Below are 72,089 nucleotides of genomic sequence, written 5' to 3'. Positions count from 1 at the left end.
TAGCCATCCTCACTCTGTGGGGCTGTGACTGGTTTCAGCTTCTTATTCTTTCCATGGCTTAATCTCATATGCATTTGTTGAGCTCCTGATTCTGTGTTTTATCAATCAAAATCAATGTATCCCCAGTGACAGATTAATATATATATATATGTATAAATGTATGAGAATATACATATATTCTCATATACATATATGAATCTGAATAATCAGATTCTGAATAATCTGAATAATCAAGCCTTTCATGGGAATTCCAATCTCTCTCCTATTTAAATTAAAGAAAATTCACAGACAGCATCACTGTTTTCTTTCGTCTGTTCCACATTAAAAAAAAAAGTCAAATTTTTAATTTTTTCCACTTTGGGCTTTGCATTTAAAGAAAAAAGAAGAACTTTGTTCTCTCAGAGGCAAGGGCTTCTAGAAAAAAAATAAACCAAATAAACCCAATGAGCCCCCTACCAGCAGTCCCTGACTCTTCCAGCTTTTACCCACTGGGGAAAAAAAATAAACTTTCCATTTGACTCTCCCTTGCTGACAGTCTTCCAACTGCATCACAAATTGAACTTTAAAATAAATAAATGAATAAAACCAGCTGCTATGGGATGGGAAATGCAGAGGCAGATGAGTAGGACCTTTATGAGACAGGAAACCTCAGTATTCACTGTTCTGAAAACATCCATGTTAGTGTTTTTGACGTGGCCCTAATATAAATGGGGAATTAAGGAGGTTTTCAGCAGTAGAGACTGACGATCACATGAAAATAAACACTTAAGGCTTTGTGTAGATGATACACCCAAACTAGAGAGTAAGAAGGCATTTAGGGTAAACTTGACCAACTCCTTCCCAACCCCATCTCCTACTAAGAATCCACAAACATCAACAATTAGGGGAGCAAAGGACAGCACCAACCTAGTTGTCAGAGTTATTGAAATGACTGCAAAGGATCACCTGTGTACTGATGAGTGGCAGCTCCTCACCTATAGCTGCTTCTCATCCAACAGACATGATGCCTCCAGCCTGATGAAGTTTACAAAGAATGCTGAGGGCCTCTCCCCCGTGCCTCTCTGTTCACTCGGGGTACGCACATGTATCTCTTCTCTCCAAATGAACTACAAACTCTTTGGCAACCAGGAGCATCTCTTAGATTACTTTATAGCCCTCACAATGTTTGGAACACTGCTTTAGACTTCACAGACATGCAGTGGGGAAAGGCACAGATCACGAGTCACGAGTCATGACTTGCAGGGTTTTGTTTTATTATGTATTATGCAACCTAAAGCAAGTCACAACTTCTCTGAGCCTCAGTTTCTTCATCAGCACCGTTGATATAATAAAAAAAATAGTGCTTCCATCACAAAGAAAGAGTTGGCAGTGGATGACAGTCATATGGGACTTGAGACATTCCTCATTTCAACTTCAGCAACTCCGCTTTCATCTATTTATATATTGGAATTCCATGTAAAAAATGGAATTTTGTTTAAAGGATGACTTATAATGCTTAGGAATATTTGAAAAACAGTGTTGTGTTAGAATGTGCTTGATAAAGCAACGCAACTTGTTTTTACAGCACAGCATTGAGGTGTAGTTTGCATAAAGGAAATGTGTACATCTCAAGTGTATATTCAGGGAGGTTTTGTACGTATGTATACACATGCATAGCATTGAGATAAAGGTAGTAAATGTTTCCTTCACCCAGAGAGTTCCCTCATTCCATTCTCCATTCAGTAGCTCCCTTCCACACACACAGTCCTGACACCGACAACCACCCATCTGATTTCTGTCACCTGTGTTAGAGCTTCATGTAAATGGCACCACACAGTGTGTACCTTTCTGCATCTGGTTTCTTTCCCTTCGACATAACACCTATGAGACTCATCCGTGTTGTTACATAATCGAAGTTAATTTTTCCCATTGCTGCATAGGCTTCCATTGTATGAATTTTTTGCAATTTGTGTATCTGTTCTATGGAGCTGCTTCCTGTTTGGAGCTATTATGAATAAAGCTGCTTTCAATATTTGTGTCCAAGCCTCTCTGTGGTCATCTGTTCTTATTTTTCTTGGATAAGGACTTAGGAATGGGACCACTAGGTTACAGTGTACCCGCATGTTTACCTTTACAGTAAACTATCAATCAATTTCCCCAGTTGGCTCTTCCATTTTATATTCCTACCAGCTAAGTATGAATTTCAGTTGTTCACTAGCATTTGGTGGCATCAGTATATTAAATTTCAACCATTGCAGTGGGTTCAAAATATCTCATCATGGCTTTAACTTGTGCTTTCTTGATGTTAAATACCTGTTTAAATGCATATTTGCCATTCTAGTATCTTTTTTTGTATGAGTGCTTGTGCAAGTTTTTGCTCAGTTTTTTAAAAAATTGGGTGATTTGTCTTTTTATCATTGGTTTATAAGGGTTCTTTATATTCCAAGAACAGTCCTTTGTTAGATAGATGCATTATGGGTGTTTTCTCCTTATTTGCGACTTTTCACTTTTTTAATAGTGTCTTTGAAGTGCAGAAAGGTTTTTTAATTTTTATGGAGTCTCACTTAAAAAAATCTTTGCCTATACAGGATCTTAAAGATTTTTTTTTTCTTTCTTCTAGAAGCTTTACAGATTTAGCTTCCACATTTCTGGCTATCGTGAAAAGTGTATATTTTTATTCATGAGTTTCTTACTCTATCTTAAATAAGATGTTAGAGGTTGCAAAATACCACAGACAACTTGATTTAAGACTTAGAATCTTGACTGAGATATCAATAAAGAGTGCCTTGAGTCTAATCTCTACCCAAACAAGTTGTAAAAGAATTGGAAGGAGGACCCTTTTGATAGTGGAAAAGGGCACCATCCATAACAGAGCCAAGACAAGAGGGGTAAACCAGGACTGTTTCTGGCAAACTCAGACATGTCATCACTCTAAATTCAAATCTTCTGACTCCACATTAAGGATCATCCTTGGATATTTCCTATTAATAGTGACTTCAGTTAACAAAGGCCTCTTTCCATAGCATACCTATATTTATTGCAACTACCAAAACAATATTGAGGTGTCAAAAATAGTTGACTGAACTTGTCAGGGTTGTCTCTCAGGAGAGGGCCAAGGGGCATCAGATGTTTCAAAATCAAGACTTGTAACTTTTGCATCCTTCAAGACTGACCACTGAGACGGAACAAAGAATCTTCAACCCTGGTGTTCTGTAACTCCTTTGGGGAGCTCTCCTAAAAAGATATATTGTTCCTGTTCCAGTTTGCATCACCATTTGGTTTAATTATTATTCGTAATTGGGAAATAATTAGATAAAATGATGATGTAAACCCCAGTGGAAAATAGACATCTCTTAAGAACTCTAATGTTTTCTGTCACTTAAAAGGAAGGGGATATGACTTACTGGAGGAAAAAACTAATTAGAAAAGCAGACACATCTTCTCCCTCTCCTCATATTTCAGGCATGCTGGCAAGTGCTCAAAAATGATCAGAGAGTGGCCTATTTCTCAAGGACCCCAGGAGAGCATGATAATTTAAATCATCATCTCAGGAAAGCGCCTTGAGCACTTGTCTTTGCCGTTTTATGATCTTCAGTCAGGAGAGAGAGTTTGGCTCTCCGGACTGGCATGGCCATGCAAAATAAGGCTGAAGGAAAACCGAGGTCACACCCACACCAAAGTGAATACAGGCGAGTTAGAATCCCTGCCAAGAGAAACACATTTGAGCAAAGTGAGAAGACAGAAATGTTTAAAACAATGCTGTCCCCCAGCAAAATGAAAACAAGACTTTTATCCCGGGACACCAATCGGCTTTCAGAAAAGTTTGACAACACAAGGAGATGAGAGCAAAGGAATTAGATGTTCAGATGTGGGTCTAGCAACTTCAAACCCCTCAGCAAATCTAAAAGTCTCTGTTTGGAATTAGATCCCTTATTTAAAAGTTGGATTAACAATAACAAAAACAAAAACCAGTTAACTTCATCAGAAAAAAAAATATTTTCACCAAAAAAGCCAATTTCGTAAAAATGACATCTCAGTGAAAGTCCTATTTAAATAGCCCCACTTTGAAAATGCAAATGTTTATTAATAAGTCATAATGTGGTCATTAGAAGATGAAAAACAGGGTGATTTGAAAATAAAGAAGTAGGATGGCAAATATACCGAAAGGCTCTTAGCGCTTTCTCTCAGCTGGTCCAGCTCAACTTCCAACTCTTGACAATGAGGTAAAAAGTAAATCTGGCTCTCTGAGATTCAGTTCCTGGCTATAAATCAGAAAATCTGTACATGGTCTTAGACCAGGCTCTTTCTAACAAAAAGCAATAACATCAACATATCCAAGAACAAATATTAATCCCAAATTAATGAGTTCTAAGAACTTCAAGTACAACCTGACTTTGAATAGATGAAATTTTTTCTTCACTTTCCCTTCATTCCTTCACTTATGAAAAGAATGACTCCCCAGACTCATTCCAAGGTTCATCAGAACCCTTGACTATAGAGGATGTAGGCACACTTGAAGCTGCACTTTCCAAATTGTTCAAAAATACGTAGTGAATGGCCATTAACTAAAGGGGCCCCTCTGCTTGGTAGTGTGACACATAAATCAGTGAAGAGTGTGGACAAGATAAGCTACTACGAGGAGAGGCTTTTTTTGAGAAGGTATGATTCTAGCTGAGTGTTGGAGGAGTACAGAAGGGGGTGCAGAAAAAGAAGGGCACCCTTGGCAAAGGCACCTAGATAATGCACAAAACCAACATGCACAGGAGAGGAGTCTGATCAAAGCAAGGTACTAGCGTGGTAGAAAATTTGAGATGGGAATGCAAGGAGAGCCTAGGGGACCAGATGGTGAGGTGACTTCTATATATCACAGTGCATGAGCTTTCACTAACTGGTGATGACTTTTTGGAAAATCAAAGGACTATCATGTCGCAATAAGCACAAGTCCTGCCCTACAGGAATGCCCTTGTAGAATATCCATGTCTGGTAGGTTTCTGAAGAAAATATCAACGGGAGTGTGATGGGGAGGAGGGAATAAAGCTATATGATTATTGGGAGCTTTATGTGAATGGTGTAGAGCCAAATCAAAATCAGTGGACCAGATTCTCCCAATTTATTCAGATTTATAGATCATATCAGAGGTCATTTTTCACAAGATGAATAAACACAAATCCTTGCCTCTTCTTCACATTACCTAGTTGACCCCTATGGTGGTCTCTCTTTGGCTTGATGTGACTTTGAAATCCATGATCCATTTCTCTTCCCACAGTTGTATGCTGGAAAAGTGACTGAAAAAAAGTGCCCCAGTTGTTAGTCATTGTGAATGTGCATGGTGTAAATTCTCCTACTGTGGCCAATTTCAAGCTTCCAATATGCGAGTCTTGTTCCAAGGTTCGTGGAAAAATAGAGTTGGAACAAAATGCTCAAAATCCACCCTTCGGTACTGGGAGGAATCAGCCGTAGCACAGCATTGCACCAACTCCTAACTTTGCTGTCTTTGAAATGGACCCTCTATCGTATCTTCTTGGGTTCCAGCTCCTTGAGCATCCCAGTTAACTTGCTTGTGTTCCTATGAGATTTCCTGAGTTGCTCCCTCTCCTCCCCAGAAATATCAATGAGTCTAGAAACAAGAAAGTCATATTGACCCATTCACTCTCTCCTTTCACATCTTTGCTGGTCACAAGAAGGATAGGAAATTAGAAAGTAAACCAATTTAAGGCCCTCTCCTCCTTCTAAGTCACAGTAAAAACCCTTGCCCAGCTAACAGTGGGTTAATATCATTAGGTTCAAAACAGAAATTAGTGTGTTGTCTTTTATACAACACACCGGATGTGATAAATTGACTAAAGAAGTGTCATTTTGAAAATCTCCTTATTCATAAAAACTCTGTTTATTGTTTTGTATGTTTATGCTATTCAGCATAAAATGTTTGGAAAGAAATTAGTACAATATTTGGGGTCCTTTTTCCTCTTTAGTATTCCTTTTGTAATTAATGTCATGGATTCTTTCAAAATCAGGAGAAAAATATTTTAAGAGTGTTTTTGTTCTTTCTTTGTTGAAACATGGTTTAATGTTTATTATCATAATTTTGATTGCTATTGCACCACCTCCAAGTGCTGTATTTTGTACTTTGTGAGCTATCATTTGGCTCACATTCATGATTTGTGCATTAATACCATTCAAGGTTATGCAATAACAATCAGAAATTATGATAATAAACATTGAACCACATTTCAACAAAATATGATAAACTCATGTGAAGGTTTTTTTTCAATCTTTTCATTAACAAAGCATCTTATGCTTCAGTGACACTTTAATTACCAAGAAATTACCCAAGAAAATATGTAATTATTTCTAGTAATTGACAGTGACTCTATATGTAACACTTCTTTATGTTAAAATAATTGCTAAAATGTGACCTTTTCTTCCCCAGACATGTGGCTTAATTGATTGCATTCTGTTTTTCAGATAAAAAGGTAATAAAAATACCATCACTAAAGTACATAAGCAACTCCAGCTCAATTGAAGACTGTTTTAGTAACCTTAAAAATGGTCTTTGATAATAACCAGCATTAATGAAATTATCTTGATAAATTTCAGGGTAATTATTTCAATTTCTCAATTTATCCCAATATACTATAACATTCTCTTTCCCAGAAAGGCTTTGCCAGTCATTCTAAAAATCTCATGTATGTTGCAAAGAAGAACATTCCCTAAGTGGCTATTCAAAAAGATCAAAATCCTTTGCTTATGTATGAACATTCATTAAAAGGAAAAGAAAAAGCTCTTCTCTCAAAAACTAAAGCCACTCTTGGGAGAAAATCATTTTGATCCCTTCTAGCTTTAAAATTTCAATACTTTATGATTCTATAAAATCTATTCATAACTTGGACACATTCTGTAAATGAAAAAACCAATAGTTCAAATGTGTCCATCTCTCTGCTTCCTGTTTTTTCACCTGACAGTTTGGTCTAGCGAGAGCTTTAACTCAAGAACCAGATACACAGCCCCTTCCACAAACCTCTGCTTTTATTATTTTCCCACTGCTTCTTTCCTTCTCTTAGGACAAAACGTCTACCACATAAGCCTTTGACATCATACACTGTCCCTTTTGAAACTGACCAACCTGATGAACTTTTGGAACCAACAATAGCGCACGCAACCATGAACCACGCGGTAACATAACATCAGTGTGGTTTAATTTGAGCAAAAATCAACACAGATTTCCACACAAAAGACACAGCCTGGAATTTTTTATAGCCTGGACATTGTAGAACACAGACATCCTCTTGTATGTTTCTAAGCTCCTTATAAAAATCACCTTCAGGGTGTTTCTCCTACTGAAATTTTAGGAGAATGCGTGAAAGTCTAAAAACCTCAGTAATAAAATTCTGACATTTCTGCTATGTAATCTCTGGGAGGAGTAGCATGGGAAGCTATTCTGGAAACTATGGATGCCTAAAGATTTGGTGAAGCCACTTGTTGAAGGGATGGTGGGAAGATGTAAATGTTGGGGTAAATGATGGGTCTTTGTTCCCTCAGGTGTTGTTCACCCAAACTTCTCTGAATTTATCTATATCTATATCTATATCTATATCTATATCTATATCTATATCATCTATATCTATATCTATATATGTATAAATTGGGTTTTCCAACTGGTTATAATTTGAAGAAAGCCTACATTTTCTCTGTCTGTAGATTAGAAAATGGTGTTTTTGTGAGTACAAAAGATTTGCTCTGAGTCGAACATCTGCTCAGTGGCAATGCTAGGTCTAGAGTAGAGCCTAAATGACTCTCAGTCCAGTGCTCCTCTTTCTGGAAGGAATCTCTTCCTTGATAAGGAAAAGTGCTCCAGTGTTTTGATTAATAGTCTATAGGCTGATCTTCAGAGTTATCACCATGTTTCCTCAGGGAGATAAACTCCACCAGGTAGAGATCTAAGGCAACAAGCATCACTGAACAAAAATATTGGCCCTGAATCAGGGCTCAGCTTAATGTAATATGCCGAAGCATGTAATATAATCCTCTCTCTCTTCATCCAAGCTCCAGACAATTAGCCAGCCATGCCCTTGGGAGGCTGTTACTCGGCATATGGATGCCTGGATACAGAGCCGGGCTTACTGCTCATTATGTAGACACTCACTATTTATTGGCTGAAATCTTCAGCACGACCTCTTCAACACAGTGGATCTAACAAGGACGACAGCAACGCCTTCAGTTTACATTCTGGTCCAATCTCCTCTATGTTCTGGGTGGCTCCTTCCCTCCTACCCCCTTGGCTGTCGATTTCATCTTCAATGGAATGGGAGGCCTGAAAGCATAATGCTTTTGGAATAATTTTTCCTGTGTTTGTTTTCCACTTGTCTTGATAAATTTTAAGTTTGACAGCAAGAAACGGCTTTCTATTTTTCTATGAGCTGGAAAGGGTCTCATCACTCAACAAATCCCGTGAGCTTTTACTTTCTCAGCGCTGTGTCCTTCTTCTGACCTTAAACTTTCTCACTGCCTGGAAAGAAAGCTTTTCATGAGAACTCACAAAGCCCTGCAAGCTGAGTTTGACAATGAGACAAGCAATGAACAGGGAAGATTATCATCAGAGGAAACTACAAACTTCCTCATCAAAAATCATTTGTTTAACATAAAACCCAGGGGTCTGCTGCAAGCTAACTGACTTGCTCTCCTACCTCCAGCGGCTTATAATTTCTTAGGAACACAGATTAAGAGTGGCACTCACAGAACCAAATTATTTTCTTTCTCTTTGTGTTAGAGCCATCCTCCCCTCATTTCTACATGGAAGGATCCTCAGCTGCTTTCAGCCTGGCCTCAAGGAAAGCCCATGAGCTGGAGCAAAATCACTGTACCCCCTCTGCTCCTGGTTGGAATTCCATTTAGAACCCTAAGAGAAGCAAAAAAGGAGAGGGGTGAAAACCAACACCAAAGGAGGAGAAAACCAACCTGCCCTGACCACCCAGTAGTTGGCTTCTCCTGAGTCATTGATTGAGCGTAGGTTCCTATCTGCTGTTAACTCACTAAGTGACAACAGGAAAGGTGCTTAACCTGGTAAGTGCAATTCCCTCATTTTAAAACAGGACCAATAACTGCAAGACCCCCCCTGCCCTCACATGGAATACTTACGACACTTAAGCAAGATAAGGAATGCCACATGATTGACCCAGTGATGGCCCAAGCTTCATATTCAAGAAAGACCATTGATTAGTTTTAAGGGTCCTTTAATTGTCTTATCAATCTTGTGAAACAAATATTATTCCCATTTCACAGATGAGCAAAATGAAGCATAGACTGTAACAGAGCTTGAACAAGACCACATAAGCTTAGCTCCCTTGTAGGCAGCAGCCTCTACTGTGAATTCAGACTCCCATGATTTTTTTATATTTGAGCAGAAAAGTGACACTGTTAGTGCCTACACCTTCACCTTTGGGTTGTGGAGTCTAACTCTCTCAAAGAGAAACTCACTCCTGGTAAGAAGATCACATTTTTCCCTAAACCACTGACAGTGGGTTTTCCCACCCAAGCTTGTGGAACTCTCCCACTCCCACCCCACCAATGCTTGTGTGATTCCAAAACCCACTGGGTAGGGAGTCATCAGCCTGTAATTCTTCTGCATTTAATTTTACACCTCATGTGAACAGAGTCAAGATTCGGGCCAGTGTGCTTCAAATAACACCCAGGTTATTGTTCCAGATATTGTGGGTCAGTTATTTCAGTCAGGCAAGTAGATAGGCTGCAATACTTAAGTCCCAGGTTCATTGTAAACAAAGAAAATCCATCAAAACCAGAATATCTCAAGAGAAATCCTTTCCAGGCTTTCATTACTGACTGCGAAGGATAAAAATCTTTCAGCTTGCTGATGGTTTCATGTCCCCGTACACGTTTACAGTGTGGAGATTGTTTTGTTCGGGTGAAGGCTTATACCTCCTTGAAGCAAGCCCATCCAAACAGTGATTGTTAAATATGTGTGTGGTTCTTCGAAGCCCTTCAGTGTCACCTGGCTTAGCATCCAGACCCAATACCATGCCAGAGAGAGTAAATGTCCTTAAAATGTCACTTCCAGCTGGTTGAGCTCTTGGCTACCAGGTGGACGTTATGATGAGCAATGGCTTCCATTTCAAAAGCTGGAGTTAGAAAGGTCAGTGACTTTGCTTCTTTCCAGTCTCAGAAACTCGGCACATGGCCTGAGGTCAATGGCCTCACCTTACTGTGCCTCTCTTTAGCCATTGGCAAAGTAGGGAGAGTAACTCTCCTTCTTGTCTCCCAAGGCGTGTATTTGTCAGGGTCCTCCAGAAAAATAGAACAAGCACACACACACATACACACACACAGATTTAAGGAACTGGCTCACACAATTGTGGGGATTGGCAAGTCTGAAATCTGAATTCCATGCTGGCAGTCTGGAAATTCAGGGAAGAGTTGATGTTGCAGCCTTGAGTCCAAATTCTACAGGGCAACAGGCTGGAAACTCAGGCAGGATTTCTATGCTGCAGTCGTGAGGCAGAACTTCATTGGGAAGCCTCAGCTATTGCTCTTAAGGTCTTCAATTAATTGAATGAAGCACCCCCGCCCTGATTATAGAAAATAATCTGCTTTCCTTCAAGTCAACGGATCGCAAATTAATCATATCCACCTTCACAGCAGTCTCTAGACTGGTGTTTGACCAAACAACAGGGGCCCATGATGTAGTCAAGTTGACCCATAAAATTAACCATCACAGGGCTATTTCCAAGGTCACATTAAATGAGGTCATACATAGGAAAGGAATTTCAAAGATGTGAAGAGTTCCACAAATACTCATTTTTAAATAAACATTTAACTCTCATGTCACATGAGGTTTTGAGGAATGTGGGGATGAATAAATCAAGAGACCTGTCCTCAAAAAGCTTACCATCTATCTGAGATACCAGGATTAAATGTGTGGGGTGTGAAATGCTACATGGCTCCCCCCTATGCTGGGGGAATCGCGTGAAGACACAGGAGCCTATGGGTCAGAGAGGTTGCAAAGAGCCAAGGGATCCCATGGAGTCTCTTTGAAAGGATCCCTTCCCATAGAAAGGCCTTCTCAGTCATTCACCCCACCCTCATTCAAATTACTCCCCTATCACTCTCCTGACTTTTGTCTTTGCAGCATATTGCAAAACATGAGTATTCAATTATTTGCATATCTCCCTGTTTAATAGTATTCTTGCCCAAACTGAAATCCTATGAGAGCAAGAAGGTCTGATTTGTTGTCGTCACCATTATTTCCTCAACATTTAACACAGTACTTGACATGTGATAGGTGTGCAAAGTATAGCCTGTGAAGATTTGAATAAATGACTATAGATACCAATGAGTTTTCTCCACAGCAAAATTTTGCCAGCTTTTCAGGAAGAAAAATGGAAAATTTTGTACCATAAATAGCCATAAATGCACTCCCTACATTCAATAATTGTTCATACTTTTGCCATTTTTTTTTAAAGATCTCTCTCATTTCTTTATCCCTCAACTTTTATTGCTAAATCATTGAAAGTAAGTGACTGATGTCAGGGCATGTTTTCCCTTGAATATTTTAGTACACATCTCTTAAAAGTAAGGTGAATGTCCTATATAACCTCAATACATTAGCTACCCTAAATAAACTAGCAATAATTCCCCACACTCTCCTCCCATTCCCAGACCATACTCAAATTTCCTCAAATGACTTGTAAAGCTCTTTTATTTTTATTAAGCCGTATATAATCAAAATTCTGGAAACACTTCCCAACACATATGCCCATCCCCCACTCCCTACACATACACACACTTTTTTTTATTAATTTTTGTTTGTTTTAATGTCTTAAAGCCCAATTCAATTGTCTTGTAGAATGTTCTGTATTCTGAATTTGTCTGCTTGTTCCCTTATGATGCCATTTAACTTCTTCTAGTCTCTGTATATCCTAGAAACTAGGAGTTAGGCCTAAAGACTTGATTAGATTCAGCTTAAACGTGTTTTCTGAGAATACTTGATAGGCAATGCTTCTTACTTCGTATTCAGTCTTATTGGGAGGCATATATGTTGGCATGCCCACCATTTGGGGGGTGCCAAGATTAATCGCATGACTAAGATGGTGACTGCCTGGCCTGTCTTCCATATTGGTGCATTGTCCTCTTTATATGAGCAATAACTCATTCAAGCACATTTTAGAAAATTGCTTATAATTCCAATTCTAGTTAAATTCCTTTTTCTGGCCCTCACCACGATTCAAAAGCTAATTTACTTGTAAAACTCCTTTATCCCTTTTCTTCTGGGGTGGGGACAGGGAGGTAAGTGCATGGGGAAGGTTTCCTCAATTACCTTTGCAGAAAATGTTGCTGAGCTCAAACTCAAGTCTTCATGAATTTTAAAATAAAAGCACCCCCTCCATATATTTTAAAAGATAGCATTTTGTACAAACCTTTGACTATAGCATTTTTCACTCAGCATTAATTACATATATCAACTTTTCATCCTTCCTGTAAACTGATATTATTTATTAAACTCACAAGAAAAGACACAATTAATCTTTATGATTCATTGTTTCTCCTGCAAAGAACTAAAGCATACACAGAGTTGATTTTTTTTTTCCCCTACTGGGGCTGTATAATTGAGTTAAATCAGTGCTGTTCAAATCAGAGTACCACTGGGGGGTGAGGGGTGTATGGCAGTGTGCTGGGGGTACTCAATAAACATGGGGCCTCTTTCTGAAGCATAATTTTTTCCTTAATGGTAAGTAATGTAAAACATCTTTATATCCCAAAATAAGCTTATATACATTACAGAATAAAATGAAAAAATTCACTTGAATTTAAAGATAGAACATGAGGCCACTTTAAGTGAGCCACCAGTCAGTACAATCTTTACGCCCTACCACTTGCCACAGCCTCCTCACACCTCCCCTACCTTGCCCTCCCCCCTGCCCTACCTGCCCCCAGCCTTCAGATGATCATTCTCCTCTGTGCCTTCAAGTCTTGGGAGAGGTAAAGCACCTGATGAAATTGCCAGCAAAAAGTATCACTCAACAAAAACAAACTTCTGAAAAAGTTGCCTAGGATTTCCAACAGCCAATCTCTCCAACCCCACCATCTGTCAGATATATGTAAGTACGGGAACTGGAGATTGGGTTTATGGAACACAAACATTTTTTTAAATTTATTCCAGTATAGTTGATGCACAATGTTACATTAGTTTCAGGTGTGCAACACAGACATTCCACTAGTCCTCACCACAAGTGTGGCTACCATGCATCTGTCACCTTACAACAGTATTACAATATCATTGATTGTATTCCTGTGGGTTATTCATTCCACAGCTGGAGGCCCATATCTCCAACTTGCCTTCACCCATTTTTAATGATACAAGCCAGTAAATCATGTACCTTCCATGCTCAGGTCTCAAGCTTAGACTTCATCGCCCTCTTTCCCACACTGAATAGGTTCTACATATCGGTATTTACCATATTAGAAGTCAAACCGAGAAAGTTTTAAATTATTTAAGTATCAATTAATTGAATGATAACAATAAGTTCATTATATGTTAATGTAAATCATATATATTCCTAAATAAAAACTATATTTTCCAAAATAAAAAGTATATGTATTGAGTGAAAAGATAGCATTGTTTTACATGGTAAATCTAATAATTGGTTTAATAAAGGGCAAAAGGAATCTTGTGTCTGCTTCTGCATCCAAACTCTAGTGATACTGCATATCATGTGGCCTCCAAAAGCTCTACTCTGTGTGGATGCTCATGGAACAATAAGACTGGAAAAGACAAAGAACATCTTAGTATTGTTGTGAAAGGGTTTTTGATCGCATGCACCTCCTGAAAGGTTTCTGAGGACTCCCAGATGGGGTCCCTGGACCACACTTTGAGAACCACTGCTTGTGACATCTCTTTAGAATTCTCTTCCTCCTTAATTTTGAGGAAATTTGTCTCTTGACTCACACTTAGAATACTCAACCACATGGGCAGTATGTACTGAGTACCCACTGTGTTCTAGATGCAGACAGTTTCTATCCTATCTCTACTGTCTTTTCCCACCTATTCTTCCTACATTAAGATTTACCTTCAATCTTGCCCTCCTCAAATTGACAACCAAATAAAGTGATTAGTGGTAAGGTTTTAGGCACACTGGCATACTGGTAAAATTTTTTTTTTAATACTCCAAACACATTTCCATAGTTTTCAAATTACACCACATAAACCATCTGATTCTGCCATTATTTAAGATCTTTACTATTCTTAAACCACATTAAAATAGGTCCAATTCTTTTTAGTAAGCAGAAAATTAAGAGCAATTCATCTGATAAATGTTTATAAGCATAAATTGAACCACTCTAGCCCTTGTCCAATACACCATGAATATTCAATTTGACAAATATGTATTACAGCAGTTGTTGGAGAGTTTGAATCCCAGATGAGTGGAATGACCCCCTAGTCCCATGTTTCTATAATAGTAAGCCCCACATGAGCACTAAGTACTTGAGTAAGGAGACCCACATCTGGTGCCTGTGATAGCAATGATGTGTCTAACTTTTGACACAACACTGCACATTTCTGCAACTCAGCTTCTTTCACTAGAGTTGCATCTTCTTGAAACCAGAAACCATGTCTTTTTAACCTCTGTACACCGCAATGTCTGGCACGTTGCAAAGGCTCCATAAATTTTTGTTGAACAATGGCTCCGTGGTAAGAATTATGTCAGAAAGTCCTTCCCGTTAGAAAGACACCAAGCACAGGGTCCCTGTGTCATAACCACTCATTAAATATTTGAGCACACATGAATAAACAATCGAAAAGTCTGTAACCTGTGATTCTACTGTGAGCAAGACATTGCCTTAGGCACTGCAGTGTCATAATAATGACAAAGATATGGCCCCTGCCTTCACAGAACTCAAAACTTAACCTAGCACTACCTGGTTAGGATAAACAAACTGAGTACCCTAAATTCATGATTCTGTATCTGACTTGGAACACCAGGATATTTGAAATTCCAGCTCTGACTGGCAAAATCACTTTTTATTTCTGCTTCTAATAGACACATAACTAAAGGCGAGGGCTAATGGGATGTCACAGCAGTGTCACCACAGCCCCTTAATTGATTTGAAGGTGCTGGCGTAACTATTCAAGAAAAAACGATGTTCTCACTGATGGGAGATATAGAATGTACAATTTGCATCTCATCAGAAAAAAAAAATTTCTTGGTTTCCTCTACAAAGCACTAATGTCCTCAATACTGCTGACTGTGCTATTTTGAGAAATAGCCAGCATGCCCTCCGCACAGTTAGAGAGTAAGAGGAAATATTGCCTCCCCAGGTGTCAAATTTCCTTTCTCTAATGGAAGGATGTGTGGGACAGCATTTCAAACATAGTCACAGAGGAAAAAGGAGGCTGACAAGTAAGATGGATGAATGAGAGGGAAAACATGTGTTGAGAAGGAAGCTGTCAGGATTAGCTACCATTTGTGCATCAGTAGTGTCCTAATTAAAAATGCCCATCATGAGAGCCTTTGGGGAGAAAAGAAAAAAAGGAAACCCACATCTCCGCAATACGAGAGATCTCAGAGAAAAGGCAAGACTCTAGGGCTCCACAGAACTGCAGTATTCACACTGGTGGCTGTGTTCTGGCATCTAGAAAATTAACTGCTTTTATAACTCAACCCAGGAAATCTGCATCTTCATCAAGATTGCCTTTGCTTTTAAAAAAAACATCACAAAATGAGCTTCCATAAAGAGGTTGGAGACATTGGGGTGTTACTATGCGATGTGGGGCTCAGTTCTTCCAACTTCTCATCAATAATAATTTCCTTCTTTCCCATAATTGGAGTCCTGAGCCTTCTGTGTTTACAGTGACATTAGTCAATTCCCTAGATGCACTAGGCCAAATTAAATAAAAGACTGCAGGGAAATTTATCTATAGAACATGAATCTTTAATGAGCCTTCATCCTATAACTCTTATAGTAGAAAGATACTTGTGGAAACAGATTCTAGTCACCCATGAAGGCTGGGTGGAATTGAACAGATGAATGAGCATCCCTGATCCTTTTTTGCTTCATGTATAACATAAGGGACCTAGATTGGATAATCATTGAGGTCATTTCCACTTTGATCTTCAGACTCTATTATTCTTCTTACATTTCCATCTTCCCTCCTAGGAAATGGTTAGGGGCCATCATTCATATGTGGTGGGTTTGTGGTGGGAGAGGAATGATGATGATTAGGAGTATGGGCTCACCTATTAGTCTGACAAGGTTCAATCTCTCCTCTAAACTAACCAGCTCTCCCTCTGCCTGTGTCTCTGCCTCTCTCTCTCTCTCTGTGACTATCATAAATAATAAAATAAAAAATAAAAATTAAAAAAAAATAAAAATAAAAAATAAACTAACCAGCTGTGTAACTTTGGTCAAATTACCCAAGCTGTCTGCATCTCAGTTTCTTCATCTGTAAAATGGGATAATAACAGTACCTGTATCTCACGCAGTTAAGAAGATACAAAACACTTATTCTAGTACTTGCTACATAGTGAACATGCAACATATGTTTTCTGATATAATGTGTATTATGCATCTAATTGTATAAAGGACACTTTCCCTGAAGCACCCACCACACAGGTGGCCAAAGGCAGACCTCCTACAGTCAAGTGATTTCCAGAGGTATGAAGGAAAACATACTTTTTTCTTATAAAACAAATAAATGTTATTTGCCAATGTCCAAATTTCTTTTGCAGTGTAAGAGGAGACCAACAATACACCAGTTTGAATTCATAGCCTGTTGTAAATAACTTCGACTCATTTATCAAGTCATTGAAAATAGATTTACTTCAAAGAGAAGATAAAAAGAGAACAAAAGGATAAATAAAGGACAGAGCAAAAGAAAGATGAAAAAAAGACAAGCTTCTATTATCATATGTTATTGCTTGGTTTCAGTCCCACTCCTGTCTATATATGGTTCATATTTTACTGGTATTTATATAAACACCTTCTTCAAAATGGTTTAGAAAGAAGGCAAACAGAGACTCAATTTGGGGAGGTTATATGCAGCCTATATACATTGGCCACGTCCAAAAATATGGTTCTATTAAGCCAGGCCCCACTCTTCTCCCATTGGCAGCAGCCACTCTTGGAGCTTTGTTTTGTTTTGTTTTTTTACATATTCCAGGACATTTCTGGTGCTAAATACAACTGAGCCATTCATAGCATATCCCTGAAGGTTTAACTGCATCAGGATTCCTGTTCTAACCCTGGGAATATTGAGCCAAAGCCTAGTCTCAAGAAAGACCTAAAAACTGACTAGAATGCATACTGGACACAGATGTCTCCAGATTTTGGCACTATCAACCCCACACACACAGATTTCAACCAAACTCAAGCCAGAATATATTCAGCAGTCCAGTGAGTTATATGGCCACCTGACTGCTGGCTCCCCATTGGAAATAACTTGATGAAATGTACCTGACAAGCATGAAGTTCAGCATAGAAAGGACCAGATAAAGATTATAACCTCACTGAATAAAAAGCACACCTACGCTAGTATTTTTAAATTAGCAGAATTAACTAATCGGTGTTATTGAACTGTAGCATTTATTTATGTATTTTATGGATGCAAAAACATCACAACACAATCCAGAATTATATAGCAAACCAGATAAAAGCAAAGGAGGAATAAAGGAAGGGGAACATGGAACAAGTAAGGACAGATGCCTAGTTCTAAAATTAATCCAAACCAAAAGTAAGCAATCCAAGGCAAAGCAAAACCTAGCTACAGTCTGGGGAGATTTTGTGTCAGATTCACTCAGATGTCATTGCTTGACTTTTCTGCTGTCTTATTGACTAAATCAGGTCAACCAGACAACCAATCAATTGTTTAAAAATAAGCTGATGACCCCTTTCAGGGCTAAAGATGATATGTTCTGGAAAACAACAGGTTTAGTTATGCTGCATGATACAATATATTCTACAAAGTGGTCATTCAGTAAGAATTTACTGATTTGTTTCATTACTATAATAATAAAAAATAGGCCAATATATAGTCCAATTACCCATCTTTAAATCAAAGGTTACACATGAAATCTGCCCCATAAATGAGCTTAAGAATTATTTGAGGATGTTCATTTTTAAGAATAAAAAATTAAACAGCCAATCATCTCGAAGAAAATTTTAGATTTTATTTCAGTGGACAGTATTCACAAGAAGAAGAAATACTAAATATAACTGTTTTCAAAATGATTGAGCCCTTATAAATTCTATTAAATAATGTATAAGAGCAATGGCATGATGAGACGTACCTCCTCTCGTGTTACCTATGAAGAGTAAATGAGAGCCTTCACTGTTAAATTGGTCATTTTTAATCAATGCTTAATCATTTAGGATAGAGAGAATGTACTGCTCCTTTCATTATTAAATCAGCAGAAGTATTCTCTATTCTGTGGTACAGAGAAAGGAATCATTGACATAACTTGACCAGTTTTCATAAAATTAATATTTAAAATTCTGCTAAAATTTAACAGATGTCAACTATATGCAGAAAGCAGTTTATTCTTTTATATAGAATAGATGAAATAACAGAGCATTTCAGGTGGGGTTTTTTCTTTCATAGTTTATATGGTACTCAAAAATAGACACCAAAATGCAGTGACTACTAAAAACACAAAATAGAGCACAAGGAGCTTTTCAAGCAAATTCTTTCAAACTTGAAAGAAATCTTGCTTAAAAGAATAAGGGCAGTGAGGACAATGAAAAACATGAACACGAAAAAAATGAAGCAAAATGAAATGGAAAAGAAAATTATTAAAATAGAATGAGATAGAAAATCACAAACCGGCTATATAGGCAAAGATCCAACATACACATAATTGGTGTTAGAAGACCATTAGAAAATCAGAAGTGGAAATAACTTTTTTCAAAGATCTAAGAGAAGAAAATATTTCTGAGATAAAATAGAACAGAACCAAAATCTGTAGATCAAAAGGCCACACAATGTTCCAAAAAGGGAAGATACTGAATGATCAATGCAGACTTGTCCTGATCATGTTACCAGACTCTTGTAGGCACCAGATCAAGTACATCAAGTCAACTGTGAACATCAAAATGATTAGGATGACCTCAGGTTTTCTGCAGCCACACTCAGTCCTAGAAGACAGTGGTAAACTGTATACAAAGTTCTTAGAGAAAGGAAATGTGGTCCAATAATTTTATTTATGGCCAATGTAACATGAGACTAGAAAGGTCAAAGATATAAACCCTCATATGTTCCAAAAGTTGAGTAATGCAGTACCCATGGATGCTGCATGTGGAAAATAATTACTTAACAGTAAACCTCAACCAGTCATACTATCAATGGTAAAACTATAGTGAAAAGACTGATCCTACACACTGAATAAAGTTTAAATATAGAACGAAGGCTGAGTAACTGTGGGCGGAGACTATTAACAGTATAAATCACATCAAAGTACAAATATTATACCTAAAAAATGTAAGCAATAAAGAAAGGATGAGACAGGAAAATAATATAAACATGCTAACCTCCTCTTCAGAATTGGGGTCAAAAGATACAGTTTAAAGTACACAAAGCACAGGGTTAAGTATAATATGTTAAAGTACAAAACAACTCCTAGAGAGAAACTAAGGATAATAACATAAACAACACCAGTTAGGATGTGGAAGAGCAGGAAGGAAGATGGCAATAATTATAAATATTAGTTCTCTCATCTAATATAGATAGATAGTAAATGGGGCAGCCCAGTGGCTCAGCGGTTTAGCACCACCTTCAACCCAGGGTGTGATCCTGGGGACCCGGGATCAAGTCCCATGTCGGGCTCCCTGCATGGAGCCTGCTTCTCCCTCTGCCTGTGTCTCTGCCTCTGTGTGTGTGTGTGTGTCTCATGAATAAATAAATAAAATCTTTAAATAATAATAATAATATAGATAGTAAATGATACTTAAAGATAATAAGTTAAGAAGCAGAAACTAAAATATTTCTATATCATAGAAGAAAAATCAACAGAAAAATGAAATAAAAATAGTACAGGCTAAATAGTATGAAATGTAAGGAAACAAAAAAACAAAGCATTAAAAATAAAAATACCAGAAATAGAATTTGTGATATCACAAGGCAGGGAAAAAATGGCCATCAAAAAAGAATTGATTTAATAACTGGAAACACTTACACAATGAAATACATTTAAGAATGGGATAAAGCTTTTGCAGAAAGAACCCCCCAGGTGTGTGGTAAAGGAAGGAAAGTAAGGTGTCAGTGTATACAGGACTTTCCCATTTGTGCAAATATAAAAAAAATTCTCTGTAAACACACATACTCGCATACACACACACAAATACTTGTTTAGACAGGAAAGTCTTGCAGAAGAAAGTGTCATTGGTGATATTTCTTTCTTGGTTGGAAGACTAGTAATATAGAGTTGAAGAAGACTTACTTTTCTTTGTACTTCCTTTTGTACATTTATTAGTACTTTGACAGAAATAAAATAAAACCAGTTCAAGAAAATACATATATATATGTACATTCACATACATATATCCATAGAAATTCGTAGTTTTTGACAAATAGATGCATGGATGTGTATGTAATTAAGTACCACAAACCAAAATAAGAAACAATAAATGAGCTAATAAATTTTGCCAAGAAAATAAGAAAAAATTAAATTGGATATCTTACCTTGTATCAAAATAAATTCTAGATGCATAAAAGAGATACATGTAAAGTCATAGAGTAAGGGAGGAAAAACTGAATGGGAAGTCATCAGAGAGGGATAAAAACCATGAGAGACTCCCAACTCTGGGAAACAAACTTAGGGTTATTGGAGGGGAGGGGATGGGAGGATGGGGTAATTGGGTGACAGGGATTAGAGAGGACACACGATGTGATGAGTGTTGGGTGTTATACGCAACTGAAGAATTATTGAACACTACATCGGAAACTCTGTACTATATGCTGGCTAATTGAATTTAAAGAATATTTTTAAAAATGAAACAAAAGTAGAAAAGACTGTAAAGTAACATTTAATTAATATTCATTTGGGGAAGGATTTTCTAAACATTATAAAAGGCAAGAAAAACATGAGGGAGCATCTACAACAATATGACAGTCAAAGAGGTTAAAATGCTGAATAGTTAAAAAGCCCTTATAAACCTGTAGGGAAAACTAATCCCCACCTCAAAAAATTAAAAAAAAAATCAAGCGAATAAAAATAAATACATCTGCATATTTTTATTGAGTACCAACTCATTGTGCTCACCATGTTAGACTTTGGGAGGTTAGAGGTGAGCCAAGAGCTCTTGTGAAACTTACAGTCTAGTGGAGGAAGAACACTCTAGAAATCGGAGAAGGACAAACATTATATGGTCTCATTCATTTGGGGAATATAAGTAATAGTGAAAGGGAATAGAAGGGAGGGGAGAAGAAATGGATAGGAAATATCAGAAAGGGAGACAGAACATGAAGACTCCTAACTCTGGGAAAGGAACTAGGGGTGGTGGAAAGGGAGGAGGGCGGGGGGGGGTGAATGGGTGACGGGCACTGAGGGGGGCACTTGACGGGATGAGCACTGGGTGTTATTCTGTATGTTGGCAAATTGAACACCAATAAAAAATAAATTTATTATTTAAAAAAATAAAAAATAAAAGAACATTGGTCTCTAAAAAATAATTATATTTATATAATATATACATATATATATTTTATTGAAGTTCGATTTGCCAACAAATAGTATAACACTCATTGCTCATCCCATCAGTGCCCTCCTTAGTGCCCATCACCCAGTCACCCCATCCCCTGCCCGCCTCCCCTTCCACTACCCCTTGTTCATTTCCCAGAGTTAGGAGTCTCTCATGCTCCATCACCATCTAATTTTTCCCACTCATTTTCCCTCCTTTCCCCTATTATCCCTTTCACTCTAGAGTTAGATGGGTTCTCATGTAATAATTTGTCAAAATTGATTGACAATTGATTTTCAAACCAGCTGTTACATTTGCATTGTCAGGATGCATTCTATCACTCTGTCGATAGCCATAACCATAACCATATCAATGTTACGTGCTATGCTACATGTAGGCTCGTCTACACTACATGCTAAGCCATAGAAGCGTGTTATCTCCTTCGGTCCTCACAACGCCAGGAGATTGCTGCGATTATTTCTCCCATTTCACAAAAGGGAAAACTAAGGGGCTTCAAGAGATTAGGCAACTCATCCAAATTCACAATTTGGTAAAAGGCCGAGGCACGATTTAAATCCTCCCCAGGGTCAAAAATCCATGCAGTGAGGAGACAATATTTGCAAAAGGGGCAAAAGTGGTCACAAACATACACATACGCTGGGTGTGTGCTGTATGTGTATACGCTGGGTGCAGCACAGACGTGTGATGTGCTGCATAGACATGAGTTATCTCTATGTAAAATGGATGCTTTTGCGGCACAGACAAAACTAATTCCAATTTTTTTGGAACTTTCTGGGTTGCTTTTTCACAATATCTGCTTTTTTCGCAATATCTATGTGCGCATGTGTGTTTTCCTCTTTGTTGGTTTCCTTTCGGCTCTGATAAGTCATTACCTCTGCAGTTTGGTTAAATGAAATGACTGCCCTTGAACTCTCTCTATATTCCAAGGCAGCAGAGCAAGAAGAAACATATGGCACCAGTGCCACAGCAGCACAATCGTAGACCTCCTCAAGAATTACATGGCCGTGGTGCTGATTTGCTATCAACAATGTTGTGACTCCTACGTCCAAGTAGTGGATTTGGGGCCTTAAAATACAAACTTATGGGTCAGCCAGCCATTCCCTCTTGTACGCAGATCAGTCCAGCTTTCCAGCATCTGTGTTTCCCGTCACACGACCACTGCACTCAGGAGAATTTGGACCAGCTCAGCAGGCAAGGACAATAGGACAGGCGTTTGCTCTGTAAATAGCACACAGCAGGATTATTAGAACAACTGACTCTGTATGAAGAGAAAGGAAGATGAGAGCACGTGTGTGTGTGTGTGTGTGTGTGTGTGTGCACGCACACGTTCTCTCCGGGCACAAAACAGGAAACGGTTTATTTTATGATCAGTAACAAGACCTTGTATCCAGCGCTTGCGACTAAATGATGATTTTTTTTCTTTTTTTGTCATTGCACATGTGTGAGTTTGCAAAATAGAATTTCCTCAACATCACTGGAATTTCTACTCGGTTAGAAAATCGAAGTGCCCACAATTCTCATGACTACGGGTCCGACATCTCTTCTCGGTTTGTTGAATTTATTTTTCTGGACAGCTTTGCTGTAGTAATTGATTTTTATTGTGTGAGGCTAGTCTACATTCTAGCAAATTTGCAGTTGATTATCCTAAGCTCATTCAGTACTAGTTTTCCAGAGACGGTTTGCGTGACCTTGTGGAAGAAAGTACAGGACAATGATTTTTCTTTGCAAACTCACTAGACTTTTTATTACACATGTAGGGGGCAGGGGGCTCACTTAGGATTTGAAAACTGTGCTCCCTCATGAAAAAGATTCGGGGTGCTACTCTGCATAACGCTGTTAAACATATTGATGGCTCCCCTCTTTCACGGACATGCCATACTCTACAGTCCTTGAATCCCGATTGAAAGTGTTCCTACCTTTGTTTTTTTGTTGTGACATATATACGCGACTTTGTACAGTATATTTTTGTTTTAGCAATGGCCCCTTCTCATTAATTCTGGTGTCAGTCCTGTGTTGGATTTCCTTGTGCCCACAGACAATGGGTAACCTCGCTGTCACAAGGTGGAGATTGCTGGCTAGGACGGCCTAACATCTACCAAGCTTCCTCCTTCCTCGCCCCACCCCAAAACTAGTTGCCCAATCACTCTCTGAGATCAAGATATTGCATTACCACCAAAAGCAGTGCATTACCACCAAAAGACACATTCTCGTGGGCTATAGGAAGAAAACACAGAAAGCAGACGACACACACCCTGTTTCTGAGTAAGGAAGGGAGGGAGTGTCCATATGGACATGATTCAAACATCACAAAACATTAGAAAGGACAGATTGTTGGAGACAGCCATTGGGAAGTTGCAAATATTGTCCCTCATCAACTCAAACTCTGTAGCCCTTGACTCTGAACACTGAGGTCCTCTTCATGTTACTGGATTCAAATCCCTCAAGCGTTCTCTCACCCACAGGTTGAGTGCCAAGAGCCATCATGGCACATGAGTGTACGCGTCACCCTGGCTCCACTCTTGTGTTTCTTGTCACTCATTGCCCCTTTGTGCACTCAAGTGAAAGTAGACTCCTTGGGGACCTCTCCTACCCCAAACTGTCTGCATTTCTGGACCTCTGTTTAGATTCTCCTGTCTGCCTGGAATTGCCTCCTGCCCCCTTCCCCTGGCCAAGATCTAAGCTGTAATACTTGTCCTCCCTGAAGACCTCCTTTTCTCTCATCTCCCATAATATCTTGCACATAAATCTCTCATTCTAGTTAGATTAACTTATTATCACCTGTTCATTTGTATGTTTCCCTGAAGCATGAGGAGGTTCCTGAAGTATGGGACCATGTCTTATTCATCTAACTATCCTGAAGCCTACATTGCCTCTGGCACATACTGGGAGCTTAATAAATATAGGTTGAATAAGTGAATTATCTTGAAAGGCTGCTATTTAAAAGAAAAAAACCTGAAACATGTCAAACCAACCTGATTATTTCTTTGCTTTGTTACTTTGAGCAAGCTACTTTCCCATGAGAGTGCCAATTTCCTCACCTTCACACGTATCACCAACCTCCTAAACGTGGTGTGACAATTAAATAAGAAAATGTCTAGAAAATTCCTTAGTCAAATTCTTAACATTTAACAAGAATTCAATAAATGTTTGGTATTATTATTAACTCCATAATTAAAGCAAAGTTAGGCTTTTCATCTAATATCTGTATTATTTTAATAGTTAAATTCTCAGAATTATTTGGTGTTTGGTTTTGGTGGAAAATATTTTGAGCCTCCTTTTGGGGGTTTTGTTGTGTTACTTTTGTTTTGTTTTGGTTTTGAATTATGCTGATTCTTCCCTCGATTTGCCTCCTCTCTGTGTGAGAACAAATAGCCAGTAATTCAGGTACTCAGTAATTCAGGGTGTTAGGTAACTCAGACTCCTGTTGAGTCAGCAGGGATTCCAATTGAGAACCACATCGGCAGACATCATCCTCTGTAAATATTTCAAAAGTTGATGGACATGGCTGTTTTCACTATTCCAAATTACCATATGTGTCCATCATTCAAATCTGTTTCTATTCACAAATAAGCTTCATGATGTTCTTGAAAGAAAGAAACCAAATCCAAATTTCTACAGCCATCACTTACACTCATTCTTATTGCCATCAAGGTTTGGCAGGAGACAAGGAGGTTTATAAATTGGTGACGGGAGTAAATTCTGCATAATCCCATAGGTCAGCAATGCCTTAAAGCATGTTTAAAAACTAAAGGTCAAATCTCCAAAAGTCAAAACTTATTTTCCAAGGGCAACAATCTTATTTTATTTCTTTTAAGACCACAAACATGCTTATTTCCCCAAAGGTCTCGGAGATTTGCGTGTACTATTCGTAGAACTGGGAAGTAAACGTAGCTTTAGCACTCTACTAATGGCAGACCACCCCGGTGCTTGAGTCTGGGCGGTCTCCTCCTGGTACCACAAATATGCCATGCTCATTTCCATCTTGCTTTTGCACACATTTTCCTCATCCTCTATAATAACCTACTACTCTTTGGTTCCGATCATGGCTCCACTGTTCTTTAACTCCGAGACCTTGGGAAATTGACTTAACTTTCCCTAAACCTCAATTTCCTCATCTCTAAAATGGGGATAAAAATAGCATTCATCCCTGAGAGTTGTTATAATAATGAACTAAAGTAGACAATGATTTCATTGTTTAGCCCAGTTCCTGACATCACATGACATTCACTTCACGACAAAGTGGTATCGTTGCTGCTCTTAGTCTATCTTATCCACCAGTAATGGCCCAGTTCACCATATATCTTTCCCACATAGTATCTCCCTTTACTGTTCTTTCTCTTATGTGGATTGCACTCTTCACTTTATATATACTTATATATATATATATATACATATATATATATATATATAAATTTTAATATATATAATATTTTATATATATATAAAATAAATATTCAAAATATATTATGTGGATGTAAAATATTTATATATGCTATATATATGTATCACTCTTTATTCTATGGTACATGGTTATATTTAACACATAGTAGCACATGATTATATTTAATATATATATCACTTGAGATTATATACCATATAATAGTGTATAATAACAGAGAGACATGTATCATGGTATGCACTGGAGTGTGTATGTTTGTACATATATACACACATATATTCTTGGCATCTAGCATAGGTGCCAAATATAGTCATTAAAGTGTATATGTGTTAGACTAAATAGACATCAAAAAATATATACTTGGTGGGGGGGCGCCTGGGTGTCTCAGTCAGTTAATTATCTGCCTTTGGCTCAGGTGATGATCCCAGGGTCATGGGATCTAGTCCCGAATCAGGCTCCCTGCTCAGCGGGGAGCCTGCTTCTCTCTCTCCCTCTGCCTGCCACTCCCCTTGCTTTGTGCTCACTTTCTCTCTGTCAAATAAATAAATAAAATCTTTTTTTTTAAAGTGTATATAAATATATAGAGATATATATCTAGTGATATATGCTTGGGTAGGACCCTAAAGCCAATGTTCAGATTTGTTTCAATGTGGATCAAGAGTATCTGATGTCAAAGCCCAGAAACCAGCTATGGCAGAGCTGGAGAAGCAACCGTAAATAGGCTGATGAAGGTCATGTGACTCAGGGAAGAATAGATCTAAGATCTTATCATCAGGAAAGATTTAGGAGTGACTTTAAGGATAAGATCATTAAAATAGCATTTTGTGAAATCAGTAATGACTATTTGCTTGTTGCTCTAATGATATTTCTGATGGTATTCAAATACCTACAAAATAATTTTTTTTGGCCCAAAGAGATCATGGCTCCCCTGGAGAAAATTGCATGACAATTACAGACAAAGCAGGGCAATTCATATAACCCAGAGAACAATCCACGTTGTTTTTGCTGAATTTATGTGCCAATAGTAGGCCTGGAAATGTCCAAACTTATCAAAAGCCAATCTCGAATGTGGATGAGAAGTCATACACCAAGACTTAGTGAGGGGATTTCAGACACCTGCCAACAAGAGAAGAGAGGCTGGACAGCCAGGTGACTGAGTCACCAAGTCTGTTGCAAATTAAACACACACACACACACACACACACACACACACACACACACATAAATAAGCTTCTCCTCTAAAGATTCCCAGAATCAATCAGCACACTTTTAAGAATAAAAATCAACAAGCAGAATTGCAGACCTGCTTATTCAGAATCTCCCTGAATCAGGTAGAGTCTGAGAATACCTACTGTTAATAATATCACCAAGTTGAGTTTGATGATTAGCTGGATTCAGGGATCTACTCTATTTTCCTAGAACACAATCATTCCCTCTTTAGCTGGGGATTTCTGGGTCCCAGAGAGAAAATCAAGATGCTGCCCATCTTGCAGAAAAGGCACCTGGAAACCTGGAAGAATGAGAGGAGACTTGATAGGACTGTCCCAACTTTGCCTCTTGCCATTTGAGACTCCAGAACTAACAGGAAGTGGGGGCTCCAAGGAAATCCGGGTGGTCCCCAGCATAGGTTTTAATTACATTACTCTATGGCCAGGTGTTTTCCTGAGGGGAGAGGGCCTCTGTGTGGTTACTAACAAACCTGAGGGTCTCAGAGTCTGCTGTGTTGTCATTTTACCTGCATCAAGAGGAATTTCAAGGCAATGTAAATAATGTATATATTTTCTTAAAACTCAGAGTAAATATTTCATAGATTGTACAGTAAATAATAAATACATTTGGGAAAAAACAATATAAATATTTGATCATTCATAGAGCAACTCTTAAGCCTGGGATTATATATGAATGTTCAAAAATAAATCCTATAAATCCTAAATTGTGTACCAGTGGTTCAAAAGTGACCTGAACAGAGTCACGGGCACAGTTTTTTAAAGTGCTGTGTTTGTTTCTTAGCCAGGGGAGTGTTAAATCAAGATGTCACCATCTGTAACAGCCTGCTTGTGAATCATCTGAAATTTTGGGAACTCCCAAGCTCCTCTGCCTTCTGATAATACTTGGCGTGCATCTTGAAATAATAAAATGCTCTCTGCCTCAGAGAGAAATGTAGAAATACCCTGCTGTTCAGCTGCTGCTCTTACTGTGAAGAGTTTCCAATCCTGCAATGATTCCCCCCTCAGAAAGACTGGATAATGAACATCAAATGCCTCTTGCAAGCCGAGCAGGTAACATTTTCTTATACCAAACAGTGGGTCAAATATTCCAATAGGAAACTTCAACCAGATAAAAGTTTTTATTTCAGATTATCAAGGATATGCTTTGTATTGATAAAAATAATCAGTTCACCTTGCCTGCAGACTCCTGCCCCATGATGTTTCTTTTCACATCTCTCCGCTCTTCTAGAATTATATGGAACTCCAGTCCCCAAGACCCACACGACTTCATCCATGTTCCCCGTTTCTATTATGTCCTATCATATGCACCCTTGGAGATTCAGTCCCAGCCCTGCCCCCCTGGGCAATTGTTCCTGCTGAATCCTGCACCTGCCTGTATTACAGCATCTGTCCCGGAGAATTAAAATACTGGTTTACATTGCATATTCTCCACTGTATCCCAGAATCTAGAAGAGTGCCTGGCAAATAGTCAACTCTATAAGTATTTGTTGAATGAATGAATGAATGAATGAATGAATGAATCCATTTTTTTTCTGTCTCCACCAGCAACAGGGACACTGCTTTTATTCACAGTGTCCTCAGAGCCTGGTACAGTGCCTCACACAGTGTAGGTGCTCAGTAAAAATACATTGGGAGGATAAACAGACCTTAGCAAGGAATGTGTCTGTATGTGGTGAAACCATATGCAGTGTATAAAACAGAAACAGAGAGAAAACAGAGAAGAAATAGGGGGTGTGCCAAACTACAGTTTCACTCTTCTCATTGAAACATATCCTTGGGGAAGATTAATGAGTACGTACTTAAACAAGGGTTTATAAAGAAGATGAAGAACATATTTTTTCAAAACTAAATCCCTGTTAAATTAAAAAGAAATGTTCCTGGTTACACCCATGTAGTAGTATTTATAAGGAACATACCTCTAAGAAGCTTGAAGTATAACCAAAGTTAGCACATTAAATTTTGCACCAGACTACCACTGTGTGGTTGATGGAGGCCATTTATTCATCTCATTTTCCCCTTGGAGGAAACAAAATCAAATTAAAGGAAAAGATCTAATAACGTGCCCAGAGGCGCACAAAGATGCAGCGGTGGATCTGGTTTCCTCTCCATGGCTCTCAAGAGCACATCGCTCTCAAGGTTTAAATGGGCAAGTCTGGCACTAAGGACCTCCAACTGATTACAACCCACCAACACACAAAAGCTCACGGAATGTAAGCCTCACCTAGTACTTGACAGTGAGAAGTATGTATGCAAAGAAAAACTACGGTCCCTGTCCTCCTGGAAGAATCTAATGGAAGGCACAGGACAAGACAAACACCCAGGACCCATTTAATTCATAACATTAAATGGCAGGTGTAATTGAGTGGAAGAAGTAATGTATCATTTAGGGTTCTTTTGGTGGAGGCATCAGTGACTGAAGCAGAAAAGAAATACAGTGTAAGCATATGGAGAGCCAGAGGATAGGAAAGAAGGTTGCATGCTCAGGAAGCTCCAAAGTGCCTTAGTAAAAGGAAATTTTTGAAGGCTTAACTCAGCTGTCATTGCTGGAATGGACAAACAATTACTAACCATTTCTTTTCATCTCTCCAAAAATCTGCTCAAGATTCAAAGTCCTAGTAGAGAGAGCCCAATGGATGAGCTTAGAGAATACTGTCCCCTTGGCTATCCTGGGGCAATAATAGGAGGGATCTGGTGCGGGCAGCCCCTGAGGACCTCCCAACCTCTTATGTGGGAGGGAAGCAGCTTTTGATTTGTCATTCCTCTGTGACTTCACCCAGTGAGTCGTCTCCCCAAAGGACTGAGGTGTTCTCAGTAGAGCGGAATGCAGGAAGGGCTTCCAGAAGATGGCAAATGCGCATTACCCAAATTCCTGCAAAAGAATTCAATAGAAGGGAAAAACCCTGGACATGAATCAGCAAATAAACACGGAGGAGGTAAGCAAGACTCGAAATTGGTTGGTTCTAGCAAAGATGTTGATGATGGTTATGTTACATCAGCTCTCTGGATGGTGTGGAGTATGTCAATAGATCTGTGTGGTGTATGGAATTGGCCAAACATGTCTTATTGCTCATGGGTAAAAAAAAAAAAATAGTTTTCAGTTAGACTCAGTAAGAACTGAGAGAAGTACTCAGATTCATGGTTATTTAACTGTTTCAGCATTATGTTCCATTTTTTTCCAGAGGGTACCCCCTTTTTTACTGAGATATAATTGATGTACAACATTACATTAGTCGCAGGTATACAACATAACGACTCAATATTTGTATATATCACAAAATGATCACTACAAGGAAACCATTTAACATCTGTCAACACACATAAGCTACAGAACTCTTTTTCTTGTGGTGAGAACTTTTAAGATTTATTGCCTTAGCGAATTTTAAGTATGTTACATTCAATTTTGATATTTCTCGGGCAAGAGGAAAAATTTGCCTTTTAAAGCACTTGCCTGCAGTTTAAATCCTGTGTCATAGCGATAATGCTTTATATGTGCATAATATTTTAATGTTTCCTAATTTTTTCACAAATGTTAATTGAGCCTCTCAAAACTTCCAGGCCATACCTACAACCTCTGTTTCCATTCTCATTTTACAGAAAAGAATCAAACTCAGAGAGGCAAGTGACTTGCCCAAGAAAATAGTCAGGGGGCATCTAGCTGGCTTTATGCAATTCTTTCCCAAGTCATGTTTAATAAAGAGGCAGTAAAATATTGCACCCATGTACAAATGTTAATAACCTATAGTCTCTTATCTTTCAGATTAAATCAAGTAACCTAAAAAAAAAAACATGTATCTCTTTAAGAATAATGATGACATTCCTCTGGTCAATAATAATAATAATAATAATAATAATAATAACAACAACAACACCAGCTCTTTTTTTAAAAAAAGAAAAAGATTTTATTTATTTATTCATGAGAGATACAGAGAGAGAGAGAGGCAAAGACACAGGCAGAGGAAGAAGCAGGCTCCATGCAGGGAGCCCGACATGGGACCCAATCCCAGGTCTCCAGGATCACACCCCAGGCTGCAGGCAGCACTAAACTGCTGTGCCACCAGGGCTGCCCAACACCGGCTCTTTTGAGGTGATAAAGAGCAATAGAATCAAACTCAGAGAGGCAAGTGACTTGCCCAAGAAAATAGTCAGGGGGCATCTAGCTGGCTTTATGCAATTCTTTCCCAAGTCATGTTTAATAAAGAGGCAGTAAAATATTGCACCCATGTACAAATGTTAATAACCTATAGTCTCTTATCTTTCAGATTAAATCAAGTAATCTAAAAAAAAAAAACATGTATCTCTTTAAGAATAATGATGACATTCCTCTGGTCAAAAATAATAATAATAATAATAATAACAACAACAACACCAGCTCTTTTTTAAAAAAAAGAAAAAGATTTTATTTATTTATTCATGAGAGATACAGAGAGAGAGAGAGGCAAAGACACAGGCAGAGGAAGAAGCAGGCTCCATGCAGGGAGCCCGACATGGGACCCAATCCCAGGTCTCCAGGATCACACCCCAGGCTGCAGGCAGCACTAAACTGCTGTGCCACCAGGGCTGCCCAACACCGGCTCTTTTGAGGTGATAAAGAGCAATAGAGAATGTATCAACACTTAACAAACATGTATGTGGTATTTTATGCAAACTCTCCTCCACGGTAAGCTGGGGCCCATGGCCATGGACCTGGAGAAAGCCATCAGAGTTGGGCCGGTTGGAGAAATGGGGAAAAAGCAGGACTGGCATGTGATCAGGCTTTGAGGAGAAAGGAATCTAAAGGATTCCATCCAGGGCAAAGCTGGAGACTAGAAGTGAGCAGGTTATGGAAACTTCAGCCTGAAGAAGCAAAAGTGGCAGGAAGAAAGCAGAGAATAACAAGACAGGAGCCAGAGGACACAAGCAGAATGGTGGGGAAGAGGGTTCTGGAGGGTGAGGAGTCATCTGAGGTTTACGGTGAAGCACATACAGCCTCACCCCAGGGTAGGAGACAGATGCTAACTAAGAGGGCTGAGCGGGCTCCCTGGTCTGCAGGAAAGGAAGGCACAAGACAGCCCACAAAGAGCTCCTGATCAAGCTAGGAAGATAAAATATTAACACTTGAAAATACGGTTGACAGCACAGGGACAGGAAAGCAACACCAAACAAAGGTTCATTTGAGACAAAGAGCTAGGGAAGGAAAGGACCACTCTGAGCTAGGGCAGCCTCTGCAAATTTCAGCGAGGAATGACACCGACCTTGGGAAATATGCTGTGGCTCGTATGTCTTGTCAATTTGCTTTGAAATGTAATGCAGACTTATATTTCAGTTTTCGGTTTATCAGTCTTGAGGAGTGTTAGCCCTTGCTCCCTTTATTTTTGTTTTTGTTTTTTTCTCTTCCTATACTGGATGATTTCTCTGAAAGCCAGCCAAAATCCCAGATCAGCATGCCTTTGTTTTATCTAATATCAACAGTCTTATGTTAGGTGTGTCTGCTCTGTGCTTGGCACTGACAAAGTGCTGGATTTAATGAATAAAGACAGAAAGTGATAAGGTGGGAGTCCCTGTCCTCGAGAAACTCGGTTATTCAGGAAATACAGACATGTAAACAATTTCTTAGAAAGTGTGGTGGAAAAATCTACAAAAGGAATCAGTATAAAGCTAAGAGCAATGAGTTTTAACGTTAGAAGAATGGATTTGTTTTCCATTCACCTATTCAACAAATACTTTGAGCGCTGCCCAGGTGCTGAGCACTGCAGGGATCACTGGGAACCAGTAGTTGATATGTCATCGTCCTCCTTTTGAAATAGCTTATATTGTAAGTTGGGGAAGAAGTCCGTCCGAGTGAGAATTGAGAGGAAATGTTTTGGTCCTCCTGAGGCCCGAGCACCAAAAGGATAACATGCTGCTGCAGGATGGCTCTAACTGGGTGCCATAGTGATGGAGCACTAAGGGATTAGTCTACATCTCAATATATGAAGCATTTATACTATCCGTCCCAAACCACATATGGTCCTATTTCAAACTCTCAAGGATTTCCCATAAGCAGCCCTAGATATCCACCCCTTGAAAAAAAAAAATCCCTGTATTATTCAAGAGAAATATTCATTATGGAATGGCAGATTCCATGTGTGTATGGTCTGCCCACGTGCGTGCATGTGTGTGAAGGCCGATTATTTAAAATAGGCCTAAAAACAACTATAAAAGCAGCCTTCAAGCAGCTTTTAAAATATTATAGGCAGTTCCTGTTTTCTCCAAAATGTGTACTGTGTAATTCATTTCTTCATATCCCCAACCATTCTAATCTTCAGTTGGCTCTTCTATGTCCCCTTCTTATTCTAAAGCCTTAATGTGGGGATGATATTTTGGACAAGTCTTCTGATATATTTCCCTTTTCAATAATCTGATTCCCCCTCCTCATAATTATCTTATTGTTATTGCCAAAAGAGGAGGGCATAAACCCTTAGGGAAAGTGAAAGCTATGATGTAGGGGCAGTTCCCGTCATATAAGAAGGAAAAATACAAAGCTCTCCCAACACTGGGGAAAGGATCCTGACAGGAGAGAGAGGAAGGGCAGGGCAAGAGTCAGACTCAGGTGAAGTGTTTTTCTCTGTGGGAGGAATTGGTGGAAGCTCCCAGACTGGATTGAGTAATCTCCACAGGGGAGGGTGCCTCTCTCTGTTGTTCAGGGCACACACCATAGAAAGCACTGGCTTCTTTGAGACGATAAGCTATAGGCATGGAGCCAAATAGATACTCAGGCAGTTCTCTGTGGCGGTGTGGCATCTGGGAACCCAGAGATCCCAGTAAGCCCTGTTGGGGAGGTCTGGTGAGCCTTCATGAGAGCCTACCTAAGCCGTGGTCCTGTGGTCCTCAGCAGCACAGGCCAACGTGGTGCCCAAAACCAAGTGAGTCCAGCCATACTCAGCAGGGATTAGGACAGGATGCCACTGACCAGAGGGCACAAAGGACATCTTGGAAAAGTCCAGCAAGGACCCAGCAGCAGCACCATCCCCATGCCCCATCACCCAATGCCCATGCAAATTTCTTACACCATGTGCCATTGGGAAGGAGAGGAGGGGAGATCTCTTAAAAGGAAGAAAAATGAGTCTGAGTGGGAGTTTGAGCTTTTAAATAACTACCTGAAAGAAATGATTGGGACTGCCATAGATCAGTCACCCTTAACTGACAAGATCAAGTTCCCAATTCCACTATCAGCAAAACTATAAGGCCAACTATGGAAAATAAAGTTGCATTTTTTACATATCTAGCTCAAAGACTGCATGTAGTTAGCCCATAGTTGGTAGAGACAGAGTATCTGAGGCAGCTGGTGTTGCCTATAAATAGTTTGTTCCGTTGTCCACATAATCTTGTTTTTCATTTAGAAAACAAAGAGTATTTTCCAGAGAATATTATTATTTCAGGAATGATAACTCTTGTAAGGAAAGAATCATCATGCTCTTCTCAATGAAAACAAAATACTGCTAAACATGTAGAATATATAATGTTGGATTTTCACAGGAAATGAAACTTCTCTTTCAACAAAAGGTTACCTCCACTGGCTTGGAGGAAGAAAATTTTTCTTTTGGCTTCATTTCAAATAAAAAAAATATCCAAATCTGCCATATAGGTATACTGCACATACACTATTCCCAATTTATGAAGAGAAGGCAAGTGCCCAATATCACAGCCAAAGAAGACCAGAAAGAAAAACTTATTACAAGATCAAAAATTAAAATGCCCATAGAAGTTAAGAGGGCAAAAGAGATGTCAAATGACAATTCTGGTTACAAAGGAGTCTATTAGAAATCCCCTAATAGCCTCGGTGTCCATCGAAAGATGAATGGTAAAGAAGATGTGGTTTATGTATACAATGGAATATTACTCAGCAATTAGAAACGACAAATACCCACCATTTGCTTCAACGTGGATGGAACTGGAGGGTATTATGCTGAGTGAAATAAGTCAATCGGAGAAGGACAAACAGTGTATGTTCTCATTCATTTGGGGAATATGAATAATAGTGAAAGGGAATATAAAGGAAGGGAAAAGAAATGTTGGGAAATATCAGGAAGGGAGACAGAACATAAAGACTCCTAACTCGGGGAAACAAACTAGGGGTGGTGGAAGGGGAGGAGGGCGGGTGTTGGAGGGGAATGGGTGACAGGCACTGAGGTGGACACTTGACGGGATGAGCACTGGGTGTTTTTCTGTATGTTGGTAAATTGAACACCAATAAAAGTTAATTAAAAAAAAAAGAAGAAGAAAAGAAATCCCCATTGCTTTGCTAGGCAAAGACTACACCATCTCTGCTTCTTACTCCTCAAATTTTTTTCCAAATCTCAGAGAAGTCTGTCTTTTCCCTAGCCTGAGCATTAAGGGCACTTTATTATAGCGCACAGCTCTAGAGAGGGACCAAAATTAAATAATCTATTCACCCTAGGTCAGCACGAAAACCTGAAATTACCATCGCAAAATACAGCAAACAGATGATCAAAGATAATTTTCCCTTATAATAGAAAATAAACAAAACAAAATAAAACAGAGGTGTTATTTTACAGATTAAGGAGATAATATTTTTCATGATAATTCTTAATTCTGATGAGGTTTCAGGGATACTAGTATACTCACTGCTGGTGGCCTACAATCTTTAGGTAAACAACATGCACATATATAATCAGAGCCATAGAGATATCCCCAGACTGAACAGCAACACTATTATCCAAGTTCTGAAAATTAACCTAAAAGAAAAAAAAAAGAATTCAGGAAAAGCAAAGAGCCATGTGCATAAAGATATCTACAACAGTCTTGTCTACACCATAAAACTAAACAAAAAACTCAAAATTTGGAAGCAACTAAATGTCCAAAATCAGTTTATGATACGTTAACATAATAATGCATTCTGCCTCGTTGGAATCACATGTAATGCAAACCATCTGAAAATAGGGGACTCCTTTTATTACATAATGTTAAGTGGAAAAACAGGACATCGAGTACTACCTACCTTCTGTCAAAAATAGATTGAACATGTTCATTTGCAATATGAAAATAATAAAAATAGTTGTATCCGAGAGTAAGATTCAGTTTTTTCCTGTTTAAAAACTCCCTGATTTTATTTTTGTGATCTTAACAAACAAACTATTCTGTTTCTTCAAATGTGTATTTTTTAAGAAAGTCCTTTCAAGTGGCAATGTGGCTCTGATATAAATCCAGATGGCAAAATCACAATGTATTTAAAGAATTCTCTTTCAATGTAGACAATTTAGAGATTAAAAAATACAGGGAATGAGCACCGGGTGTTATATGGAAGTGTTGAATCACTGTATTGTACACCTGAAACTAATATTACTGTGTGTTAAGTAACTGGAACCTAAATAAAAAATTTTAAAAATAAAAGAAAGTAAAAAGAGTAAAAAGAGTGGGGAATGGTGTCTGGGAAAGCCGTCTCACCAGTAAGCATTTCTTCAACAAGGAGAAAAATGACACAAGGAATCCAGAGGAGAGAATTTTTAAATTTTGTTGCAGCTTTTTTTGCTTTCTGAAGATTTTTCTCTTTTAATTGAAGAAGGTACGAGATTAAAACAACAACAACAACAAAAATTAAAAACCTCCCTTTGGTTAGCGGCTCTGTAGAGCTAAGGGCTAAATCTGGGCAGAAGAGAACACTGCAGCTTTGACAAGTTGGCAACTAAATAAGATTCTCACACCTAAGAAATTCATGCCCCACCAGAAGTACCCACAGGAGCTTTTAAAATCAAAGCTAAAAGTGACTTGTGGGAAGCCATGCATTGGACAAGGCCCAGCATTTGAAGGTTAAAGTGTTTTCTAAGGAGAGAATGGAAACCAAATTCAATTAAGTGGAGATGGATAGTAAATTGAATTTAGTGCTCAAAGGTGCATTATACTTGGGAGTTGCACTTCTTTAAAGAGTCAGCACGGCAGAGCAGAAAAGGCCCAGCACCAGGCATGCGGAGATTGGGTTGGGGGCTGATCATGGCTCTGCCACTAACTGCCTGGTGCCTCGGGGAGGGAAAATCACAACATGGCATTTTGTCGCCACTGGTGTCACTTTAATCTGAAAACTGAAGAACTTCCATCCCATTGCTCAGGTTTGCTCATAGAACACAGCCAGCCCGTTGCCTGGGAGGCTGGTACCCAGCGCTGGGGGATTGGGATTGTAGGCCCCAGCAAGAAGCGCATTGTCATTAAGTGGATATTTCAGGGAGGTGGTGTCTCCACGGCTGATGTCTTCCAGGCAGAAACCACCAGAAACACTCCAGTAAGCCACAGAGAGAGATTTGTTGGCTCATAGAGAGACACCACCATGGAGAACCAGGGGCTGGGCCTCTCCGCCAGAGGGTTTTAGAAGGAGCGTCAGTTAAGATTTGAACTTACAGGTGAGTGTAAGGAAGGCTCAAGGAAGCATGATTTTGTTCTGGATTCGGTGCTGACAGAAAGCAGGACCAGCTCCCTCATTAAGCATCTTAAGCATTTTTTCCTGGTCAACAGAAGGGTCAGAGTGACATGATCACTGCGATGGGTGAAGCCACAGCCCCTCACGTTAGGCCAGAAATTACAGAGCTCCGCGGCCTTTTAGGACCAGACAGCCCGAGCCGACAGCAGTCAGGGCTGCACTTGCCTCTCTCACCAAGCAGAGAATAATTAACTCCAGGGAGAAGTAATTAGCTCAGAAGCCAGAAAGGGAAGCCCAGGGCTGGAAGCTATTGAAAGGTAGAGAGAGTCAATCCATAAAGCGAAAGCTCTAAGAAAATGAGTCAGAAAACAAGTAAAAGGTATTGACTTGGGGGGGTGGGGGAGACAAACACATGAGCAGGTGCCACGAGAGAGCCGTGGAACTAAAGTCCCAGAAAGGAGAGGCTGCTCCTCTCGTGCACAGGCCCACGGAGGTCATCGCTAGGGCAGGGTGTTTAAAAGGAGTAAGCTCCGGCATTTCCCAAATCTGCAGTTTTATGAAACCTTGCTCCAAATGGTATTTTACCTTAAACACAAAACCAATCTGTGTTTGAAAGAACAAGTGTTGGTCTATGTGAACAGTTTAGTTTGTTAAAAATGAAACTAAGCCATTCGATAAGAGACTCTATTGATAATATCTATCAATATCTATCTATTGATAATATGCACGGATCAGGGAGCTACCACTTATTTTTTGAAAGCTAGCAAGAGTAGAAGTCATAATATTTAGGAGGAAATCCTTTTATACAGATGGGAAGAACAGAGTATATGAAACCGCTCTGGCTTCACAGGCTGAGTCTCATGTCAGAGCACATACTCTGATTGTGTTTTTGAGTGTCCCTATACCAAAAACAAAACAGTCGAACCCACCTTGCCAGCGCAGACCTACTTAGGGATCCTAAGCTCCGCGGTCCATATAGTTAATTAGCACCCATTCTGGTAAGCGTCTGTGCGTTCCCAGTTTGGGTAACCCTGAAAAGGTCGGAGGCACAAAGCCCCTCCATCCCACATATCTGGGTTTCCCGGGGCGCACACTTAGGCGGGATGGGTATTAGCACACAGGACCCCCAGGATCCAGGGAGGCCCCCAAACAACTGTTGGAAGTCATCACGGGCTGCAGAATGACAAAACACAGAGGCTGGTGTTAGTTCCACTAATTAACTTTGCCATAGGACACCCCCCTCGGAGCGCATCCATAACCGGGCTCCTGGGGGGGCGGGTAGGTTTTGCTGGCGCCTGGGTGATCTGTGACCTTTGGCAGATGGAGCGGTATCTGAATATACCAAATCAAGAAAATAAAAACGAAAAAAAAAAAGAAAGAAAGAAAAGAAAAGAAAAACGATAAAAGAAAGGCAATTTGCTAAATGAAATCTGCTTCCAACAGTTCACCAGAACCTTGAAGATCACTCAGCAGGTTTTTTAACCATCGCCACACCTTCAGCAGATCCCGTAATACCCCATTTTAGCTTCCTTCCCCGGAAAAATATGTGTTGCAAGGAGTACATAGAAATGTATTTGGCACCCACCCATTTCAGGACCTTGTTCCTGCTCAGGGTGTGTGTGTGTGTGTGTGTGCGTGTGTGTGTGAGCACGCGTGTGTACACAGATGGTCCCCGACTTAACGATGGCTCAACTTACAATTTTTCAACTTTACGATAGTGAGAAGGCAAGATGCCTTCAGTAGACGCTGCACTTTGAATATTGATTTCTGGTCATGTCCCAGGCTAGGGATGCACTGTGGGATCCTCTTGACGCTGGGCAGCCGGCCGTGGTCCCGAGGCAGCCACGCACCAGGAGGGTAAACCACAGATACCACTCTGTACCCTTACAACCACTAGGTTTTCCACTGTGAGTAGAGTATTCAAGAAATTTCATGGGATAGTCAACACATTACAGACCAGGCTTGGCACTGGACGGCTGTGCGCTGGATGGATTTGCCAACTCTCGGCTAACCTAAGTGTTTGAAGCATGTCTGAGGTGGGCTAGGCTGGACGAGGCCGTTTGGAAATGTAAATGCGCTAAATCATTTCCACTTAACATTATTTTCAACTTACAGTGGGTTCTTGGAGACATAACGTCATTGGAAGTTGAGGAAGATCTCTGCAAATGTGCGTATACATAGATGTCTAATTTGACACTCATCATAATTGATATCTTTTAACCCAAAAGCAAAAGACTATGTTTCCCTCTCTGGGAAACCTTCTAGAAGACCTTTTCTGAACAGAATGTTACTGGGAAGAAGAAATTATGCCATTTTGGACTGGCTAGACTTTCTTAGGATTCAGGTTTTGTTACTCTTATTTGTATCTCCGAGAGAACCCCAATAATCACCCTGTCTCCTCAGTCCTGAGTAATGGGAATACTGAACCTTGTAAAAATCGCCCAAAGTTCATAGCAGCTTCCGGGGGGGTTGATGTGGGGCTCTCGGAGGATGGCTCTCGACGCTACATGCTCACTCTCAGTGACATGTATCCAAGGGTATATTCTGCTTTAAATTGGGATATAAGGAAGTTTTCTCCACTGAGAGGCCCACTTGGGTCACCGTTTAAGGCACAGTGGTTCTCACACTTTGCCACATACTAGAACCACCAGAAGATTGTTTTAAAATCTTGATACGAGGCCCCCACCCCAGACCATTTAAATCAGAGCTTCTGTTGCAGGGACCCAGGCCTCAGGACCTTTTAAAGCTCCCCTGATAATTCTAATATGCCACCATATTTGAAAACCATTGGTTTAGAGTAAAGGAAAAAAAAAATACTAAGGTCAGTAAACATTTAATTATTGTGATTTGGTTGGGATGGAGCCAAACTAACTCCCAATTACATTTTAGAGCCAGCCACCCCCCAAAATTGGGGAGGGGATAGAAGGACTCTCTGCAATGTGAATAGGGGTCCCATTTATGGCTAAATTTGCTTGTGTGGGATGCTGCAGTCAGCCATCCGGGGGAGCAGGATTGAGTGCAACTTTCTCGCCGGGCCTAAAAGAGAGAACATGCCAAGAGAAAATGCAGGAGGTGGGGGGTCCCTCTGTGGCTCTCAACACCTGAGTAAAAATTATTTCAACCTCTTTAGACCACTACTAATCAAGGTCTATAAAACCCCCTTCAGGGTATGAGACAGAGTCCAAGATTAGGACACTCTTCTCCAGTTTTCCTGGGTCCCCCCAACCAGTCACCCACGTTTGCTGCCTCTATGTGCATGCCTTTCTCTGGTAGCAAAGTCCCTGGGGAGCCAAGTCCCGGGGACCAATACATTTGGAATTCGGAGAAGCAGGTGTGTGGATGCAGCCACCGTACAGAAACAGACAGCTGTTATTTTCTACAAAACCCAGAGAAATATTTTGCCAACGATTCCACCCAGCCAGTAAGATCCAACTCAAAATTGTATATTGTGCTCAATGTTAAATTTACCCTCACCACCAAAGAAAAGTCACTAACAGCATTTACTTTAATACCTTGCGAGCTAGTAACAATCCCCAAATCTACAGAGTCTTGCAGGAGCCTCGTTGCCAGCTCTATATCTACCTTTCAGTTTTCCTGGCTCCTCCCGTCCTGTCTGGATGGTGGAAGCACCGTGTAGGGCTCAGGACACCTTATATTTCATCCTTACTAAGCATTAGTTGACTAGATGAATGACAATAACTCTTAATGGTATGGTGCTTACGATGGGCCCAGCACATTCTATATATTAACTCGTTTAAGCTCCATTAAGCTCTACGAAGTCAGTACTAGTATGAAGCTCAGTCTACAATTCAGGACACTGGAGCATGGGGAGGTTAAATGATCTGATCAGTCACCGAGCTAAAAGGAAATCACAAAACTAGAAGAGCTGGGATCCCACTCCAGGCCAGCTGGCTCCAGCAGCTGCTTCTTTGTGAAGAGTGAGTGAATAATGAAGCCCTTTCCTTGCTACGGACTATGTCTTCCTTTAGACCACGCATTTCCTAATTTGTTGCTTTTTTCCACCCAACGTTATTTTTGAGGCCTCCATGATGCTATATGGAAACGCAGCAAGCACATTGCTTCTGACAATTATGTTCCAGCAGAAGCACAGGACATAATTTACAAAGCCGCTCCTCCAGCGATGGAGACCAGATGACTTCCAACTCTTGCTACCATGAGCGACAAGCAGGAAGCATCCTTGTATTTACCTTGTGGACTTCTGCATGCGTTTCCAGAATGTCTAATGAGGAGTGAAACATCTGTGGTGTAAGGTAATCCCACAGATTACTAATCGATGCCAGTTTACTCTTCAAGAACACTAGACCAGTTCATGCTCCTGCCAATAATGGGTGAGTAAGAGAGCGCGGTGCAGGGTCTGTGACCGAGCAAAACTGGAAAACCAAACACAATTTGGTGTCTCTTATTCTCTAATTGCCATGCTGCTCTATAAACCCCTTTGTAGGTTAAGCCAACTTTCTAAAGAATTGTTTAAATTATTTTTATTCTCACTAAAAATAGATTGTGTATGACATAGGCCACATTCTGAATCCCAGTTACGATTTTAAATGTGATTTCATTCTGTGCATAACTCATAATACATAAAAGCTACTGTGTGCATTTTTGCTTTCTGGATAACAATGCCTCAAAATTAAATATGCAAGTTAAAACGTACCTGCCCCAACCAAGTTTGGACAAAGACACCACTTGGCAATAGTGCTCTGCCCAAGGAACCACCTTAAGAAATGTCCATCTCACTAAAAAATGTGCAAGAGTTTTAAAAGTGTGTGGGGGTGGGGCAGGGGAGAAGGCAAAATAAAGTGAAACTATACCCAACATTCAAACCACCAAGAATGTGCTGGCTGGATTCAGACTGTTGGCAGGAAAAGATTTTTATAATTTCTTTTCCATAATTTAGCCTAGCTGGATAATTACATTTAGAAAAAGAAGAGCGTAACCACAGATGTACATGTAATGGAATAAAAAAAAAAATGTAGATATATCTCGCATGGAGATAAGAGGGGCAATAGAAGTCTCTCATTATCAATTTTAGAACAAAAGTTGCATTCACTCCAGCCAAAAGAACAATTAAAATCCGCCGGGAAGACACAGAAGGCCAATCTTACCCACTTGTCACTCCAGCAAGCTAGCCTGAGGGTTGTGCACCCACTCTCGCTGACGACACCATTTCTAGGGAATAAATCAGCTTCAGTAGGTGTGGGTAGCAGTCTTCCTATCCAAACTAGTTTTACCCAAAGAGTTTCAAACTCCATTTTTTAAGCTGCAGCTTAAACAAACCATCCTCGATCCTCTGTAAAAAAATTGTAATGGTCTGGGAAGGCAGCATGCTGAAAAGAAAAAGAGCACAGGCTTTGGGGGGTCATCTCCGTGACGGGTGCCCTGGGATCCTGGGCAAGTTACTTAACTTCTCCATCTGGAGGCTCTAAAGGGGGATGTTTCATTGCCTTTCCAGCTTCCGGGGGCCACCTGTCGGCCTTGGCTCACAGCCCCTTCCCACAATCCCATCATCCTGACCTCTACTTCCAGAATCACATCTCCTCAGACTCTGTTCCTCCTGCCTCCCTCTTTTACTCATAAGGATCTTTGTGGTTCCATTAGGCCCACCCAGACGATTCAGGATAATCTCCCCCATCTCAAACTCCTTAATTTAATCATATCTGGTCAATCTTCCTTTGCCATATAGTCACAGGTTCCTGGAATTAGGACATGGGCACCTTCAGGGGCTGCTATTCACTGGCCACATTAGTTATCTGACATTTGGCAAGGTGCAGTACCGATGGACCTCAGTTTCTTTATCTATCAAGTGGAAATTTTTGGTTATTTTGAGGATTAAATCAAATAATGGCTATAGAATATTCAGCAAAGGGCCCAGCTAGCAGAGCAAGCAATTAAATTGCAACCCTTTAATAATACTCAGAGCAAAAATAAAACAACAAGAAGAATGACGCAGTGGGCCTGAAGCTTTTATAATTCAAAGTGTTGCAATTTTCCCATTGCCTGTGTTTGAAAGACATATTTATGATCATACTGAAACAATATGTCACTTGATTTTTTTGAAGCCATGATCAGAACAGCAGTTTATGTCATAAAACAGAAGGATTACTTAGAGCATTATTAATAGGTTAAAAAGAGTGTCTAACAGAATTAAATGAACCACACCTTTAAAAAAAAAATCAAGATTACGTAATAGACAGTAGATCTCAAAAACGTTAAAATTACACATTCCCAATGAGCCAGAGAGCAAACACCCAGGAGTATATTCACGGGAGGTGAGCCGAGGCTCAGCTACATGGGTTGTCACAGCATCATTTATAAAAGGAAAGTACTAAAATCAAATTATTTACAGTAGGAAACCATTCTAACACATTAAAGCTATATTCATCCCTTTTTTTTTAAGATTTTATTTATTTATTCTCAAGAGACACAGAGAGAGAAGCAGAGACACAGGCAGAGGGAGAAGCAGGCTCCATGCGGGGAGCCCGACGTGGGACTCGATCCTGGGTCTCCAGGATCATGCCCTGGGCTGAAGGCGACGCTAAACCGCCAAGCCACCCAGGCTTCCCTATATTCATATTTAAAAGAAAAAAAAAAAGAAGAGAGAAGAAACACACCAAGAAGTTAAAAGTGTAGAGTCATGATAAATTGTGAGCAATTTTTAATTGTTCTTTCCATTCGTTTAGCTTTACGTCCTAAATTGTCTACAGCTTTCTACTTTGTAAGAGGCCAAATCCAGTCTCGCTTGTTAGTCTGGAGTTTGCTGGATTCACACCACAACACAGAAGGAGCCGGTTCGGTGAGGACATTCTCCCCAACAGACCTGCCCACGCGTGAGCCCGCTCGGCCTAGAATCTGAAAAGTTGGACAAAAGCTAGACCTTTTCCAGTTCTCAGGAGTCCACCAGCTACATTTAAGGCAGGCACAAAAGCACACAGGAACCAGAGAAAGGCAAAAGAGGTCCTGAATAATCAAAAAGGCTAAAACAATTTTTAAATCCTGAGTTGGGGACATATAGACCTTGGGTGGTTAAGCAGAGGCCTCAAAAATAAAGGAGTCCCTGAATGAAAGCCTTGACGACCTAGTTAGTCTATGTCACGCCGTTGTTGGTATTAGCATTCATTCTCCACACCCGTATTTACACGTGCAAACCATACATACTTTCTGTGGCATCAGAAGCATTGACCGGAGCCTGTAACAGGGCCATGGGAAGCAGGAACACAGCAGATAAAGGATAAAACTTTACTGATGTTATAGTCCAACAAAAGCACCGCAAATACTATGATCCTCACGCAGCTCCTCAAGTAAGTACACCTGTGCCCTAGACTCGCTATTCCATTAATTAACTATGTGACCTTGAGCAGATCAATTATCCTCTCAGAATTTATTTCCAGAGAAGATCAAACCAGAATTAATGGTTTTCTAACTATTATTCTTAGAAACAGCAGGGGGATGAAACAAGGGATGAATGGAAAATACCCCCAGCCCCTCCATTCCGGCTTAAAACCAGAGCAATTATAATTTTTATCTCTTTTATTCATTTACATTTCCTCTTAAGATTTTGTTTAAAGAAAGGGTTCCACTGCCTTTATGAAGCAACTTGGAAATTCACTGACTAGAGGACTTCTAACTCATTTCCAAATTATAACCATCTACCTAGAAGGATCTCAGGGGGTGGCCAAAGTCAAGAAACAGAGGATGCAGGGACCAGATGCCTGAAGCTTGAGAACCAAGGCTTTGGCCATATAATACAGGTCAAATGCAAGTGAGCATGCACTGGGCAGCTGGGCAGCTGGTTCTACGTTCTGTCTTCCTAGTTTTCCAAACATACTCCCAACACCCACATCTCTTAAGTGCTGGATTGTGGTTATCCAGGCCCAGTCAAACGGGGCAAATCCTCGATTGCCATTGTACTCTACACTCAATGCTTTCATGGAAAGAAAAGGACTGGAACACATATTTTCATTTCATTCACAATTCAAATTTAGTTAACTACCAAGAGCAAGGGATAGAAAGAGTCAAAGAATGGCAAGAAAGGGTTTAAATGTGGTTAGGTATATTGGTGAGAATAAAAGCCAGTGCTCACTCTTTATTACCCCTCTTTCCCACCGCCTCAATCCTGGATGTTAAGAATAATGGTTTCTATTAACTTAGTACCACCTTTGGGCCAAGGGCAGCACTTGGATGCTCTCTGTACGGAATCTCATGCGATCTTCACCATACTCCTACTAGATATCACTGACCCATTTTAAAGATGCTGGAATGGAAGCAAGACTCAAGAAATTGTGTAACTTTCTCAGGATCTCAGAACTAGTATAGGGCTACAGAGTATAGAGTGGAGGGCTCTAACCGCAACATTCCTGGCTGCAAAGCTCATTTCCACAGATGAACAGACCATTTTATCATGCGAGCCACTAGGTGAACAAGACTAGAGAATCCACACAGTAGTCAAAGAGCCTGTAATCTGCTCTAGCCAATTATTCTTTGCCACAAACAAATTTTGAATAATAACAGAGCACATAATTTCTTTCTTCCAAATGTCTTCTGAAGGTCATGACTTTTAGCACAAGTAACTAATTTCTGTTTTGGTCTGGTTTTAATTAGGGTAGCAGTTTGATTGAACATAGATATTTATGACATTTATTAAAAGCTTTTATTACTAATTTTTCCCAGAAAAAAAATTCTAATGGAGATGTATTGGAGAATTTCCATAAAATTAATGTCCAGACTTAATGGATGTCTAAGGTATCATTATTAACGAGAATGTTCCATATACTAAGATCCTTTGATTAGAGATTAGATACAGTTAGATCAGAACTTATTTAAAACTGGATACATGCCAAAGTATCCAGAAATTCAATTTAAACACATTCTAGAGGCTAATGCTTTATTTAGGGTATGTCTTTATGATGCCAAATGAAAAGCTACAGTTACAAAAAAATCAATTGATTCGGTCAGCTGCTGGATGATCTAAAGACCACATCATGCTCAGTTTGACTCCCGCTGATACCTACACGAAGCCAGTCAATTGAATCAAGATGAATTTTCCAAATGTAGAAATTGACTGCCACCCATCCAGAAGGACATTCTTAATGGACCCGGGTCTCACATAAACCTCGACTGACCCAGTCTGAATGGATGGACTCAGTAAGATCTTCTGTCTTTCCCACGACCTCAAACGCTGCAACTGTGATTCTCAGCAATGTGGGCAATCCCAGGTCTCTTGTTCCCACCCTGCAAAAAGCATGTCAAAACCCCTGACGGTAGAGACATCCTTATACTATATCTACTACCAACATTGGGGTCCTGAGGGGTCATCCCCCTTCCCAGACTGAGAATCCCCCATTGAGAGCTGGTGTTAAAGTGGTTGCGGAGACTATCACGTGGGTATGTTAGCTTTGGTTCCCTCTGAAGAATCCTAAGCCATGTTCCATACTCTTAAGCAGCTAAAACAGCTTGCAAGTGGCTGGAAATATCAGAGAAAGGGAGGACTTCGTATTTCTGACCTAATTAGTAATAGGATTCAGTTTCAGTCCTCTTTCCACCTGTAGGTGATTGTCTGGGTTGGTGGGCACCAGGTCAGCCGCCCCAAAAAAACCTTGATAAGCAAATCAAGGGCAAGCCACCATATCGCAGAATGATTCTGCTTCTGTTAAAACTTGCCCTAAAGATTCATTTTTCAGGCTCTGATTTCTTATCTTCCTGGAGCCACATCAGAAGCAACGAATCAGTAACCCACAGAGGGATTTTGTTTGGCTCATGAAGTAATGGCTCAAACAATATTTAAAACGAATTAACAAGGAGATCCCTGGGTGGCGCAGCGGTTTAGCGCCTGCCTTTGGCTCAGGGCACGATCCTGGAGACCCGGGATCGAATCCCACGTCGGGCTCTCGGTGCATGGAGCCTGCTTCTCCCTCTGCCTATGTCTCTGCCTCTCTCTCTCTCTCTCTCTCTCTCTCTGTGACTATCATAAATAAATAAAAATTTAAAAAAATAAATAAAACGAATTAACAAAAAAAAACTTAATTAGGTGCTACTTTTCAAAAATTGTGAGAATCCATAGAAAATGTGGATCCCTGGCTTCTCTGCAAAATCTGGAATATGGGATATTGATAAGGACACATTCCCCAAGGCAGCATTCAGCAGCAGAGCTTGGTTTGTAAAGTCTCCATGCCTCTCAGTTGTCTCTGGACGCTGGGGTCAAATTTTTCTTATCCTGAGCTTACTTGACTTGTTCCTGTAACCTGCCAGGCCCCTGCAAGCATTTAATTCTTCAACTCCACTTTGAAAAAGCTGGATGCAATCTCGAAGACCCTGTTCTCCAAAATCCTCCTTCGTAAATAAGGAAGTGAAGATTCAGGGAGGGAAACTGATTTGCCCCAAATCACCCATCTTGCTAGTGGCAGAGCTGGATATAGATTCCAGGTCTTCCCTTAATCCATCAATTTCACCTCCAAATGAAGTCAACCCCAACTGGCGTTCTACCCATTAATACCCAAACTGTATTGTAGCCTTACTATAAACCTCGCACGGTGCTAATCTTCTTTTAGACGAGATCTCACTCTGATCTCATAAGAACACTACGAATCAGGTGTTCATGACCACCCTGTTTTGCAGGCAAGGACAATGAGTCTTGGAGAAATTAAGAAGCCAGCCCAATGTCACAGAGTGAAGGAAAGACCAGTGGTTGAAAGTCTAGAGCTCGGTCACCTAACTGCCGTATATACCACTTCACCTTCCTTAATGCTCCGATTCACTTGTTTGTTTGACAAATCATTTGACAATTGACATGACAGCCCTTGCCATGAGCCCTGGGCTGTCCCAGGGGCTGAGGGTACAGCAGTCAAGATCCAGCGTGGCTGCCTTCCTGGAGCTTGCGGTCCACAGCAGCTTGCAGGTGTCACTGACCGCCTGTATCATGATCAATCATTTCGATTTATACCACCTTACATTACCATATAAATTTTATATCTATAAAAATTTTCTGCTGGAACATTCCACTAGGCTCAAGAATTTTTCTTCCTTTGTGTTGCCCACAAGATATCCAGCACAGGGACTGGCTCCTTGTTGGTGTTGGATACATACCATAGATCTGAATATAAGTGGACACGGAACAAAAAGGATGATACAGGAAGAGAGCCAGGCTTCCATTCCTTCAGAGATTCTGCTGGAAAGCCAGGATGCACACCTATGGCTCCTGTCAACTCCTCTATAAACAAGAACTTGCCTGTGACCCATTATTCGTGTTCAGATACCTACATATTCAAAGGCCTCCCCCCAATTTCTCTAGCCAGGACTCCCCTGCTGCTGCAGAATCTTGTAATTTAGTCTATAAAATAAAAAATGAAAACCAGGATCCCTGGGGGACTCAGAGGTTTAGCACCTGCCTTCGGCCCAGGGTGTGATCCTGGAGTCCCGGGATCAAGGCCCACATGGGGCTCCCTTCATGGAGCCTGCTTGTTTCTGCCTCTCTCTCTCTGTGTCATAAATAAATAAATAAATAAATAAATAAATAAATAAATAAATAAATAAATAAATATTTTTTAAAAAAGAAAACCATCTCTGTGCCTCATAGAAGCCAATTCTGCTCTCTCCAATGGGAAAGGCAGGCCCCTTACCCTTGGGCCTACATCCAGTCAAGGTGCTGGTGGATGCAAAACAGAGGCCAGTTTAAAGTAGCTGGAAAGACCCATGCACAATTTGATGAGAAGAGGGTGCCTGACTCCATCCTAACCAGGAGAGAGCTCTTCTGCCCAGGAAGTGGACAAAGTTCCAACACCGTCCTTGTGATGAGACCATCTGATTACTAGTAGAGAGAAACTTCCTCGGCCCCCAGCTGACAGCTGCTGTCAGCTACCAAGGCAATAGCTGAGCCCACAGACTGCAGGTGTCCTGGCCATTAGCAGGCTGGTGTGAGAGCCAAAGCAAGGCGCACAGAAGGAGGGGACGAAATGTTTCTTTACTGAAACCACAATCATGTACACAAACCATGAATTCCCTCTCCACACTGGATCGTCCTTGTCAGTATGACTGCACGAATGTGCCAAGTGCATCAGAAAAAGAAACCACGGGCTCACTACCTGGTTAGAAAAGACTCCAAGAAATGGTTCACCTTCTAAATCATTGATTTATTAATTAATTCATCAAACATCCATTCAAAAGCAAACAAGGAGTACCTAGTATGCTCCAGGCACCTGTGTAGTCCCTAAACACCCCAAGTTGTTTGATAAATCTGCATGGACCTGTTACCTTTTAATATGTTTAAACTTTCTAAAAGCATTTACCCAAGTAGAAAGAGACGAGGCCTCAGGATTACATAGACCTATATTTTATTTCGATTTGAATTTTTTTTTCTTCAGCCATTCTCCAGCCCTGAGAAAATTACTATCACCCTCTCCGTAAGGTTCGGTTTCTTTAAGCAACCCCATGAGGTAGTGGAGTTATAACTTTATGTCTTAGCATTGTCTTGAGATTAAGTTAGATCATATGTAAAGAGCCTACACGATGCTTCTTACCCAGGAAACCAGTCCGTGGATGGAGATTGTCATCTACTACGTTACTAAACGTTATTTTTGTAATTGGCTTTTCCTGCCAGAGAAAGAATCAGCGATGGTTCCTCTAAATCAGTATGTTAAGAAAGGGCTGGTATCCACCCGCTTCACTGAAGGCAAAATATTTGCGAGGCCCCAGTAGAAGCACAGGAAGGATGTTTGATTCTTCTTTTATGTTGTGGCTTTTAACAATTACACATTCGAGAAAATAATACAATGGTATCATAAAGAAGCACTTGAAACTGAGAAAAATACTTAAAAGCAAAAGTAATGGGAAGATAATCTAAAGACTTCGAGAGGGTATCATTACAAATATGGAAGTAATAAAGAAAAGGAGATATATATAGATTATATATATATATATCTGCAAAAGGAATAGGAATTAAAGGCTGTAATAAAGATTCATCAAATCTAGGAGAACGGCAGCATAAAGAGAACAAGAGATAAACCATCAAGAACCAGATTAACAAAGTATAAAGACTATAAAAAATAGGGTCTTTAATTTCTACTATTAGCGAAAACAAAAATAAAACCGCGCACACAAGATGTGGGAAATAAAAATCTAATCTAAAAGTCATAACTTGAGTCCTATCAAAGAGAAACTTAAAATAAATTTTCAGGATAAAAAATAAACTTTTAAAATAAGTTTCTTAAAGGAAACAACAAATCACACACTTATTTCAGATTTGATTGGATGGTATAAGAGTGCATGAGATGAGATGAGATGAGATAAGACTCTTCTTCTAATCCTCTATTTCTACCAGCTTTTAAATTTCTGTGCAAAATTAAATTCAGCTATCGATTCTCCTACTTGTTCAGCATTTTGTGGAATGGCTGGTATACATGTGTAAAATGCAAATGAAAATAGGTTCAGTATCTTTAAATTATTCAGACACAGATGTATTTTCCATTATTCAGAACAATTTCCTGTTGCCTTTCTATAACATGTAGATTTAAATGTGGTATTCAGAGTGCCTCCAATTTGAATTAAAAAACAGTATCTGCCCTTTCTTTCCAAGCAAAAAAAAAAAAAAAAAAAGCAGGTGCCGATATGAAAACATATCTGATAAGGAGCGTCATGGCATAAAGACCCTGAGGTAGCCCTCTGGGTGTTCTAAACATGATTGAATTTCTCTAAAGCCTTTATTAGAAAATATTTTTGCTTTTCTTTTAGATTATTTTGGTTGCAAGTAACAGAAAGTGAACATTTTTAGAAGATGAAGCAATATCTCAAAAATTCCAAGGAAGCCTTGAACAAACAAGACTAAGAAAAGTCTGGAAACAGTGATACTCTAGGGACCAACTATACGAGTTCAGAAATGTTCTCTCTAAAAAATATTTCCTCGGTGATATTGCCCTCAAGGGGGCAAGAATTGATTCCTGTGGGATGGGGCAAAAAATGCTCTTGCTCTTTTATGTGTAAAGCACAGATATACACATAGCACATGTACAGATATATAGTATATCTATGGTATTAAAATTTCATGGGTGTGGGAGCCATTAGGGGAAAAAAAATATCTGAAAAGGCTCTTTAAAATGAGAGGCATTGCTGTAGTACATCTATCATTATGGAGACCATGCTCAAAAATTTACCATTTCTGTGATTCTGTTTCCCATTCTAAGTTCTTAAGATCCTAAGTAGGTTAATCAGCCAGGCACAGAGTGTCAGGGTCATGTATTTAGAGACATCACTGTTGGGGACCCACTCCTGTGTTTCAAAGGCAATTCAAAAAGAAGATGGAATTGGGGGAGTTGACCGGCTGCCTCAAGAGTTGTCCCATATCCAGGCTGGGTCCTCCATACTACTGCCCTGCGTCCCCCCACATGATGGTACCTCTCGTCATCACACCCACTCCCCTCTCCTCTTCCCTACGACTTAACTCCTGCTACAGACTGAGGGGTTTTTTCATCCCTTGGAACTCATATGTTTAAATCTAACCCTCAATGTGATGGTGTCTGGAGGTCAGGCTTTTGGGAGGAGATTAGGTCATGAGAGTGGAACCCTTGTGAATGAGATTAGTGTCATCATCCTGAGCAGAGGAGATTGGAGTTTTTGTCATCCACTATGTGAGGGCACAACAGGAAGGTGGCGGCCTACCAAGGAGGAAGCGGCTTCTCACCAGACACCGAATCTGCTAACACCTCGATCTTGGACTTCCCAGCCTCCATAAATGGGAGAAATAAACTTCTCTTGTTTATGAGCCACTCGGCCTACGGTGTTTTGTTATACCAGCCTGAATGGACGAAGAAAATGGGCACCGGGACGTCAGGGGCTGCTGTAATGAATTCCTGGAAACGTGCAAGTAGCTTTGCAAGCAGGTAATGGGTGGAGTCTGGGAGAGTTTTGAGGTGCATGCCAGTAGGAGCCCACATTGCCATGAACCTAAGGCTGTACTTTCCTTTGGGTCCCTAGCCAGGGTCCCTCTTTCATGAAGTCTTCCCCAGCCCACGGTGAACTCCTTTCAAATTTCCTGAAACTCCCCATCGGCCATCCCCCATCTGCCCCTTGCAGTACGTATGTTTTATGATTTAATTTTGCAAATCGTGTGACCCCCAATGAACTAAGCGTGGTAAATGTGTATTATAAAGCTCATCCAGAGAGAATCACTCCAAGTTAAGATCCTTGGTCAAGAATTTATGTTCCCTTAAGAGATTGTTAACGGTCACTGCATACTCTGTCTCTTCAAAGAATCAGATACTTTCCTAGCGAATTCACATATTGACGCCCAGCATGTCCAGAGAAACATCTCAACTCAGGATTTTTAAAAAAGAAAAGCAGAAACACGCCTTTTAAGGACAATTTCTTATTGATTTAATTTACATACTGGAATGAACTCTGTACAATTTAGGATAAAGCCAAATTAAATATCACTAACCACCGTAATAATGAGTTTCCAATAGTTAAGTTCTAATTTTACCCAAGTAATTTAGACTTGTGCCATTCGCGTCCAGGCCAGCTTTGGAGTTAGGCCAGTTGTGTCTACCAGAGTCCTTAGTACCACTTGCCAAAACAAAAACCCAGCTTAGTTTATACAGTTATTCAAAGTTCACTTAAGTCCGGCGTATTCATCAATTGGCTACTTACCACCAAGAAAATTGCTTCTTGCTCTATTTGCAGGGCCCAGAAGTTTGCTGTCTCTCTCCAGCTGGCTCTTTATGCCTTTGCCCTGTGCTCTTTACTCTGCCTCGTTACAGGCATGAAAGAGTGAGCTTTTATCTGGTGGTTTAGCAAAAAGAAGAACTTGTACACTGAGATGCAAGCAGGGGGAAAAAAATCCTTATTAAACAAGAGATCCTGATATTTTCTGTGCAATTCCAGGGAATACTGAGGACTTAGCCCTAACACCCACTTTTCCTTCTTCTAAAATAGCCCTGAAAAAAAATATATAAAATAAAATAAAATAAAATAAAATAAAATAATAAAATAAAATAAAATAAAATAAAATAAAATAGCCCTGATTTTCCGTTGGGAGTCTCCCTTCCCTAATGTCATTTTCCGTGCTCCAGGTAGGGCCCATCCCTAGCCCACGGCACACAGACACAAACTAGTGGGCACCTTGCGGTTCCTCCTGCCTCCACATGGGAGGGGAGGCCACATAATGAAGGCAGGTTAAAGGGAATCGTGGGCTTTCCCGGTCTGACCACAGCAGGTCTGGCGGACGGACGGCAGGAAGTGAGGGCCCGGCACAAAGCAAACTCTTAATAACTGTTGGTTTTCCTTCTTTGCTGCCCTTTTCAATGCTTAAGCAACAGGAAAAAATGATTTGCTTTTGTACACACTTGAAAACCTTTATATGGAAGTTTGACACACATGAAATTATATGGTTCAGTGAGTATTTTCAAAGTAAACATACCCACGGGACAGTCACCCGAGACACAGAACCTCGCGGAGCCCAGCAGCCCACCGCACCCCTTCTAAGCTGTTACCCCTTCCAGAAAAGACCGCTCTTCTGGCTGCAGTCACCATAGATTTTACCAGATTTCACTTGATTTTTAACATTACGTAAATGCGTCCATGTGTCCTCGTTTGTGCTGCATTTTTTTCTCAACATCTTGTCTGCCGTGTGCACTCATTCATTGCTATATAATATTGTTATATGTGTGTGTATATGTAAATATGTGTACATATGTGGTACATATATACCACGATTTATGTATCTGTCTTGCTGTCAATTGACTCTAGTTGTTTCTAGTTTGGGACTAATGCTGCTAACAACATTCTCCCACATGTCTTTTGATGAACCCAGATATGCTAGGTCACATCCAGTAGGCATTGCCGATCAGTTTTCCTGAATTATACTCCCACCAATAATGTATGAGACGGACTCTTGCTCCACCGCTTCACCAACACCTGCTGTTGTCAGGTTTTCCTTTGGTTTTAGCCACACTAGCAGGTGTGTGATGGTATCTCAATGTGGCTTCAATGTTAATTCACCTGATAACCAACGATGTTGAACACATTTTCATATACACAGTGGCCTTTGAGCCATTCTCTTCTGCAGAGTACCTGCTCCAATCTTTTGTCACCGTTTTAACTGTGTCTGAACTTTAAAATTGATTTTTAAGAGTTGCAATGGACTGGACTGTGTCCCTGCAAAATGTGTATGTTGAAACCCTAATCCCCGCATGACTATTTTGGAGACAAGGCCTTTAGGGAGGTGGATAAAGTAAATGAGGTCAGAAGGGTGGAAGATCCTATGGAATTGGTGTTTTGAATGAAAAAAGATAAAAAAGGAAGAGACACCAGATTTCTCTCTCTCTCTCTCTCTCTCTCTCTCTCTCTCTCTCCCCGCCTCTCTCCCCGCCAGCGAGGAACACTGAGAAGGCGGCTGTCTGCAAGCCAGGAAGTGAGTGCTCACAGGGAACCGAAACTTGCAGAAGCTTTGATGCGCAACTTTCCTGCCCCCAGAACTTTGAGGAAATAAGTTTCCGGATTGTGAGCCACCCAGGATATGCTATTTGTTACAGCAGCCTGAGCAGACTCAGACAAGGGCTGTTTCATTTGGAGGGAGGTGGGTTCTTTCTTGGTTATTTGACCTGCAAATATTTTCTATTCTGCGACTTGCCTTTGCACTTTCTTAATGTGTTTTTGATGAGCAGTTCTTAATTTTCATGGAGAACGGTTATAAATCATATTTTATGGTTAAGGCTTCCTGTGCCCTGTTCAGGAAATTTTCCCTACCCCAAAATCATGAAGATACTCTCATGTGGTATCTTCTGGAAACTTTATTTTTTATCTTCTGCATTTAGACTAGTGATCCTCTGAATTTGACTTTTTCATATACAGTGGGAAGTGGGGGGTAAAAATTCATTTTCCCCCCAAAATGGTTAAAATATTGAACGAATTTATTGAAAAGGTCTTCCTTTGCCCACCACAGTGCAGTGACACTTATAAATCAGGTGACCACATATATGAGAGTCTGTTTGGGGACTTTTTATTCTGTTTATCCTGTTCTTTACTCTCTCCTTACACCAATATCACACCATTTTAATTCGTTCTGCTTTCAATAAAATTTGATATTGGCATTGTAAATCTTTCAGTGTTGTTATGCTTCAAGATTATTAGTCTTCTTTTGTCCTTTTGAATTTCCATATAAATTTTAGACAGAGCTTGTCAATTTCCATCAAAAGAAAAACCTGCTGGAGTTTTTTACTGACACTACTTTGAATCTATAAATCAACTAAAATTGTTATCATTTTAAGTCAATCAATGAGAAAGGTATATCCTTCCATTTATTTAGATCTTCTATCATTTCTTTCGGTAATCATTTATACTTTCCCTAAATAAAGTCACACATTACATATTATTATATAAAGTAATTAAGTGTATTTACATGTTTGATGGTTTTTATTCTAAATGTTTTCACTTTAAAGTGACATTTTGATCCTTGTTGCCAGATTGTAGAAATAATTTTTATATTGACCTCATGTTTAACAACTTTGCACAATTAATTTATTGTTTATAATAGTTTACATATAGATTCTTTCAAATATTCTATAAACTGAAACGTTATCTTCAATAAACACATTTTCATCTCTTCCGTTCCAATCTTTACATGTTTTAATTCATTTCTTGCCTGTCTCAGCCCTCCAGCACCATGAAGAACAGAAGTAAAAATAATAACTATCTTATTTCATTTCCTATCTCAGGGAAAAAGCATTTAATAGTATTAGCATAGTATTAATGGTATGTTTGCCGGAGATTTATATAGATGCACTTTAGATTTAAAAATTTCCCTTCTGTTCCTAGCTTGCTAAGAGTTTTATTTTAAATCATAGATGAGTATTGAATTTTATAAAACTGACATAATGATAAGCTCTTTTCCTCTTTTCTATTTATTTGATGAATCACATTGGTTGACCTTATAACCAGCTTAAGTTAATCTTTTACATTCTTGGAATAAATTCAACTTGGTGGCCGTGTATCATCACTGATAGATGATAGGTAGGTAGGTAGGTAGATATTCACTGTATTTGATTATTTAATATTTTATTCAGGATTTCTTCACCTATGTTCACAAAGAAGGTTGATATTAAATGGGGGGTATTTGTTTATGTATTGATTTATTATATATTTTTAATATATACTCATTTATGTATTTATCAAAATTTGGCATAAAAATTATGCTATCTCACAAAATAAGCTGGGAGTGCTGCCTCTTTTTCTATCCTCTGGAAGAGTGTATAAGAAGTTGGTATAAATTCTTCCTTAGATATCTCATCTGAGACTAGAGTTTTGTGGGCGGACGGAGGGCAGAATTTTAATTACATAACCAATTTTTTAAACTAGAATAGGAAATTCAGATTATATTTTCCTTCTTTTAGTGTTGTTTAACTTTTCTAGGAATTTGTCCATTTCTTCTAAATTTTCAAATATATTGGATTAGATTGTTCATAATCCCCTCTTATTATATGTTTAATATCTATCAGATCACTATATCTCCAGTCTTCCTTCTTGATATTGGTAATTTGTGTTTTCTCTTTTTATTGGTTTCTTAGGAGTTTCTCAATTTCATTAGTGTATTTAAAGAACCAACTTTCAGTTTGTTGTTTCCCTGTTGTGTGTTTGTTTTCTATTTCATGAATTTCTGATCTTATCCTTCTTATTTCCTTTCTACTACTGACTTTCCTTTTAATCTGCTTTTTTCTTAATCTTTCTGAGATGTAAGATAAGATCTTTAAATTAACTGGAATTTAAATTAAAGCTTTAAAAAATAAAAATACATTTAAAAAAACCAAAAAGATAAGACCTTTGATTTTCAGCCTTTCCTCTTTTCAGACGTGTTCATATGAGGCCACATACTTTCCCCAAAGCACTTCTTTATCCTACAAGCTTTAGCATGTTGTATTTTCATGATCACTCAGTGAAAATGTTTTTAATCTTTATTGTGATTTCTTCCTTGACCTACTGGTTGTTTAGAAGTGTATTGCTTCATTTTCAAACATTTGAGGGTTTCTGAGTTATCTTTCTGCACTTATCTCTAAATTAATTCCATTATGGTTGGAAAATACACTACACATGGTTCTAATCTTTTTAAATTTTTGAGATTTGCTTTATGACTCAAAATATAGGTCAATACTGGTGAATAAATGTTCCATGCATCTTGGAAAGAAATTTGTATTATATAGTTGTTAAGTGTAGAGTTTTATGAATTTCAATTAGGTCAAGTTGGTAGATAATATTGGTCAAATCTTTTATATTCTCACATATGTCTTATCTACATATTTAACGGTAGTGTTAGAATAAGCTGTATTCATATAACTGCTTATTCTAACCATTTTGGCTGCTTATTTTAACAAATCCAATTATGATTATAGATCTGTCAATATCTCCTTTTACTTCAGCTAGAGTGTGCTTTATATTTTTTGAAGTTATGGTATTAGGTTAGTACCATAAATATGTTGAATTTTTCCCTTAAACATTATTAAACGTTCTCATTGATCTGTAGTAATACTTCTTACCTTTACATCTATTTTGTCTGATATTAGTACAGATATGCCAGCTTACCCTGTTATTAGTATAGATGTACCATTAACTTGGTTAATGTTAGTATAGTCTATCTTCTCCCATTATTTTACTTTCAACTTTTCTGTGTCCTTATATTTAAAGTATGGCTCTTGTGGGCAGTGTATAATATAGACCAGTAGGATAGGTGCCAGGAATTCAAAGTTGATTGAAAGAAAAAAATTTTAAAGCTATATTTCCTGCACACCTGAGCTTATGAAATAAGATCCATACTCACTATACCTACATATAGGGGTGTGTGTGTGTGTGTGTGGTGAGTACCTGGCCCAAGAACAAGAAACTTGGGACCAATTATAATAGCAAAGTGGTTAAGAGTACAGACTCCTTCCGGGCTCCTTGAGCTTCTTGCCAGCAGTGGCCAGGACAGCTGTTTCACAATGTATTTGCTAAAACCAGAGAAAGTTGTAGCCCCAAGTGGTATGAGGATGGGGGGAAGGAGAAGGGAATTTCTCTGAAACTAGAGAAACCTGCTTACCTAAAACAATGTGTACACAGAAGCAAAGAAATATATCTAGAAGGAACAAGTGGCCTGATACCAGATTCTTAATGGGGGAAAGTGGTTATACCCCAGGCATGCATAATTTTTCATTTATAAATCACCTATTAGACTCTTGTGTTAGATTTTAAACTGAAGGGGATTCCATTTATAGTTATTACAATGTGAATAATGCAGCCTGAAATTAAACTCTGAATTTGCCTTATATTGTCCACACCATCTGCAGGGTGACCAAACCCTTTGACATAAATGATACAACAATGTTCAGAAAATGTTTCTTCCTCAAGGTGTGATTTGGTGTAGAAACCACCGGAAAGTGAAAATTGTTCAGTCACATCCCACTTACTTCAAATGACCTAGAGAAAGTCACAGAGCTAACAGTGGCAGGGCCATATTCTTTTTTTTTTTTTTTTTAATTCCTGCATGAAAACAAACAAACAAACAAAAGACTGGACCTATCCATATAGAGCACTTATTTTTCAAAATATTACACCAAGAAATATTTGAACGCAGTAAGTATGTCAGTGCAGCTGTACGGTTAAATGTTATAACCTCTGAAGTCAAGAAATTCAAATTTATAGTTGCCACATTAAGCATAGATGTTAAAGCATTAAAGTTAACACCATATACAGTCATATAAAATATTGCATGTGCAAAGGGGCTGAGTTACGTTCATACTGGGAACCATAATTTAGAATTTCCTGACTTCTGAACATGTAACACATCATAGTAATTGATCTAGCTCCTTGGAGCTAATATAAAATATCTTGTTAACATGTTTTCTATCCAATTCTTTCATCATTTACCTTTTGGCTCTTGAAGAAACAATTCATCATGCTCAAATGTTTTTACACACCTGCGGTAAGCCAATACAGCAATGGAAAAGCTAATGCAACCAGAATTAAGGGAAAAGATTTGTAAATCATGCAGGAATATTAGTGTGTACACTTAATCTGGATCATGTACGATGACACTGTGCCTTGGGGTTCAGAGTTTTATTTGCTTTGTCTTGTCACACTGATAGCCTCCAATTCTGCTGGGTACTGTGGGGTGTAGGATATAAAGGTAGCTTATGTATGCGGAATATGTATAGACTGCTAGTTTATAAAACTGATGTAGGAGAGAAAGTGAGGATGGCCTACTCCAAGATGGCACGCGACATGTTAATTTCCTGGCACCGCAAGAGACTCACACTACAATGGTCTGAACGTGTACTCCCAAAACTCATATGTTGAAATCCTAACCCCCAATGTGATGGTATTAAGAGGTGGAGCCTTTAGGAGGTAATTAGGCCATGAAGGTGGAGCCCTCATAAATAAAATTAGTATCCTTATTAAAGGGACCCCAGACAGCCCTCTAGCTCTCTATCTGCCAGAGAGGTCTCGGCAGTCTGCCACCTGGAAGAGTTTCTTCATCAGAACCTGACCATGCTGGCATTCTGATCTTGGATTTCCAGCCTCCAGATCGATAAGAAAGGAATTTCTGGGGGTGCCTGGTGGCTCAGTCAGTTGAGTGTCTGACTCTTGATTTTGGCTTGGGTCATCATCTCAGCAGCATGAGATGAGCTCCACTTTGGTCTCCGCACTGGATGTGGAGCATGCTTAAGATTCTCCCTCTCTCTCCCCCTCTGTCTTTCCCCTTCCCTCTCCCATGTTTGCCTGTGCATGCATATGCATGCTCTCTCTCTCTTAAAAAAGAAAAGAAAAAGAAAAGAAATTTCTGTTGTTTGTAACCCACCCAGTCTATGGTACTTGGTATAGAAGCCTGAACCAACTAAAACACACAATCTTTAAGGCAATTCCATGCCAAGTGCCAGTGCTGTGTGCACTTGCCCTCAACTGGCTCCCCGTCCTTATTTTCATTTGACTCGCATTCACTCTATACTAACCTACTTCTCCTCAGTGCATACTTCTGCTACCTTGCTTCATGCCAGGCAGAGAAAACCAGTAGCCAACAGTTCCGGAGATATAATCACATTCCAGGCACTGCATAACTCACCCTAAAAACACTTATTCATTTAACCCAGTAGAGTAGACATGGGCAAAGGAGAGCCCACTGGGCCAAACCTTGCCTGCCACTTCTTCTGATTAATAAAGTGTTTTAGGAACACAGCCACACTCTTTTGTTTAAGTGCTGTGCCTGGCTGCTTTCGCATGACAACAGCAAAGTTGAGTCATAGCAACACATATAGCCTGCAAAACTGAAAATATGTATTACTTAGTGTTTATTGAAAAAGTTTGCCCACTATAATAGAGAATTCTGCTCTGTGGAGTCAGCAAACCTGACTCTCCAAGTCACATGTGAGAAATTCAGAATTGTTAATAATAGAATTACTGGGTTTTGGAAGGGTGAAGAAGTTGAAATGAGAGCACAATTATCCATACCTAATATTTACACATTAATATGCCTTTTGTCATATTAATGAAACTGTTAATGAAAATTAATGAAAAGTTGGTACTTTTCAGTACAAGTACCTACAAGTCACCACTTTCATCTTTTGACATTCTGCTCCTCACTCATTTGACCTTGGTCAGAATTTCCTTCTCGAGGTTTTCAACCACAAATTCAACAGTGGCTACCAGGACCAGATTGGAGGAAGACATTGTCATACCAGCAGGTGGATTTATTCAATGTAGTCTGCTTGCAACTCAAAGGAGAGGGTTGTATTTATTTCATAAATCTCCATGGACCAAAAGCTTGCTTATGGAATATGCTCTTTCCAAAAAGGAGTATGTGCTTTCCTGACATGGAAGAAAAGGGGGTTTCCTCTGGCCCCTCCTAGAATTTCCCCTTTTGCCCAGAAGCTACTCCCCAGGACAGCTATGGGGACATCCCACAAGCACATATTGGCTTCATCTTCACCTTGCCAAAACATCTGGAGTGAAAAATGCATTTAATCATTCAGATTATTTTCCCCTGAAGCAATGCCAAACATCTGTCTAACTAGAAACAGCTGTGTATTAGTTTTGGGATGCCATAACGAAATACCATTGACTGGGTGGCTTTAACAACAGAAATTAATTATCTCCTAGTTCTGGAGGCTGAAAGTCCTAGATCTGAGTGCCAGGATGGCTGGGTTCTAGTGAGAACCATCTTCCTGGCTTGCATATGGCCTTCCTCCTACTGTGTTTTCAAAGTGGCAGGGAGGAGGTGGTGGGGGAGGGAGGGAGAGAAGAACGAGTACTCTCTGGTGTCACTTTTTATAAGAGCAGTGATCCCATCACCAGCGTCCCACCCTCATGACCTCATCTAAAGTTCTGATTACCTTCGAAAGGCCCCAGCTCTGAACACCCTCACCGTGGGGATTAGGGCTTCAACAGATGAATGTTGAGGAGACACAATTCAGTCCATAGTCAGCTTCATCTCCAGCATTAAGGAGTCCAGACCTTGGGTGTCCATGAGGATGCCCTAGACAACAGTTCAGTGAATCAGAGCACCTGAGACTGCACACCTCCTGGCTCCCTCATGGACTTCATTGCTGCCAACCATGTTCTCTTTTAAGCCTCTCTCTGAGGGGACCACACCAGGGCAATACTGACATTGGTGCCACAGGCATTATGCATATGAGACCCTGCGCTGGGCTCAGCATAAATCCAGACTGGTTGACCCAGGATGAAAGTGTGCCAAATACATCCTGCCATTCAGGTGGCAGGGACTTGGGAAACATGTAGCTTGAAATTCCACAGCAAAGGCAGGGTCACATACTAGACACCATTGTAATTACATCAGTTGAGCAACAAACCACCCCAAAACCCACTGGCTTGAAACTGAACATTTATCATTGCCCAGCTGGGCAGTTCAGCTGAGCTAGAGCAGACATGGATGCCTTCTGGGCCTGCTCACATCCCTGCGGTCGGGTGGCCAGTGGGCTGGGAGGTGGCTAGCCCAGGACGGCCCTCATCACAGGTCTGACAGCTATTTAGCTGTCATCTGGGATGACCGCAGTAACTGGCCCATGTGGTTTCCCAACATCCACAGCTAGCCCATGCCAATTTTAAAAAATGTTTCCAAGAAAGACCAAAAGCACCCAAGCCTGGGACTTTGGCCACCCGTATCAGTCAAAGCCAGTCATGCAGTCAGCCCAACTTCAAGGACTATGGAAACGGATGCCACCTCTCCCTAAAAGGAGCTTCAAAGCTGCATAGTAAATACTATGGATGCAGGAAGGGGTGAAAAACTGTGGCCATTTTTGCAATCTACTGCAGGAGTAGAATCTGGGAAACAGTGGTTGCTCAGTAACGAATGAGCTCCACACCATCATGCACTTCTTCCTCTCCAGTCACTGCTTTTCCCTCACTAGGAAATGAACATGGGATTCCAAGCAGTGAAAAAGAAAATGGAATCTAGGACAACAAGAGCTGGAAGGACTGTGTTTCCTTTGCTATCAACAAGCTGTGTCATCTTTAACCAATCACTTTCCTTCTTTGAGTCTCTGATTTTTCATCCTGAAAAGAAGTCCAATAGAATATTAATTTTTTTTAATTTTTTTCCCAATAGAATATTTAATCTTAAGGCATCACTTGGAGGTGCTATACTCAAATCAGATTATTCCTTATAGACCTTTCCAATTAGCCACCTACCTAAAGCCCAGTGTATTCTCTAGCACCTGGAATCATGCCTCATTCATAACAGCACTGAAAAATACCTGGATTAATTTATCCTAGGGAGCCTCCACCACAGAGATCCTATCACTGAAACAACTAGACTTCTTAAAGGCAACCCTGCTTAGGAGATTTGGTGGATATGATTTTCTTCTCTATCTTTTCAACGTGTGTCCACACCAGCAGGACAAGTGTCCCTACTGTCACAGCCCAGAGGATAGAGGATGAGCTCCCAAGAAGAGGTAGCACATTCCCGTCTTTCTCTCCTCTTAGAAGGAGACGTGCTCTTTCTCAACGGGACATGTCTCCACTTCGTTTCCTCTGACTCGTGAAAAAACATTCTGGCAGACAAGTGACACACCGCCCGGAGTATAATTATAAAACTAAATATGCAAATTAAAGAGATGTGTGAGAAATACAATCTTTTCAGTTGAAAGGATCAGTATTTGCTATAAGACGTTTGCCCAAACTGGCAACACGCATACTTATCCTTCATAAAAGCATAAAATTCTTCCTATTGGCTCCATCATTCACTAAAGGCTTTGCATTCTCTAATCCCCACTACGGTAACTGACACGTAGTACGTGCTCATTAAATACTTTATGAAATTAAGTCTATTTGCGGGGGGGGGGGGGGGATTTACTTAGTATATTAAGGTTGTATTTGCCAGTTGCCAAAACATCCAGTTGAAAAATGAAAACTCCAGTCATTTCGATGCCAAATTATACCACACATTCAGACATCTGGGAGACATTTGGAGCATTTTTCTTTCCCCCTGAATGTTTCAGTGTCCTGTAGAGGCAAGCCTCAGGAAATGGCTGTGGGTGTTTGAGGTGAGGGGAGTGTGCAATGTGGGAGGTAGGATGCTGAAAGGGACTTCTGGAAGGGGGTGTGATGGTAAAGTCAAACTGAAAATTGGTTCACTCCTCTATGCTGCTTGTCATGTAAATTTGTGCTAGGTTTTTTTTTCTTTTTTCATAAGGAGGCTATGAATAGCAAAGAGTCCATTTCCCTTTACTCGACCATCTCATGCCAGTAACTCCACAGGACATGAAGCTTAAGAAAATCATCCTATAGCAACCCAGTAGAATAGTACTCATCTGTTACAAACAGAAAGCATGAGGACCTGAAGCCATGTGGAAAAATATTTATAATACATGGCTAATTAGAAAAACACAGAAGATAAAATGTCCTAGACACTAACAATATAAATAGCTAATGTGCAGATGAGTAATGGGTGGCATCTTGTAGGAGTAGGCCTGGTCGGCTCACGAATCCCCCCTGCATTACTCACAGGTACTGACCTCTTTGCAGCGCCATGTGTGGGCAGTTTTATCTAGTTCATGTATCGCTCTTTTAAAACCAAAGATGTTTATTAATTGATTTATTCAGTATTGATCATGAGCTTGCTCTGAGCCAGGCACCAGCTCATAATGCCTGTCTCTGAAGGGCTCTCACAGCCTATGGGGCTAGGGAGACAGGTCAGTACATTATTTTTAAATATAAATTTAATATTTTATCTCATTACTTTGGACTTTTGAAAAATAATTTGACAAAATGTTACGGGTCTTTTCAGCAGGCTTGGGTGGCCTACAACCTGTGTAATGGCCAACTCTAACCCTCCTATGGCAGCAAGGCAGGGGGGAGCATCTGAAATGACAGGGCAGCAAAGGACTACAGAGATAGGACAGTCCGTTTGGCTACATGCTTCCTGAAAAGGACTCCTTGCCACTCCAAACCATCAGAGCAAGAAAAATTTTTCAGAACTATGCATCTTTTGACATCTATATCTTTAAAATCATCAATCCAGGGACACCTGGGTGGCTCAGTGGTTGGGCATCTGCCTTTGGCTCAGGGCATGATCCCCGGGTCCTGGGATCAAGTCCGGCATCGGGCTCCCCGAGGGGAGCCTGCTTCTCCCTCTGCCTATGTCTCTGCCTCTGTCTCTCTCTCTCTCTTTGTGTATCTCATGAATAAATAAAAATAAAATATTTAAAAAAGAAATTATCAATCCAAAAACCTAATTCTACTCTCCATGAAAACCCATATCTGAATCTGCTGGATTCTTTCACTGTCACATCCCAAACTGACCAGTTATTTTTTTCTCAATTTGCAATATATATATAAGAAAACTCAATTGGTGTGCTTGTTCATTTTTCCAGATTACGTGGTATATGTCTTCCAAATTAATACAAAATTATTGTATTAATTGTATTGTTTTCCCAATATAATAAAAAATTATTAGGACACACTGTCCTATCCTCTCATTGTTGCCGACCAATCGAAAGTTACAGAGGACTCAGGGACCCAAGATTTACATTGGACTTATACGAGGAAGCCCCCTGCCTACTACATTTGGAGACTCTAAGGTCCCCATGGGGGATTATTGAAAATTGGTTCTAAAAGTGCCACCAGGTATATAGGCTATGTATAAACATTAAGTTCGCATCTTCCACCCAGTTCTCCAGATGTCCCTGACAACTGAGCTCATTCCTAAAAGTTGAAGAGTCATGACCAAAATATTCAAAGTGTTCAAGATTCAAGGAAAATCCCTCAGTGAAGACCCTCTTCTCCTCCACCTCCTTATTTTTTAAACTACTTTTATATAAGCCAGGTCGGTTTAAGTGGATTGTTAGCCTGAAGAGTGTGTGGAAGGAGGTGGAGCAGGAGGACAGGGTGGCAATAGTGCCATGTGGTTGAATTTACACATGAGCCCCAATTTTATTCATTACTAGTTGTTCTGGGCTAACTCCTTCCCTCTTCTTTATAGTTGCCCAGCTAAGTCAGAGGCCCCCAGAAGGCAGGGCCCAGGCAGTCATCTCTAGCTGACTTGGATGGTAACTAAATGATGGTCTCTGACAAATTTTTCAAGTGGTAGATTTTTTTCCCCCGTTTAGCCCATGATAGAAAAATTCTGTGACAAGGCTGTTTGAGGAATGGAGAAGCCATTTAAGGACAAAAAGAAGGTAAAAAGAACCTGTGAGTAATCAATATGTTATGGGTAGGGAAAAAAAAATAACTGGCACATTTCAAAGTGGAAAACAAAATAGCATTGAAGAAAACTTGAATTTTCCATAACTTCAGTTGCACTTCATTTTCCAAATGTGTGTTCTTTTAAATGATTAGGGTTTTTAACAATCCAGAATAAAAGAAGCAAGGAGTAAAAGAAAATAAATCTTTCCATATTTGAAATTTGCAATATTGAAACTAGCCAACAAAAACATGGGATCGCTTGGAACCAGCTCTTGGCCATAATTAAATTAGAATGTGTTTAAATTCTTAATGGCATGGTATTTTACACTGAGTTTGAAATATACACCTAAACACTCCAGTCATCATGAGTTATTAATATAAAGTGCCCAATAACTAGAGAAGTATTGCAGCATATTATCACTCCTCCCTGGCTAATGAAACCAATCATCCTCTCTAGCATTTTAGCCACACAAACCAGAATCACTCTCCTTGTAGCTTGAAAGGTTTCAGAAAGCATCGAAGCCACTAAAAGGCAGCCTTTTGCCTGATGAAACAATCCTGAAATAAATGTTAGGTGGTTCTTCCCGAAATGTGTGTGTGTTTTCTTTTTCAGCTTTCTACCTGTCTGCATGAAATAAAAATCCATTCAGATCCCAAGAGACACAATAGCATGACCACAGTTTACTCGTTATTATCTAGAAAACTCTGGATAATAGGAAGATTGGTTTGGAAAGCTAAATCTGCCTGTTTAGTTATTGAGCTGATTTTGATAATGATTGGCTGAAGTAGATCTATTTAATAGCCCTCGGTAATAGGTTATGGAAGTCTGTGGAATTCAAGGTGGTAAGAAATAGTTTAGGCATCAAACAACTGTACAATCAAAATTTTAATTAAAACGAGGGCTGGCTAAACCCTCTAACTAGCAGGATTCATGGGCCCGCATTGGGGCTCAGGGCTTTGGCAAGAACTGTGGTCTCTCCTCTCTAGACGTTTTGGCATAAACCCAGGGCAGTTATGCCAAATGTGTTTCACTGTGCTCTACCCATTGGACTAATGATCCTCCTAATCATTAGGCCTGGCCCTGTAAAGTAATCTTCATAAAAATAGGTGCCAGAGAGTGACAGAGTCAGAATGGACAAAATATTGCCAATACTGTAAGGATGGGGGATTGCTAGCGGCTTTCTCACCGTGAGGAAGAGGCAAATTGATCTTAGAATCTTCTTACAAGCCTAGTAAACTAGTAGAGAAGGGACATTATCTAAGGAGGATAATTTGGGATCTAAGATGGAATTTCATACCAAATAGACATTTTGAGATAATAAATAAGAACACATTTTGATCGATCAAGGACTTGCTAATGACCAAACCCAGACCGTGGCTAGATTTTGTCCAAGGTTCCCTTGGAAAGCCCAGAGCCTGACAGAAGCAGGGGAAAGCAGAAACCTAGGGGGGTGGCACAGGGGAGTCAGAAAATGAGGTGAGCCATGCTCACAGAGTCCCCAAGTTAAACAGAAGGGTCTGGTTGGCCACCAGGTCTTACAGGCGAGCACAGAGCTAAAAGTGTAAGGCCAAACTAAGGAATCAGAAGCTGGACAGTAAAGAACCAGGAAGATATGGAGGAGCTGAATAAAGAATGGAAATGAGCAAGTCCAAGGCAACTGTTGACATTGGAGCTGCAGGTTAAAGTCTCACCTTCATTGGGTGTCAGCAGCTCGGGCTTGGTTAAGTCAGGCTCCTTTAAAGGTACAGGGATGGGTGGAAGATTTATGTTGTTTTGAAGGGTTCCTATAACAATAAGAATAAAAACCATCACTACTACTTACTGAACACTACTCTATGCTAGATATCATCTTAAGGTCTTTTATTTATATTATAATGAATATTTATAATAGTAATAACTACCATTAACTGAGCATTTATGTGTCCAGAATGGTGCCAAATCCTCCAAATACTTTCTTTTTATTTAATCCTCCAACATCTCTGCAAAGCTGCCATTAGTTTGTTATTTTCATGTTGCATATAAGGAAACTGAGGCTCAGAGAAGTTAAGGATCCTGTCCACGTTCACATCGGTTGTGGTAGCAGAGCCAGTATTTGAATAGAGTTTCGTGTCAATATAAAACCCAGACTGAAAAAAAATAAATAAATAAATAAAAAATAAAATAAAACCCAGACTGTTTCCCAAGGTTGAGTGACAGTGCCAACAATAGGGACAAAAAGACTGATAGGTGTGATATGGAATGTATCAATGACAACCTATTTTGAAGTTCAACAGTTTTGAGGTTATAAAGGCATTTACCCTCATAACCATTCATCATTCTAAGCAATTCATTAATATAATAACTACTTGGACACTTAGGATTGCACATGATGACCATGCATGAGAAGAAGAAAGAGGAGGAGGAAGAGATGATGGATGGTGGCACGACTATGATGATGAAGATTATGATGACACCAAGGACTACAGCAGCTAAAACCACCCTCATGTTCAGTCAGAGCTATACGGTCACCCTATGGGGCATACTTTAAGTGGTACCACCAATGCCTTTCCACCCTATTTCCACTTAATAATAAGTAAAACCCCTCCAAAGGAGACACAAAACTTGCTTTCCATGGTTAGAGACAAAGTTTAAAGATGGCCCTAAGACAGGTAACAGTGCCCTAAATTTACTTGAGGCATATTAACATATCAAAAACCATCTCTAAGAAGTGCTTTTGATTAAGACACAGCGATAGAAAGGATAAAGAGGCGGGACAGAGTAGGCTGATTTGAGGTAGGGAAGGAAATATTCATTCAGTTCACAAGTACTTTTTGAGCAATTCTATGACTCAAGCATTTAAGAGTTATTCCTATTTTCAAGTATGGAAACTGAGGCTCAGGGAGGTCAAAAACTTAATAGTGGTCCAGCCAGTGTCTGAGTCGAAAGCCAGTTTTTTTTTTCACCTCAGCCTAGCATGGTCCCAGGGATTTCATAAGTAAACAGATGAAACCCTCCAATAGAATAGCAAAACCACATCATCCATGGATCACCTAATACCACAGGCCTTGGACCAACACCAAGGTCCAAAAAGAACTCTCTGGCTTCAGAATTCGATTCCTGGAGCTGCCAATAGCCAGTCCTAGTTCTGATCGTGATGATTCACACAAGGGACAGAAGGCTTTTTCATGGGTTGGGACACATAAACTCATAAATTTTACATATAAACTCATAAATATGCATGTTAGCCTCAAAGTTTTGTAACTAGCTCATCCAAAATCTGCATGAGGCACTTTAAAATCAAAATGTCAATTGAATTCCATAGAGTGATAAATGCTTCTCCCCAGAAAGGGAAGAAAAGCCCAAATTGCTACCTGTGAGTGAACATGTAGCCATGGGGCCAGCCAGGGCCCACAGAACATTACTGAGGTTTCCCTATCCTTCACCAACCTGGGCTGCTTCTCTCATTAACCCTTTCCTCCCCACTACTTCCTCTTTTCATGTGCTCAAGCTGCATCCAGGGGGTTAGTGCTAATTCCTCTTGAACAGCTTGTGGCTTGGTTTCTCAGCTGCAATCCCTTCAGGTGAGGAAGCGATGCCTCCAGCCATGACAGCCACAAAATGTGCATGGAAACGGACTCTCACATTAGATAGCACAGAGAAAGTGGGGAAGGCACATAACTGCAAAATACAGAGTATTAACAATAGCACATGTTTGCCTTCAGTGCATTTTTTTCCCAAAAATTTACCTTAGTAGAGAGAAGTTAAAAGATCACTCTTAAAGAAAGAGGGCACAAATCACATGAATATTAACAAGAGGTAAGCAGGTGGTCTAACAAAGACTTAGTGAATGTGGCTAAACAATCCTTTGAGGAGGTATTTAAGTCATCACAGTTGGCACTAATTATAAAAGGAAACCATGTCTTTTTCTTTCTTTAAGACTTAAAATGCAACCATTTCAGCACATGCCAGAAATAAGTTAACTAGATCCTGACTTTCATTACCATGCCTGATTCCCCAAACACAGATTTCGTCTTAGAAACTGTTATGAGCTCAATTGTGTTCCCTCCAAAATTTATACATTGAAGTCTTAACCCCCGGTACCTCAGAATGGGACTGTATTTCAACATATGGTCTTTAAAGAGGCAAATTAAGTTAAAATGAGGTCATTAGGGTGGGCCCTAGTCCAATAAGACTGGTGTCTTACTAGAAGAGGAGATTAGGACACAGACATGCAGGGAGGGAAGGCCACATGAAGACACTGGGAGAAGGTGGCCATCTACCAGCCAAGGAGAGAGGCCCCAGATAAAGCATTCCTACTGACCCTTTGATCTCAGATTTTGAGCTTCCAGCATCGTGAAAAGATAAATTTCTGTTGTTAAAACCATCTAGTCTGTGGTACTTTGCTATGGCAGCTCCAGCAAACTAATACAGAATCCCAAACTGTAGATGTTTGACATGGATAAATCTAGGACAGTTCAGCTGAAATAAATCTGCAATACGCTTGCTTCCTTCCCATGATCATTTCCATTCAACTCTTAAAACCAATGAAAGAGCACGCCATCCTAGACCTGGGGGAAATAACACCTCTTTCAAAACCCTGAGACCCCACGGACAAGATGGAGTTAGTTGGGTAAAGAGTTCATGTGCTTGCCCTAGTACCTAACAAATTCTACTAGTCAGTATTAAATAAAGAGTCCTTCTCCCCTGACCAATGCAATAGCCTCCTTGGCGGTCACCTATGCCTCCATCCCTCCTCCCTCCAATCCATTCTCAGAGCAGTAAAGAGATCTTCTCAACATTTGGAAATTCTCTGGTTTAAAAGCCTCCAGTGCTTTTGCATCACACCTGGAATAAAATCCAAACTCCTTAGTGCGGCCCAGAGAGGATCCAGCCCGGTGCTGTCTCTCCACCTCCAGCCTGAGGCGCTTTCCGCCTTGCACACACCTCCCAGCACTTTTTGCACTTTGAACATGCTAAGCTCTTTCCTGCTCCAGGAATAGCAGTGCCTTGACTGCAACTACCTCAAGGAGATATTCTCCAACCACCCTCCTAAAATATCTGTCATTCTCCATCCGGCCCGCGCTTCATTTCTCCACGGCAAGTATCATAATTTACATATATTTCACTTGCTCTTCTGTGTACTTGCTTTTTCTCTAACCATGAGATCAAGGACTCTGCCCAATTTATCACCATTATCGTTCCATGATTGAATGAATGAATGAATGGATGGATGGATGGATAAGAAACACAGTGGGGGAAACCACTTTGTAAACTCTAAGGCGTTACATGCATGCAAAGTGTAATTAGTGGATTTGAAGGCCTGTTAAAGTAGAACCTGTGTCTTCTTTTCTTCCCAAAGCTCATTGTCTCGGTAAAAGGGAAGTGGATTGATTAATTTAGTCTTCATCATTGGAAAATGATGTGATGAATGAACTATCATATCTAAGAACTTATGATCTATAGCAATGTACGGGGTCTAAAACAGTTTCACATGTAATCTTCACAGCTTCCCTGTGAGTAGGTATTCTTACTCCCACTCTACAGAAGGGGAAACTGAGCCTGGGGTGCTAAGTAAACTGTTCAAGTCTATACAGATGATAAGTGGTAGAACCAAGACTCTCACTATCCCACAACCATCATCAATCCCAGATTGCTTAGTAATTATCCCTCCTGGGCCAATGGTGGCAAAGGACAGGTGAGAGGAGGAAGACCCATGTTCATGTAAAAAGAGACTGTTCTGTACATTTGTTTGGC

Source organism: Vulpes lagopus, chromosome 22, assembly GCF_018345385.1.
Source record: "Vulpes lagopus strain Blue_001 chromosome 22, ASM1834538v1, whole genome shotgun sequence".
Classification (NCBI taxonomy): Eukaryota; Metazoa; Chordata; class Mammalia; order Carnivora; family Canidae; genus Vulpes; species Vulpes lagopus.
Note: the sequence above shows the minus strand (reverse complement) of the source record.